This window comes from Diuraphis noxia, unplaced genomic scaffold (genome assembly GCF_037042655.1).
Source record: "Diuraphis noxia isolate RWA-SAM2 unplaced genomic scaffold, SU_Dnox_SAM2 contig0005, whole genome shotgun sequence".
In the NCBI taxonomy this organism is placed as follows: domain Eukaryota; kingdom Metazoa; phylum Arthropoda; class Insecta; order Hemiptera; family Aphididae; genus Diuraphis; species Diuraphis noxia.
In genome coordinates this window covers 21884605-21956693 of record NW_028301715.1, presented here as the reverse complement: position 1 = coordinate 21956693, position 72089 = coordinate 21884605, and the positions used below count along the sequence as shown (strand labels likewise).

Below are 72089 nucleotides of genomic sequence, written 5' to 3'. Positions count from 1 at the left end.
GCGATAAATATAATAGGTATTATCTGTGATATCACATGTACAATAATACAATACTTACATTATATTATTGTATTTTAATAATAATATACATACGCGAGTGTGCATAGGCATAATACGCTATTATCGTGTTTGTGCGCGCCTTATTCACTGTGTAACGTACGGTTGGCCGAACCATTGTTTTTCACGCCGGCACCGCCACTGCAGTCAATGTACGTCAATAATAAGAATAATAATAGTAAATAGTAGTAGTAATAATAATAATATAATACAAACAATATCATAAGTACGGACGTACCTATACATATATCTCTTTTCGAAGTGGCGGCGGTGTTTTTATTGTTGCGGTTGTATATATCTATATAAATAAAAGACCACTGCGGTGGCGCGCGGAAAACATAATATTCTAATCGCAGTATAATATTTTATTAAATAGAGAGAGAGAGAGAGAGAGAGAGAGAGAGAGAGAGATAAATGGATGGAAATATAAATGGCGATGTATGTGATGCGTGGTGGTAGATGTGTGAACAAACTGAGAAAAATTGAGAAAAGGAGATGGAATTTTTATAAAGAGATGGAGAGAGACACGTAGTATGACACCTCACTCTATAGCTATGTAAGAATCTATGTTTTTTATGTTATACAGATTTGTATGATATTGATTTTTGGTTACTTGAGGTTTTTGGCTGACCATTTGGCTATTAGATTCTAATCGCTAATATAATAATAATAATTATTATTGTTATTATAATTCAAAATATTTTTGTTCAAATTGTGATCGTGTTTAAAATCAAAGTGGAGGGTTGAGTCATAGGCGTTTTTAATTTATCACAAATATATATATTTATTTTGGTAGAACTCACTCACCGACAATGTAATTAGCCAATATAAGTATTAAGTACAATGTACATCATATATGTATGTATATCTTACGCGTCATCGTTTTTAATCCTTTTGAGTTTTATAAGAAATTGTTAAGAAAATGCCATTCAAATACTGTCAATTGTCATTACCATTGAATACCTATAGTAGGTAAAATGTTGAATAGAACTTTCATACTATGTATTTTTTGAACCATTTAATATATATTTTTTCATAATTCGAGTTATTTTTCGGGTTGATTTTTTAATTTTTAATGTGGCATGTACCTAAGTGTATACTAAACAACAGTTGTTTTTTAATATGCAAGACGCAAATTACTGCGATGGCTAATAATATAATGAAATTGCGATTATGGAACGTATAAATCATACACTATTAGCACCTCCCGGCTCCCACCCACTTTAATTCTGCTACTTTTCTGTTCGGTCCCGTATTTCAGGATTGATTACATTACAGTGTACATAGATACCTAATAATATATACATATTAAGTACGAATAATTAATTCGATTGTCGTTATTATATTACTAAAATGTATATTTATACCATAGAAAAAAAAATCATTCGTATAATATACCGATTTGTCGTGTGTACAATTCATTTGTATATGTAATCGGAATGCTATGTTTATTAGATTAACATGTTTACAATTGAAATTCTATATACATACGTAACCTTGCATTTTATACACAGGTCTTGAACGTTACAGTTTAAGGTGAATTTGCATAAAATGAATATTTAATATTATTCTACAACAAAAATGCGGCCAATGTCAAACGCAGTTAAACATTTTCTACTGTGTTCTCTCGCTTTTAACGTATATAGTCCTATTTAATTACTCGGAGTGTTTATAAATTTTATTTTATTTCAATAAACTGTTTGTCTAAGATAATCATTCGATCGACACAATGGTTTAATTAATTATAATTTTTTTGTCATTCTGCAAACGAAATTAACCCTTTATTGTGTGTATTATTATACAACGAATCGACGAAATAAAGTCAAACCTCTTCAAATATAGTAGTCAAGATATTTTATTTACAAATTATTATTATTACTACTATTTTATAGAAACCCATAAAAGGATATGTTGTCAATTATTATATCTGCCGGTTAAATGATTGCGCTCAAATTGGATAAAAACATTCGAATAGTAATTTTCTATTGTCAATAATTGGCTTATTAAAAAGCAAAAAATACTTTTTTTTATTTTCCAATGATTGTTCAACCCTGGGTACATATTACAATACAATATTACGTTATATGATGTCGCCTTCGTTAGCCAATCGTTGGCAAATAATGTCATTTAATCGCAAGCCGCAAGGCAAACCGTGTACTTAAAATATAATATAACGTGAGTAGATGGCGTATATTGTGTATATAAACAAAATATATAATACAATCAAAAACTAATCACACCACAGTAATTGTCGTATTATATTAATATGCTTAAGATACCGTCGTCATAGAATTACGAATTCGGGCGGGTTTCCGTTATCCTATGAAAATAATAATGAAAACAATTTCAACGGTTCTAATTTTCTAAGCCAAAATGGTATAAACGAAGATAGTAGAGATTGTTCAGGAGAGCAAAAACAAAGTCTGTAAGAAAAAATAATTGATATATCAAAAGTAAATAAAATATACGTAACATGACTTTTAATATTCACTTACCAAAATACTACAAAATATGTAAAAGATTAATGAATAGGTATACCAAGCAACAACAAAACCATTGGTCCGCGCTTACTCTGCAAATCTTAATTATCTGTAATTTTTTTCTTTTGATATCTCAAAAGTATAAGATGTAAACGGCAGTGTAATTTAAACCTCGTTTACAACACAATATGTTTTAAAATCGAAACAAAACCGTACAGTTAATCGATCGACACGATGGTATGTATAAGCTCAATCGATTCATAATTATTCTGACGTTTACATAAATTGCGAAATTAAAAGAAACGTGTTTACGCCATTTTGGCTTGGGACCAGCATCGATTTGATGGCCAGGGAAACGGAACTTTTTACAAATAGCTATATATAGTTTCAACCTGTATAGCGGTATTATCGGTGCTATGTAACTCTGTAACGAGGTATATATCGGTGTATGTTATTGGAAAAACGATCAAAGCTCGACTGCGTGTATAGCGTATATTATATAATATTTTATTTTACCGAAAACAAACGGCTTTGTATATTATATACCTACTATATATACGCACTCAGTCGAGCTTTGATCGTTTTTCCGAGTTTTATTCGGGAGTAGTTTAGTCAGTGGTGGTATGGCGAGATGAAGAACATGAGAGAGATAGAGAACGACTGATGGCGATATATAAAGATGAGGGAGAGGGTTTTTAGGGAGGGATAGAGAGAGAGACTGTGAGCGAATGATAGGGTGGGGCAGGGAGAGATAGAGAAAGAAAGCTTAAACAATGGATTATAGAGTCGTGTCGTCGTCGTCGTTTTATATCGTCGGCGGCGTGCGGGGGCGATTATTCAATCAAGACCTAACAAAGCGGGACCGGCGGCGTTCCTCCACCGCACCGCCCGAATCTAAATCGGTGGCGGTGGTGGCGACGGCAAACAATGGTAAGCGGATTTCGAGGCGGCGACGGCGAATAAGCATCGTTTAGGGGATTAACGTTATTATTATTAAATACACGAGCGCCGTCGTGTGCAGTATATACGTCTAAATAATATAGGGTAGGTACCTACATATATATTATATATATAGAATATATAGCCGCGATCGTGATACACGAGCGCATGCGTGGACGGGGGTGGATCGCTAACAAGGGGTTGGACCCAGATAATCGGTCGGTAATCGCGTGCGCATCCCTTTCGCCCTTCTCCCAGTCATATCCTCTCCGCAACCGTATATATATATATATATATATATCCCTCGGGTACACTGCAGCGCGTTTATCACAAACGTTTAGGGTCGTCGAACAATCGTTGCCGACGACGACGACGACGACAACGACGTCGTTTCCTTCCCGACGTTCGGTGTATAAATCTTTATATTTACTTCCTCTACGGATCCACTACATCGCCACCACCCCGGCAACCCCTTCAAAACTGCCCCCGATCCGTCCGTCCTCCATGTATATATATAGGTGACGCTATACACCGCCTCTTCGCTGTGACGGGCCGCCCAAAGTCATAATATTATATGATTATCGACGATTTGATGGGTTCGTTTTTGCACATCTGCAAAAGTATTCGTAATATAGTATGACGATACCTATATATATATATATATATATATATATATATATATATATATATATATATATATATATATATATATTTCAGTAACCAGGTTACCCGATAATGCCCTGATAAATGATAAGATTATAATATATATATATATATACGTGTCCTGCAGATCGTCTGTCCACCTATATATAACCATATATGTAGGTACCTGCAACTTATTTATGATGCGTATATTGTATATAAACTATAAAATATGTTTTATATTATTATGTCCCGTCTCATATATATTTGGACATTGGACGGATATCAGTTACAACGTATGTATTGTAAAAAGCGATAGCTCGCCGCACTCGTATGATATTATATTATATGAAAAATGTGAATCTATACCATGTATATAATATTATGATTAGATAGTTTATCCGTTTGACGTACTGCTGAGCAATAAATACATTAAGTAATACCAACCATTTTTTATTTAAAGATTAATAATGTTTTTTCGAGAAAACAGTAGTTACAGTTATAAGTATATATGTACTAGCACTTAACTAAGTATAATATAATATATAATAATAAATAAGCTATATACTATAATTAAGTTGACTATACAGTAATTATTGATATGAACGTTTGAGTTTTTGGTATTTTTTTTTTTTGCATTTTTATTGGACATAAACAATCTATACAATATTAGTACAATAAGATTATTTGATAAGAGTATAGAAAAAAAAAAGAAATAACATAATAAAAGGTGTGATTGAGAAGCTACCCATTAGTGGATTTTGATATGAGTTTTTATTTATGATTGAATAGTTGTATAAATGCATATAATAATTTCCATTTCCTAGAATTAAGAGACTATGATAATTTATAAGGTACGCCTTCAATGCCTAGTGCAAATTAATCAAAATTATGTAGGTATAACATTTTATTTTATTTTTTATAATATTATACAATATATTTTAATTTCCAGATAATGATTTTTTTTCTATACATTAATACACACGAGTCATGAATAAAAATAATTTATTTATAGGACGATGGGCAAAAATTTTTTTTCTCTAGAGTTATTACATATTACTTACACTTATTGATGTAATAATGTTATATCAACACTGCATAATAGAGGTAAATTTAATTTTGCGAAATAACTTGCGCGGTATGTATATACTATTCAGATACCTACTCGTACAAAAGGCTTAAAAAGCTGTAAACCTTAGTATACTGGACGGTTCAGCACTCCGCGTTGCATTTAATTATTAGTAATTGGACATTCTAAAAGTTTGTCGTCGCGTTTATGTTGCCACTGCTTTTGCCTCGCAGCGTATTATATGTATAATATATTATACATTCATGTCACGACTTGTCAATCTAATTGAACTATTTATGATTTTCATTACATCCGAAGCCTATTAAAAATAATTAGTCGGTGTTCATCGACAGGTACCTTGACTAATGTTTTATGAATGAGAAAGTTGAACAATTACCATCACAATGGAAACTATAAAATCCTTGACCACCTCAACCGTACGATATGCAGTGACACTGCGTTTATACGTTAATTCAACAGTTTATCTTCTTCACAACGAATAATCGTTTGTTAAAAAAGTAAAAGTGTAGACAAGTTGTTAGGAATGTGTTTTTCCTACCAAAGGTAAAAAATCCTCGAAAATAGTTATAAGAACAAAATATACCTATAATGATGACGAAACCGTATTTTCATTTATAATTTCACCAATACCCTGTAGTAAAAATATAATATTGATTTAATATCGTCTACATCTAATACTGTATGAGTTTATAGTTTATACTGTGTTTCTGATTATATTTATTCCGTTTAGAAAGTATTATTTAACGGGTTTAAAGTCCTAAGTCCTTATATTATTAGTCATTTGTAATATGGATGGTCAAGATAAAATTATACTTTTTTAAAATTAAGCAACGGTGATAGAAATAAAATATTTGTATACAAACAACAATTCTTAGCGAAGAAGTACTGTGACCAAATATTTTTAAATTCTAAGGATATTCTAGGTTTTATTAATATTCATATAAATTATTTACATATTTTTTCAAATATCAATAGCTAATACTAAAACTAGAAACTCGAGTAACCGTTATCGTAGTCAGCAACTGTATACCTACTATACAGACTAAACAAAATAATCCATCACCTTCTTTTTTTGGGGGGATTTGATCTTTTTGAGAGGCAGTGTTTCGTATTTTACAGAAGTGAAGAGAAATTTTTTTTTGACGATGGCAGTTAATAGAGAGTGACGGTTAATGGAGTTTCTACTGTAATTCAAAAAAAATCGAAGTATTTTTAAGATCATGTATAGTATGTAATATATAATTTCTAGTAGTAATTTTAATAATAAACATTTAATGTGCATTTTAAGTCTCCACAGTTTTTAAACGACTGTTGAAACTTTATTTTGAGTATAAATTTCAATTTTTTCCCGAACTATTTGTTGTTTTTCGTGATTATTTTGAATGATAATATGAAATTTTTAACAATAAGCTTTATTTTTTTTTAATAAACTCCTATTAGATCCAACCTATTTTCTACCAAATATTTATATCGAGGTTGAAGATTGAAGCATTTTTATCACCTACTCGTAAATGTAACGTCAGACACATTCATAACTGTTAAATGATTTAAAACTGTTAATCGCTCCTTTCAGAATTTAAAATCGATAAAGTGGGTTATTCAATATTTTCAAATACATTAACCTGAATCTTAGTCATTTGCAATTTCCATCGACACTTTGGCAGTAATTAATTATTTGTAAAACACTAATGGAAATGTAGTATACAATTATTATATAGCGCGTATTATAGCATTATAATAAGTTATTCTAAATGTGCAGTAATTATCTATGTAGTAAACATAATTTTAGAAAACCAAATGTTTTCTCATTAATAAAACATATTTTATGCATACAATTATAATAATTTGTATAGCATTTAATAATTTATGATGCTTATGCGACCTTAATGTTTTAATTGAATGTATTTTTAACAAAAGAATTTTCATATTTTCCCAAGGATTTTCCAAATGTAAAATACAATTGCAACTGCTTGAAAATTCATCTGGATCTAACAAATATTAGGTGTGTTACTTGTATTGATTATTTGATTTAATATACGAAAACTCACGGTGAACAACATAATATAATAAACATATTTTAAAACATCTAACGGTATAATTAATTTATTAGAAGAATTGGAATAGAAATTGTATAATTATTATTACCTATGTACTTCAAAAATTCACAAGAATTGTATCCTTCTCCCATTTGATCTTGCGAGTGATCAGTTCAGACATAGTTCGGTTATATATTAACATATTATTATAGCCTATAGGTAATATATTGTTTTTACGATTATTTTTAATTGAAATATTTTTACCCTTTTTATATTATTATTGTGTTTTAAAACATACTGAAACCAAATGAAACCCTAAAATTATTCGTTAACATCATAATATATTATACTGGTATAAACAAATACCGTAATGATTCAAACTTTAATAAGTTTGTGGAATGTTGTTGTTATTATTATTATTAATTTTTTGTGGAATTATCGATGAATATTTTAACAAGAATTGTTCTAAATTATAAACAATTCGTATGCGATAATCACATATGTAATTATATACCGTTCTCCAATTTCTTTCAGTTCATCAATATAGATTCGTATGTATATATAATAGCGTACGTTTTGTTTGAAAAAGGTCAACTAGGTGCTAACGTATTGGGTGCCAATCAGATAAACTACAACAAGTTTATAATTCAAATAATTTCGGTTGTCCCGACTAAACAAAAAAACAAAAAAACCAGAATACTCTAACTTTTTGCTGATAATAATATGTCGTCGGCCGAATGAAAACCAATATAATCACGTACTACCTGAATCGTAAATAATTCAACAGACTAATTGGATGGTATTTTTATTTACTTTTTAAAGGTAAAAAAAAAACCGGATTCCGCTGTATATAAACGAGGTCCCAGCTACTTGTATTTCACTTTAGGATCCACATTCATGTTTATTTCATTATTTTACAATACACACTAAACCGGCCAGTTAACCATGAAAACTCGAGATCAATATATATTCCACGTATAACAACAATATCGAAGTCATTATAATACTTACGAAGATATAAATGCTCATAAGGTTTTATATGCATATTTTAAAATGGACGCCGTCGCATTCAGTGATCGACACACACAGCAATACATACGATTATATAGTTCTGCAATTATTATTATAATATAGGTATAATATGAACAGGTATCGCAAAGAGTGGCGAGAATAAAATACCTATATGTATAAGTACGGCGCTGTACACGGTTAAATAATTAGCATAAAATGCTAATTATACAATTATTAAATTAATTGTTCAAATACTTGGTTCGGTCGCAATCGCATAAATATGAGTTATAACATCATGTTATAAGCTTAGAACATTTATAGCGCTTTAATAGTCATATTATAATATTATATAAGTAGTCGACACGATTTGCGCGCACTAATCAGTCGATGATTTCTCATAATTAAATATATACTGTAGTAGTCATGTACGAAATGGTCGCAGAAAGCTGAAAGTTCATAATCAAATGGCTATTGAGTATTGACTATTACCATCACCACCACCACCATCATAATCATCATCATGACTTTATTTCAGTCCTTTAAAGTTTGTTCTATTTTCGTCTATAAAAAAATCTCTACATTTTAGAATTTGGTTAATTTTTGAATGTATGAGGTTTTTTAAATTTAACATTAGTTAGAATCTATTTTTCATAAAAATGTATTTAAACATCACGTGCAGTTGCAGTGTATATACAAATTGTTTATTATTATTGTTATGTGCGGCTCTGCTGTTAAACTAATAAAACACAAATTATAATTAATTATTAATATAATATTGTAAACATCGACAAATCGTTGTGAAGTGAAAATGCTAAGCACTCTATAGCAGCTGTGGGCTGCCTTTTAATTAGGGCTCAAGTTCCTTTTTTCCTAGACAAGAGACCAAAGCTCTCGTTGATGTGTTTGTTAATAGGCGAATGCGGTTTTTGAAAATGTGAATAGGCCTAGATCGTAATTCACTTTTGAGTGTCGTTTTTGTTATCATGCGAGACGCGCACTATTTCCAACATTAGGTAGGTCGAAGCCACCAATTATAAAGTATAAATAAATAAACCTTCTATTTTATTTTTTTAAATTTCATGTATAATTATTGCCAGAATAACAACATTTTGCTATTCAGGCGATAAGCGGGTAGCTCTAATCGTGTCAGTATAATTATTAGGAATCCACGAATGCATAACATTATTTATTATTTTTTATTTTTACAGAAAAACTTCCTACTTGTTGGGCATTCACAGTAAATAGGCAAAGTCTATGAGTTTGTAAAATAAGTATCTAAACACATTTAGGTATACGGTTAAGTTATATTTACATTAAAGTCTTATTACATCATACAGTTAGATTCATGCAAGCCATTTATCTCCAACTCAGGCGTATAATAGGAAGAATAATTTGACGAAAACCAGCGCGTACATAAACATGAAATTATTATTAATGTATATTATAATATTATGTTAATATCATACCTATAATATATTAGCCCGAGGGAACGATCGAAAGAGTTCGGTAATCACATCGGCGCTTCCAGTGATTGATGACTGATTGGTACAGTAATAAAAATAATAATAATATTATTAATAGATTAATGGAGTATATAATATCGTAAATTATTATATAGGTACATAATAACGAGTGGATTTACTTGACTTGGTGGCGGTGGCACATATTATCTGGTCCGACCAGAAGAATTACACGGGTGACTTATCTCGCGTTGACATACACACATACACGGATTTAAATTTGTCTTCTCATTTCCTGTCGATTACCCGCGTGTCCCACATCGATCCATTCGACTCGCATCGATGTCAGTTGTTTTTTTTTTTCAGATAGTCAGCGTATAGGATCGGTGGAAGACGATAAAATGAATAATTAACTTATCTCAAATAGACCCCCCACCTCTCTTACACACACACACACACATTTTTTTCTTAGGAAATTACGACGTAGGTTTTACATAATTTCAAGTGAGTACAATGCATTTTTGACAAACTATATTTATTGATTTTTATCAATGTTGGCTATTTTTTCTACAATTTTAGTGATCTTTCTTCATTTTAAATGGTATTTATTTTTTCAATTGAGATCGTAGTATGTTATTATATTATCTTATTTAGCGGACACTTTAGTGGATAATAGCGGAACTAATGGGTGAATATTCAAAGTAACTTCTAGCTAACTATGTCGTTGTACAATGCGTATGTATTGTTGTATATAACAATATAGATTTGCAGAAAAGTTTTCGATAAAGAAAAATATAGCTATATCGTGGAGTGACGTGTTCAGTCCAAAGCACAGCTAGTATACTTACCTATCCTTTAAAAAAAAAAAATGTATTTAGAAAGACATTTTACTATCTATACATAATAATTACAATAGGCAAATTAGATAAATAAAAAAAAAATAATAAAGTATAACATGAATATCGTGATGAGGAAGAAACCCAACGGTAACACCTCCTTTACTAATTTAATAGGTTTCTACACCATTTACGCTTTATAGTCTGCGTGGTGGGTTTTTGGGAGAGCGAAGGTGGACATGTGTCATATTAAAGTATTGCTATGCGTGCTTAAATTTTGGTGGAAACGTTTGTACATTGTTTCGGTTAGTTCAGTGGTGGTTGTTATTTTTAAGTCATCGTGTAAGTTGAAGTCTTAATCGCACCAGAGGGCTTTGGTCACTATAACCTTAGCGCAATCGATTGAAAAGTCTAAATTGGCCTGTTGTTCGAGGGCTTGGCCAGACACCAGATTACTATTCCATAAGACCAGACTGGTGTTATGATTGACTTATATATAATAAGTTTGTTTTGGAGTGGTATTTTGGAGTGATCGGAGGAGATGAAGTCTATTGTTCACTGATCTTCTTTTTTCTTACTGGCCTATCCTATACCTAGCTAATACAGAAGTCAGAAAAACACGCACCATTTGGCCGATATATATATATAATATTAGGTATACCTATAGAGAACAACGCGTCTTCACGAATATTTTTCTATGTTTATTTTATATATTATACATATATATTTTATGTTATTTTAATGTACGCGGCTGTGTGCGCTCACGGTTCTCGTGCTCCGATCGTTTATATAGGTATGGAACGACAACGATGATCATGCGCGTATAATATTATCGTAAAATAAATAAATAATAATAAATTACCTCGCGCAGACAAGACGCGAGCGCGCGCACGCACACACTTTTGCACCGCTGACAGTGGCGACAATCGTGAACTCTTTCGCATGTGTCTGTGTGTGAGTGTGTGTTTGTGTTTGTTATGCACATTATAGAGACAAAGGTTCGTGTAATGTGTAGACTTGTGTGTGTGTGTGTGTGTCGTCGCGCCGGTTGCCCACGGTGACATCTCTATCACGTCGGCAATAAGTGCGACCACACACACCTACTATTATATTCTACATATACCTACTTGTGCCTCCATATAGGTACACATTCGCAAAGCCCCTCCACCACTTCACGATAACCGCTCCAGACTTTCCGAACGCTCTCTTTCTCCCCACTCCCTCACCCTTTGTGCGGGAGCGCGCGCACGTGTGTGTGTGCAGTCTTTCTCTCAAGCGTCTCTGCCGAGAGAATATTGTTATCATTCTACCCTCTCTCGCTGGTGGCTGGACCACGACTCGTTCTCGCGCGCGCCGATCGCGGTTCGTTCTACATTATAATATTGCAATATAGCGCGATGACGACGACGAAGCGCCTCCTCTTCCTTCAGCCGGCCGATCATCGGTTTTTTTATTTTAATTTTCAATTTCTTTTTTCCATCGTCGTAATATCGTAATATATAATATAAATATACATATCGATGTCATACGCACACTAACACACACATATATATATATAAAGACATACGAGTAATGTTGCGTACCTACACATAAATACGGCGTTTCGACGATAAATCAAACTGTTATTTTTTTTCACCGCTGAAGCAGTTTTTTTTGTTATTCTAATATTATAACTATGTGTATACAGTCGTTCACCCTTTTCACATCGTTCGGAATAAAATAATAAATACACTATAATAATAATAATATTATATAGTATAATAACATGCGTTGTGTTCCAGCTATTGTCTAACGTGAAATCTGCAGTCGTTTAATATATGATTGCGCCGAAATAAAACAACACATCGTATACAACAACGATGATGATATAATAATAATAATGCCTCATCGGAACGCACTGCCTCAACCGCCGCTAAATTAAAATATTATGTCGTGGTAATAGACTGAAGCTTATACACAATGCCATATGTTTCTTCGATATAATATGTGCATAATATATAAAATTCGGGTATTTGTTTTTTCGTTACAATCCAATTATTATATTACCATTGTCTTGTAGTCGTCGTCGTCTGCGACTTCTCGGCTGCTACAGCGCACGACCTACGCGCTCCTGGTTCGGGAAATTAGTGTTTGCAGCCAAATAAGACTATAGGTAGGTAGGTTATAGATATCATTCGCACGTTTATGTCTCCCACGCTGGAAGACGTTCGGTCAGATTAACGCGCGCGAAGTGTTTTACGATCCTCTGCGTAAGATATATATTTTATTCTTACCATTGTATGGATGTCTATATATATATATATATATATAATTAATTATTACGCCGTTTATTGGTAAGAAGAAGAGCCGTGGCCTTCATCTTAAATAGCCACATCTGTCGATTTAATATAATAGGTGTATAATATATCGGACCCGTGGAATTCACCGCGGCTTTTCCACATCATACCAATATTTCTCACACATGACGTAGATGTACACGGAATTACGCGAGTTATATATTTTGAATTTTTAGGAGCACAAATTGACCCACATTTTGAATTCGGCGACCACTTGCACGTGTCGCACATACAATATTATAATACATCGGTTAATTTATAGTCAGAATCCACGTACACTTATATCTCAAAATCGATATAAACAGAGATATAAATAATAGTTTTGTAAAATAAATATGTATTCGTCTGCGTATGCATTGGATTCAGGCACGTGATGTATTAATTAATTTTATAATTTCAAAGCTTCACGCGTACATAATATAAAGTATATATAGTCCTCAAATTAGATTTTTATACAGCTTTCGCTAGTGGTTTGAAGTGCATCGTAGCTATCGCAACAGATTTCAACCGCATGATGGGAACCGATTTTATATCGTTTTATAATCGCATTTATTGGCTCAAAATATTAATCAAATTTTTCTTTTTAGATACGCAGAATTCTAAAGCAGATAGGTATACGGTCACGCACTTGCAGGTTTAACCGAATCAGGTTCGCTGTACGTACACACACACACACGTGCGCGCGCGTGTATGTGTGTTATATACCTATACATAAATCTAAAGAAATGGATTATTTATTATCCTTCCCGGATCGGTTGATCGATTAGCTAGTGCTGCAGTGCTGCTGAATGCTGAAACGTTGGTCAAAATTAAGAAACCGGTATGTTGACGATCGTAAATAATGAATAAATCGATATTTAACGTATTACTTATATAATAATATCATGATTCATGAGCATATTGTAGAAAAATCACAGAACGGTAATAATAATTAAACTATCGCGTTATGATGTTATAGTAATATACAGCTGGTGCCTATATTATACGCATAATTAAAACTTAATAATCAACCATTTTATAAGCGTACCTATATAATATAAATTATACACATAATATTTTAATAAAACGCGCTCCACAATATTATACGATCACTAAAATTTCAATCAATAAGTTTAATATGGTATATAATAAAGTGCTCGTATATTATAGGTACACCGCGATTGTCCGGTTAATTCTTTAATTAGTCGTTATAATAAATTATTTCATTATTTGTTTTTCGTGCACGTTCATATTTTTGTTCAAACATCGGACGCGATAACATCGTTCATACAATATTATACAATCGCACGATTAATTATTCCATATAAACGCGAATGCACAACAATAAATATAATAATATAATATATTACACTGCATGCAGTATAACATCAAACGATCGATTATATTCACCCGTCGAAGGGTTTTCTTAAATGGCGTATTTCCATCATGAATTCTGTTTTCGATCTGATTAAGAGGTTTAGCTTTTACTGTTTAATAATACGCTTTGATTATGTACACACGTGTCACCGATCAGTTTTTAAACAATCCAATCAGATATTTACGGACTAAATCCTTTGCCGATTGTTTGATAGCGTACACAATAGCATACGATAAACGCATTCAATTCAGAATAATTTTAAACTTATGGCTGTTTACAAAACTTTGGTGCCGACGGAATGATTTACCAAAACGATTGGATTAGAATATAATCGGATAATAATTTTTACCGACATTCTGTCAATACGGAGTATATTATAATACATCGACGGAGCTTGTATAATTTCTGGATGCTGAGTTTATTTTTCTTCAAGCAACCACGACAACAATAACCACACCGTCATTATAATTATGATTGTATATATTATATTATATTTATATATTACTTGTGTAATATTATGTTTCAATAATGATATGCCATTATGGTGCTTATTCGAAACGATAACGTCAATACTTGTCAATTATTATTATACTCGTTAAAAACTTAATAATTAGTAATGTTTAAACCGTTAAATATAATATAAATATTATTATTATTATATAGAACTTATTATATAGTTATATAATAAAGATTATGAATCCTGCAACCTGTCATCATTTTGGCAGCTACGTGTATATTATCATGATATTATTTCGTTATTTCTGGCACGATGACGTTTTATGAGAATATTCTCGTTTATTAAACTTTAATTAAATTAATTAATGTTTTTGATTATGTTATACGAGCGGTATCGCAATATCCAATTTATAATATATCAATAATATCGAAGAAAGTTTCGAACACAGCCCATCAGTCTGCACAAAGAGCGTTCAATTTTACAATACATAATTCTGATTTATTTATTTAACTTTTGTTACCCAATGATTTTCCCATACTAAAAGAGATATTTCAAGACTATATTATATTAATTTGGTCACTTTTGTTTAATTGTGACTATTATATAGTTGTGCGGGCCATTGTAAGCGTTATTGACTTGCAGAATTTCATACGATGTATTGATTTTTGATTTATATTGTATCTATAAAATTATCTAAGTATAACAAAAATGAATGCAGTTTCTGCATGGTCTTTAGCCTACACGATCATTGTCTTAATCGTCGGTTGTATAATAATAATAAATAATAATATCTTATGTTCCACTCGGTGAAACAAAATATCTGATTACATTCACGTTTGAAATCATCGACTGTCGTTGCCAAACGATTTTATCGGTGAGTCCAAATTGGTTCCGACACGTCCGAATTGGTTCCAAGATTGGGTAGGGTTATTATGAAAGTTATATCGAAATAATGGTTCTCAAGTTGTTACGAAGGGTACGTACCTATATTCGAATATTGTTTCCCAGATTATTTAGAAATCATTTTCTATTTTCCTTCTCATTTTATACAGATTTGGGAATGTCTTTTTGTTTTGTATTACGTAGGTATGGTTAAAAATTGTTTTTTTTTTGTTTTAAAATAGGTCATAAAACTCGTAATGTATTTAAAATTGTTATTATATATATTTTTTGCTTATCTGCTAACGTAATTTATGTACATCCGTATGTTATCACGGGAAATATGTTGTATTAATATTAAAAAATATTATTAGAATGCACTTCAAATTTTTCGAATGTCTATTGTTTGTATATCAAGAAACAACTCGGATGTGTGCCGCATAGAATATTAGGAACCTAATGTAGAATTTTAGGCCCCTATGGTGACCAATTCAGCTGCAGTAATTTTATATCGGTCGGTATTTATAGGCAGTTACGAATATATGTATATATAGAGGTGGCTATAGTTAATGAAACCGTTTGGGTCTGCCGGTCGGATTTCTGAGTTCTATAGTGTTCATCACAGCCACACAACGTGTACACAATTAATTGAAACAAAACACGGTTCCGTGTCCTCTATTATAACTATTATTATAAATAATGATTATAATTATTGTAGGTCGCGGAGCCCGTAGTCGTATTAAAACATGTCGACGATACGTGTTGTGTGCGCGCGTGTGTGTCTGCATCGTGTGAGCTGCGATGGAATGTCGCGCACAAACGCGCCGGAGACGACAGCAAATACCTTCGACTCATTATATATATATATATATATATATATATATTATATAAACACGGATGCAAAGAGCGAGAGAGAAAATGAGTGGGAGACAGAGACTCTGCGACGGATAAAACGCGCTTAGGTCGTCGCGGTAGCACTACGGTATGTTAATTTATACAAATTTACACGGACAATAATATAATGCCAGCACTACTATATATTATATATATTATATATACGAAGACTGGTATATATTATAATATGTACCTATAATGATGCAGGTATAATATTATACGGTGCATGTGTACCGCTCATGAGTTCGAAACGAGGACGATAAAGTGATGTAAAAATGCACGCGAGGAGATAATAATAATAATGTAATGGGAACACAATATTGTATTGTTGTTGCGTGGTGTATCTCCAATATATTTATGGCTGGCAAAGAGAACAGTGTGCTTACCCACCTACTCATAATATAATATAATCTCACTATATATATATCACTTACCAGTGATCTGTTGTGCGCGGTATATACCACGGCCTTTGTATGGAAATTCGCGTTGTGACCGGCGAGTCACCGAGTTTTAGCACGAACTCTGCAGCCCGCTTTTTATCGAACTTTTGAGCGGTGGAGGCAAAAGAAGAGTCGAAATAGCAATCACGTGCGCCTATAATATAACCATGAAACGACTGAACACACGCACGCCACGTCGATTCGCACGGAGACGCTTTATACCCGGTGATGGGGCTTAGGCGAAATTATAGAAAGAATTTTTTTCGGGGCGATGAGAAGAGGGGACGGTCCGTAGCCCTCATATAGTTTCTCCTTATTGTTTGGATGGACAGATACTACACGACCTCCTAGTTCAGGGGTCGCCAACCAGTCGATCGCGATCGAATGGAATGTAATTTTTATTATCAATATTATCAATATATTAAATTATTATTATTATTATCATCATGAAGAAACAATAAATATTTATTCTTTGGAGCTTAGACCTTTTTTTTTTGCTCATAAAACAAATCTTTTCCTAAAGACCTAAATTCTCCTAGATGTCGATCACCTGGGGCTAAAAATTTCAAATGTAGCTCACTTGTTTGAAAAGGTTGGCGACCCCTGTCCTAGTTGGTATGTTTTCAAACATATAAGCTATAATATAAGTAAATATAAATTTTTATCAGTGGCGTGTATAAAAATAATTTTCGGGGTTGGCTATATAATATATAGCAACTAACAAATGATCTAGCGCCTATAGGCTACTATATATTTAACAGTTACGACTGTAATTTCGTGGGAGGGTAGTCTGCAGCCCATTTGCCCCCCCCCCCCTTATATACGCCACTGAATTTTACAATACATATAATATTTCTCCAACTGAGAAACGTAAAATTATCTATTAAAAATTTAAAATATCCTCCCAACACCAAACGAAGAGATGAAGTAAATATTACTCGAGCTAAAATAGGCCACTCACATTTAACTCATGCTTATCTCATAAGAAAAAAACCAGCCCCAGTATGCGATACTTGCAATGAGACACTAACACTAGAACATATCATCATAAATTGCACCAAATACACGGAAGCCCGCAAGATCCTCAAAAACCCCACCTCACTCCATCAAGCACTCAATGAAGACAATACGGACGCAATCAATGTATTCTTCCATAGTATAAACATAAGTCATAAATTGTAAACACATGTCAATACTTGTAATAATTATAATGTTCATTTATTTATATAAATTTAATGCAGGCTAAAAGACCTATAATGTCGAAGCCTTAATAAATTTACAAAAAAAAAAATATATATTTCTCCAGTAAGATTCGATTGCGAGCATGCATAGTGCACACTCCCATTGGTTCCTTTAGTAATGTATTTGTTTGAATTCTGATTATTGGCATTTATAATTAATATAGTATAATATTTAAGGACCGTATTTTATGAGTATACGAAATCGGCTTAATAGTTTACAGTGAAAAAAGGTTATGGTTCTCTTTTGAAAAAAAACTAGTTGGTGGCGATCCACGGGACACTTTCTAAACAATACTAAAAAATATCTAAACATTTCTCGAGTTATGTCTTGCAGCAGCATAATCATGCTAAGTAGTTTCAATGTTAAGCCACATCGAAAAAATAACATTTTTCATGATTTACTGCCTGACAGATGTTTGGGAGCTGGAAGCTGTATATCCTTTACAACGAAACCTATTAGTCGAAGAAGTTAAACAATAATTACACACATAAAATGACATTATTATTACGCATAATCGCGTTACGCAGTGGCGCCGAACCCTATATGTTGAAGCCAAGGGCCATGGCCCGACATATCATGAAAATATAGGATAGAGCCGCTTCGTGTTTGACCACTTTTCTCTCCACGGTACGCCAATATTAAGATATTGGGCCTCTTGAAATATTTTTCGCCCTACTAGATTTTTAGAACTTCGGCGCCACTGGCGTTACGCTTAGGATGACGTATGCCTCGCATCTGTACAATATTATTATAATCTATATTCTATATAGTATAAGCGACAGTACAATAATAACAATATTTGTAATATTACAATATATTAAGCTATATAACGACATCGTCGGCCGGTGTACGATAATAATAATAATAATAATCCACCGTTGCAGCTAGACGGGCGTTCAATAAACAACACGCGAACGGATAACGATCTTCTGCGCGGTGTCTGTGCGTTTTTATTATCATTACTATTATTGTATCGGCTCTCTCGGTCTCATTCTCTCTCTCTGTCTCTCTGTCTCAAGTCTCATATTTTCACGCCGAACACAGCGTCGTCGTAAAATATTCAACCCGGTCCGTCCCAGCATACAATGAAACTACCACTACCTTAAGGTATTATTATTATTATTAGTATTTTACTATAATACTACACACCGCACAACCAAAGCGAAATTTTTGCGTCGTCATAATACGGCAGTGACGCAGCGCAGGCATTGCTTACGTGAAGAGGTATAATAATAAGTCTTGTGTAGGAACACACGAGTGCGTGTACGGCTGCAGTTGAAAAACATAAAAGCGAATTCTCCTCCCGGTTCATTAAAAACAATAAAAATACCGTCTAATTGGAATCGATTCAGCGCGCACGCGCGAGATTTTCGCACAGCGTACGGCGTGTATTATATAGTGTAATATACTAATATATATTTATATGTGTATAGCCGGTATAATAGGTAACAGCTATTACGCGCGTCATATTCTTTGACTTTGTTTCTTCTTTTTTTCCTTTTGTTCTCCTCTGTCGCGGCATTACGTAGTTATCAACAATAATTATGTTATAGTATATCATGAGACGCGTATAAACGGTAGCGCATATGACATCGTTATATATATATATATATATTGTCTGCGTGAATTATAAACAACAGTAATAATAATATACGAGACGATAATGTATATGACAATCGCACGCGCTTTTGAACCTCGCCGGGACCAAATCGGTTTAACGCTTTTGCAGCGCGCGCATCATTTATATTATAATATAATCACATTTTATAATATTATTATTTATACGTACTTATACGGCGATGATGACGACGACAACGACGGTGCGATTATAATAATTGTAATAATAATAATAATATACGAATAAAATAATAATACGGAAGAGGACCGTGCAAACAAAGACGCGCACAATCGGCTTATCTATGTACTTAGAATTATGTATATACCGTTGTGTCGTTAGCGCCGGGAGTTTTGGAATTATGCTTAATTATTTGTGTAGTACTATTATCATTATCGTTGTCATATTTATATTATGGCGGACCCCATCGGCATCATATGCGTGTGTGATGGCGGAGGGGTTGCGGTGGAAGGGTTTGTTTCAATGGTATAATAATAATAATAATACAATATCGTCTAATCCGGGTATGGGTCGCGCAATATAGTTTCCGTTGAAGACGACAACAGGTGACCCGGGCCAAAAGGTCCTGAGAAATACTGTTTGCCATCGTCGTGACTCTCCCGTGACCTTTTCAAAAAAAGCCGGCTGTTCGAATGTTTGTCAGCGATACACACATAAAAATATTAAAATTAATAATAATAATCCAATTTACTGCCACCACCTTCCGAATCGATTGTGAAACGGTAATATTACAATAGTGCCAAGCATGACTGCAATGTGCTCAGGTTAGGTTACACTGCTATATAATCCGTTAATTAAATATATATATAAGTATATATTACACACCCGAATCTTACGTACGGTTTCGATTCTAATTAGTGTTAAATATAATTATAATTATTAAAAGTAGAATTATTAATTTCTGTTGGATATGCATTTGTGTAAGTTTTAAAGTTTGGATTTTAAAGGATTGTACGTTTGAGAAATATAAAACTAAATTAGGTATATCATACAATTTACAAGTGTAACGAGGTGGGTGAGACATAAAATCACAGCTATAGACATTCTGTAGGTACATAACCTATAAAGATTTATCTAAGTCTGCATGTTGTTTTTTTTTAGAATTTTTTTGGTCAAATTAATTTTGAACGTAATAACTAAAAAAAAGTAACTTTTTAAAAATATGATTTTTGACAATTTGCTGACATGAGTTTATCTCTTAAACTATTTATTTATCATATGATATAAACAATTTTTGTCATAGGTACGTTGAATTAGCATATTTTTTTATTTTTTTTGTCAGATATTTCTGTTACACTCTATATATGATACGATATTGTAAAAGATTATTTAAAATGATAATTAAACAACAAGTACTTAATTCAAATTCAAAACGTTCGAATAATTAAAGCGTTAACGTCAACAAATAAACCAACCGCATACGAGATAGATGTCTGTTTCTTTCAAAACGTGAATTTATTGTTACATTTTATTTTTTGTTTGAAATGTACATTCTTAAGATGAGTTTTTTTTGTCATTAGAAACCCCGGATAATCAACCGGTTTTATTAGATTTTCATTTTAAACAGTGATAATATTATTAACGATCAACCTATACAGTAATAAACGTTTGGTGAAAATAAACGTACTTGGAACCTTATAATTTTATTAAATACTTTAACACAAATAAGTATTTAATATCGATATAACAATTTGAATACACTATGATATGTGTGACTATGACACATTTGATAACACTTAAATATTTCGTAAGACTGTCTAATACGTATGACTAGTATGAGCTACCGCTTTAACAATTTGACTTGTAATTCGTTGACCAAATATTGCGATTCCATATAAATATTTTAAGTTCATAATACGCTTTAATATGATACAAATATTTACAACTATAAATTTGACTACTCATTCGAGTGTTACATCAAATTTGTTTTTAGTTTAGCGTACTTAAAAAATATTCAAATACTTTGTTATATGATTTATATAAATATCAAACGTATATTTTCAGGATATTCATAAATTACTGGGTGGCCTGGTTTTTTATATTATTCTCAAGTATAGTAGGTAGTCATAATTAAACATTATGTTTCATACCTTTTATAAAATAGTTAATACACAAATAATTTATATTTCAAATTCTTTAACATATGTGTGTACCTATAGAAAGGTAGGTATAATTTAAGCAATAATTTTTTTAGCATATAAATTAGTAATTACTTATATTAATTTAAAACATCAGTACAACATAGTTATAAATTTATAATAAATAAACAAGAATTACAAATTGTAACATTTTGCTTATTCCCCATGTGGATTAGATACGAGAATGTCAACTTTTTAAACCAAAGCTTATTTAAATAATTTTTTTTTTAAATTTTGGTAGATAAAATGTAAATATTTCTCAATATACGTTCTACGGGTATAAAATGGTTATATAAAATTAAAAAAAATTAACTATTAATTTTACTATGTGAAATTATTTGACGATTTGACACATTTATTAAATTATTAATATTAATGTTCAAGATTAGGTTAAACCTGTTTATAAAAACAACAACATTTTTATTATTATTCATAATAGAAATAATAATAATAAAAAATGAATACATAAAATTTCCATAATTAATTAACGCGGACAAATCGTTGTCAACGGGTTAGTATTCGTTATTTTTTTTTATTTCACATTAATCTCTCCATATATCATCATGAAATCAATTGAAATCTTGTTTTTACATAAGAATTTATTAGATTTTTTCTCATGTCAAAATTTGAGATAAATTATTTAGTCAATTATGTCGATTTATAAATTATAATGAACGTTAGTATATTATATTATATTATTTGAATGCTGGGATATGGAATATTTGTGTATATGATCAGACATATATTTATTTTAAATTTAATTTAAAAAATAAGTACTTCTAACATGCTTTGAAATATTTAAATTTTTTGACTTACAAATTTTTGTCTTAACGTACCTATATCAAAATATATTTTATAAACTAAAATCGTACACTAATAACGATTCGTAATTATCTGAATACAAAATTAAATATTTTATTCTACACAGTATGTATTCAATAGGTAGTTTAATTTACAGTTATTTAGTTTTAGTTTTTGAAATATAAATAAATAGATATTAATTACATGTTTAATTAATTATTTGACCTATAAATTATTTACAGTTTTAAAAATATCTAAATGATAATCTGTAACCTATATATAATTTAATTAAAATATGTTTGTATATTATATTCTATTTTTGGTATCTAGTTAAAATTTATTCATTCAAAATAGTTCAATATTTCCATATAGTACTTATAAAAGATTTGAATAGAATGTGTTAAAAGGTTTCATTTGTAGGTATAGTCAAATATTTAAATCAGACATATTGGTTTTGTAAGGTTTATAACTTTTTAAATATCCGTTAAAATAATTTAAATGAATTTAACCAGTGATAATAAAAATTAATTATATTTTTCCATTAGTGCAAATTAAAACTAATTGTAAGATGGCTAGGGTTAGCAAACCTCTAAATTATAATACTTAGTATATATTTTACCACTTAAATTATTAATTAAAAATATTTATATTTAATATTATAACAATCATATAATGTTAAATAATATAATATTATATTTACATAGGTAGGTACTTATAAAATCAATATATATTTATAAACAATATAATCAAATATAAGTACAGATTTTTCTAGTTAGATAATGTGAGTTGACTGTTCGCAATCGATAGTTTATCCATTTTCATGAAATCACATTATAATATTTTTTCCTTAATTTTAATGAACTAATAATTTAATTGAATTTAGTTAAAGAAAAAAGTAAACAGTGTACAAATAATATTCTTTAGTTTAAATTTTATAATTATTAATATTTAGATAATTTGTCTAATAATTTACTATTAAAATTTACCATCACAATATTGGCCAACACAAATTTGCAATATTGGTCGTTAGCCAACGAGAGAACATAAATTGAGCCTAAATCTAATAAATTGAATATAAATTTAAATTTAAATCTTTTATGACATTATAATCAAACGTGGACTATAAACGTTTGATTTGTTTTGTTTCCAAGACGAAATATTTTGAAACCGTTTTTAAATATAATGTCGTTCTAAAGGCATTGTTGTGTTGTAGTTAGTTATTGATATCCTGCAGCAGTGGACAGTTTGTTAAAAAAAAAAAAAGTAATATGGTCCAACAGTTTAATATTATAAATGGAATCCTAGTGCATGGTTTGATTAAATTAATTATCATAATTGTAGGTATTTGTATATTATTAATTGTGTAACACACAAACTGAATGACTGAATAATGTAATAATAATAACTTACATATTATAATTTGTATAGAAATTATGTATTGTCACTTGCAAATACGTGAAGATTATGGATGAATAATATTTCAATAATTCAGATTTTATGTCGTAATTCCTCGCTCTAAAATGAGAAAGCTTACTCCAAGATTTTCTTATAAAAAAATTATAAATATATAATTTATAATTGGTGGTTTCTGGATAATACATATTATAATGTCTTCATTTTTTTTTATTGATGTTGAGTATCAAAATTAGCTACTATAAAAATTCATTATAATAATGATAATATCATAACAACATTCGCTTCATATCAAATTCTATAATATATTGTCGAGTTACTATATAGACTTGTGTAATTAATTCATAGGTACAATATTCTCACATAAAAAAAAAAAAAAAACAAAATATTATAGTGACCATGTAAACAAGCTGTGAGTGTACCTACATTATATAATGTTATATAGGATCAAATGTCAACGGATATGACCGAGGGAAATATTAAGTAGGTAGGTAATCGAGTGTAAAATTCGGCAACGTCTATATAGTCAAGCTTACATTTTTGGTCGCACGGCCATAAATATAATTATAGGAAATCACACTAAACAAAATGCATTATTATAATGTTATGCATTTTTGAAATTATATATTCAATATTGGCGCTCGTTATCAAACTCCAACGGGCGGGTTTTCGGTAGATATGACTTTAATAAAAGTATGATTAATGATGAATTGTTATAAAGTGTCGCTATTGGATAGCTTCTTTATTCACGCGTCACATGCCAATTATTATATAACCGCATACATGCTTATTGTAAACTTAAATAACAGATTGCATATTTTAAAATGAAGTTAAAAAAAAAATGATGACTAATTTTTTCCTTTTACTTATTATAATTGGCATGAACTTAAAAATCGTAGATCGTTGGACATAATATATTTTCAGAACGTGTTTCCACAACTCGCGGCAGGTGTGGTCCGATTTATTGATTGAAAATATTGAACATCACATGCTGCTATAAATAATTAATATAATCTACGGACAGCATGTCCGTTTTATTATTATTATTAGGTAAAACGCATAATAATTATATCGCTATCGATAGACGAGTAAAACGTTTTGTTGACATAATCGGGCGTTTAATTTATATTTGACGTTTACAACTCAGTGGTGCTTATTTTTTCATGTCGTCATGTTTAACTGTTTTTTACTCGGAAAAAAATAAAACTAATAATAATAAACTTTAAATTTACTTTTCTGGGGAAAATTTTAATGCGTAATGTGTTTCGTAATAATATTTTGCGGAATATCCTTATACAAACTACAAAGATCGTTAGTATAAAATTCAATCAAAAAAACGGACAGACCTCATAATAATATAAAAGTTCACGTTTTTCAATGAAAATTACAAAACAAGATGACATTGGTGTTGTTTGCAGGTGACAAAATGCGAATGAAAAACTAGAAAAGCACATCACAGTGTACGGCGTAATTCGTAAGCAATTCGATTCTCTTTTTGATTGTGATTCTGATTGTCGTACAAAACTATGAATCATATGCATTCATAATATACAATATTAAGCAATTGAAAATATTATTCATCTTTGAAAAGTATATGATTATTATTCATTTTCACTTTTCAGGAGACACTATATATTCCCACATACAAAAACGTCCTATTATTATGTATTATGGTGAATAACGATGTAAACAAACTGCAGTTGGCATACATTATATATTTTTGTTATATAGGTTCAAAAGGTGGACAAACATTTTGCGGGGTAACCCCGTACCACGACACTCTGCCAATCTAATCTTTAAATACTTATAAGTTATAACTCATAAACTGCTAGCCCTAAATTCGATTTTTATGAATCAAAATACTTAGGAAAATATTCTGCTTTGGAATATGAAATTAAAACTCTATGTTGTCATTCAAAAAAGTAAAAAACTTAAAAAATGCTAAGGATAAAAAATGTTTAAAAATATAATTTTTTAATAAAAACGTTGGTTTTTTAACAACTTGAAACTATGTGAAAAAATATTTTGAAAAAGTCAATACTTTGAGTATATAATGAGTGTTGTTTGATAAAAGAATCTATAGACCAAGAATTTATAAGACCAAATTTCAATGGATATGACCGAGGGTAAAATTCGTCAACACTTTTGGCACGCATTTTTGGTCTACGGCCGTAACATGGGAAAGTACACTGGAAAGCGAAAGGTCTGGCCATTAACCCGGAAGCCTTTCAAAGATGCGTAACATCGTACCGAGTATAATAATTGCTGTACATACACGAGTATTCATCACAGGTAATAATTCATTATTATAGACAATGCGTGTTGTTTCGTCAACGAACACCTGATGAGTTTCGTAACATCGTCCTCAATAACAAATTTGAATAAATTAATTTTTCAGCGATAACTTGAGGATAACAATACGATCGGGATTGCGTCAATATTCACCGAACTTAATAATTACGATAAAAAAAAATTAAAAAATTAAAAAATTTATAACAATAATAATAATATTCGTAATGAGTTATAGAATTATTTTGTTATTATTATCCTCGGTGGTTGGATCGTCGTTGTCGTCACACGAGCCTACACAGTGGCGCCGAACTGTTAAAAATATATCATGACATCGTACCTATGTATCAAGGAGCTCTTATTGGCCTCCGTATTTTTTCAATTTAACCATCAGATACAAATAAAAGCATCTAATAAAATAAGTAATGTAACTTTTTTTTTTTTTTTATTGGTACAGCATCAACATCGTGGTTATTAGCTTACAGTTGATTAGGTTACATACATGGATGTTTTACATGATTGTTAAGAGAAGCAAGAAAGAGAAAAGAACAAAAACAAAAAATCATAAAGTTAAATTAGGTTGTACATTTCAATTTTTTTTTTTTAAAGTGATGATTTTTTGTGAGTCAGCATAGGGTCCTATGATCCTATGGCTTCATATAGATTGTCAGGTATTCCGAATTCCTCCCTGGCTTCCGTGAATATCTGGCAGTGGATGATGTGTTTGATCGTAAGGGGAATATTGCAATGTAACATTTAATCGTATTATATTTTTAAGTTTAGACGTATATTCTGGATGCAGTACACGGCAGTATCTTATGGTACTCCCCCCCCCCCATCGAAAAAATTTACTAAGACATATGTCATATATAAATTGGGTGGTCGGCGCTCTACTGGGTCTACATATATATAAAAATACTAGATAGCTAACTGCTATAGCCCATACGTAGTATAATTACGTATAAAATAATGTATCTAACAAAATGGCCGCCAATCGTCATCTCTTAGGTAATTACAAATTAAACTGATATGATAAATGATACGAAATTATTTCAAGTTTAAATGTTCATATAATAAATAATATTATTACAACATCGTTCCTTATCACTACAATATAAAATACAGTCGACTCTCGATAATTTAAACGTTCAATAATTCGAAGTAAATGCTCGGTCCGCGTATTGAAAATCACGGGGTAATTCGAATAAATACAACGCATTTAAGTACACTCGGTAATTCGAAATTAAATTTTGGGAAAACTGACCACTACCACGCATGGACGTAACTGTGGGGAGGGTCCAGGGGTCCGGTAATCCGAACGGGCTTGAGAATTACCTTATCGCCTTAATATATGTATCTATTTATAAATAATATTTTCCGGTAATAACATTTTTCAATATTGTGGGACAAGGCGTACCAAGCCATAACAGGAACCAGTGTACAAAAAAATAAATAATAAATCAATATTTTAAATAGTAAAGTTCATAATTATACTCATAATATAATATTCATTGTCTTTTGAAATTACGAGTTTCTACACGATTTATACATATAAATTTATGTTTTTTTTCAAGCCTTAGATAATCCGAACATATCGCTTATCCGAACGACCCCTTCCCCAATCTCGTTCGGATTATCGAGACCCTATACTGTAAGTATAATACTAAAAAAAAAAAAAAAAATGTTTTTTCTTAACTCTCAATAATTCGATTTTTTTTGTTTTGCTCTCTCCTTATTTCGAACTGCTCTACAATTCGAACTCTCGGCAATTCAAAGTTTTTCGACGATCTCGTCAACTTCGAATTATCGAATGCCAACTGTATATAATATAAACATTCACCTCTTATACAAATAAGGATGGCGGTCGTTTTATTGGCGACAACTGGTATTTTGTATACCCCGTGAGTGGGCCGTACTTGCGGGATATAATGTGAACACGATTTTTTTTCCGGAAAACCGATTTTTTCGACCGAACGTTCGAATAATATTATTATTATCTTTGCACGACACATTATCCTCCCGCCGTCGTAAATAATAAATGTTCAATGTTCATGTCCCTCGCCTGCATTGTGTAACGCGATATACATAATATTATTATCATCGAGTACAATATATTACAACTCAATGATATTATATTATTATTATTATTATTATATTATATGTACGTCGAGTATCATCGGGTCGTTGTACGGCGGCGGCGTCGCCGTCCGACTTGGAAACAACTCGTGATGTCATTATTACTACTTTTATACAATATACATGTATATTATTAAATGTGCGTATGCGTATAATATATATATATGTATTGTTATAATTTAATATTATATTGTTATCTGTCCTCGGCGCGCCGGCGCAGCGTCTCTCCGGCCACGACAGAAAATGCGTGTTCGATGTTAAACAATGCGCCGTTTTGTCAAATTGCTATACGACGTATTATTACAATTTTATTATGCATGTACGTACAATATACCGCGTAAACAAAACGAACAAGCGAAAACCCGTTTTCGGATATCTCAATAATAATGATAATAATATTATACCTGCAGTAATATTATATTATATTATTATATTTTGTGCGCACTGCTGCAAGAATCGAGACGACGCGCGACGGTGGCGGCGAATTTGAATTTGTCGGACCATAATCTGAATATTATAATATACCTATATAATATATATTTTAATATACGCGTTCTATAATAATGATGAATATTATACCTACGTGTCAGCCGCGACGATTTATATTGGTGGTTCAATTCTTGAATAAAAACAATAAATAAATATGTCATTTTTTTTTTCAAACAAAAAACAAACTTACATGGACTCAGTACTGACAAAAAACACACGTTGGCGTGACAAGAACACGACGACACATCGATTTTTCGAAAACAACCTAAATATAAGTGGATAAAAATCCCATCTTTCACTGCAATATCGTATCACATTTGATAATAAATTCAAAAGCTCGATTTCCTTTTTTTCATAACTTTTATAACGAATATGACAACCGAGTTGTCGACTATAATAATATTGGACTACCTATATGGAAATCGTAACATAATAAGCGAAGAGAAGTGTTTCTCTTTTGTAATCACAAACTCAAAAACACGAGAAACCGCGATGTGTACCGACCGCGGGTGTGAGCACATTGTAATAATATAATGTACAAGTATATACAACCGCCGACAACCGATACGTTTTGTGTGTAGCTGGTGCCGCTGCAACTACGTTATATTATAGTATACTATAATAACAACGACGGCCAAGATAATAATAAATTGTAATTATATGTATATAGCGTAATATAATGCTTATGTATATTATAGTATTATGTACACGAACGGCGGCGGCGACGTTTCGATTGAGATGTCGTCGCGGGGCGAAATGAATGAGCCTGCACGATCGCCGCCGCCGCCGCCGTATGTAAATAAGTCGTAATCACGCAACCACACATAGGTAAAAATAATAATAACATGAGCTGCTCGTATGGAGGCAAGTATCGGCGAATATACCTACGTACATATCGATAGAGAAAATATAAGGACGCGAAGAAAAAATTCGAAAAAAAAAAATTCTAAACACATTTCCAATCGTCGGCCGCGACGGTCACTGCAACGGCACACAACCGCAAACCGGTCTCTCCTCCGTCCGGGCCAGCCGTACGCGTAAAGGTATATATTATTATTATTATTTTAAAATATAATTTCGTACGAAGCTATGACATATATTATGATAAGTAGTATGTTACATTATTATTATTATTATTTACTCTTGTCCGTAATCTTTCCACGGTCGTAAAAATATAATAATAATATGATAATGTCTCTTTCCGCGCCACTCTCCGTCGTCTCAGCGGGCCATACAGCTCGGGCGCCCCGTCGGGCACACGGCTCCGGTCTGTCGTCGTCGTCGTCGCTCGTCTCATTTGTCATCGGCACCACTTGCGAGAGGCCGCGCGCGCCAGAACGACGTTTATATTATAATAATAATAATATAATGTTAAATGTTTATGGTGGATATAATATATAGTAATATATAGTATATGCTTAACAATTAATAGTAATTATTTTTATTGTTTATTAATGATAATAATGTCATACACGAATAAACAACAACAATGTATTCTGCCCTCGAATCGGAACAAGCGCAGTATGTTCAACAATTTAATTGTTGATAAAATTACTTTTTCGATTTCTTTGATTTTCGCCACGAAAAATAATACAAATTATATTTGTGCACATTTTTTTTAATTTCTTTTTTAGGGTAGCCTTAATTTTTTGAAAATTTTTTTTTGCACTTGGTTCATCATTTTTGTCTTTTTTAATTCCTAATGAGGAGATTCTATATATTTTTGTTTAGTATTGGTATATATAAAAAGAAAAAGAAACTACAAAATTCAGTACATCCATAAACAATAAACATATACTATTTTTTACTATACACATTTATGTAAATTTTAATTCAATATAATAAAATAATCATAATATAAATACTAACTGAAAATTAGATTAAAACTCAATACCTAGTAGGGTAATTATATAGGGATTTATATACGTACATATTGCAAATTCGTTTTAGCTAAGCTGATTTCTGAGTAAATATGTACCTAGTATATACATATTATACATTAAAAAATTATTTTGATAGTGAAATAAGCTACTGTTTTTTTTCCTGTGGTATTTGACAATATTTTGGTCGATTCGAAATGTCATCACTATGCAATTTCTAAGGAAAAAAAAACGCGGAATTATGCAAATATTCCGAATATATGAATAATAACTTCAATTTTGAAATTTGGCACTTACTGCTTGTTCCACTTGGGGCCTGAGGAGGGCAATAATTGCACACCATTACATGGCCGTGTGGTGCATTGTACTAATATTTTTGTATACGATATACATGCACTTGTTTTGCGCGAAGACGGCAAAATAAACAAATAAATAATAATAAACGACATTATCGTGTACACGCAGCTCTATACATAATATAATATTATTATGTATATCGTATTACAGTATCTCGCACACATGTATAGTGCGTGTATATATGGAGCATAAATAGGCATTATTAATGCTTTTATATTATGTGCGTATACAATGCGAGTAAGGTTTAATCTAATATATATAATAATATGTATATAAGTATATTATATCGATACGTTTCGACCTAGCCTTCGTGGTGCGGTTTATCGCGATTTTCCGACCTTTATGTATAATAATATATTATAATCTATAATACAGACGTCTATATCTGCACACGAAGTATAATAATGTTATGTCCTTTGGTCGTGCCGACGCCGTTTTTGTGCCTACAATAAAAACATCATACCCAATAATATATCGTCACGCGAGTTGATTATTGTTTCCAAAATAGGTATATAAGCGTATAAACGCGTACGATTTACATCTCATGCCATTTACAAACAATGTTTACAAACACTGAAACACATTGTATCTGAATGCCGTTGAAACGGACAAACGAGAAGCTGGGGTTAGATTTCGCCTAAGGATGAAAAAGTATTGATTTGACTACGCTATGTAGTTAATAATAACCACTTGGTTTAACTTATCTATGTTAGTTAATACAACTTACATTTTTAGTTTAAATTAATTTCATAATGAATATCGTTACAACTACATCACTATAATATGTTAATGCGGTCGATTGTAAACTCCACCGATTTACAGGTAGTCGATTTTAGGGTTGGATTTATAGCATGTAAATTCCACCGATACGCATTTTTGACCTAAAAGCACGTAAATTCCATATAAAAATCCAAATATACATCACTTTACAAAAGCTCTATTAGATATTCAATAATTATTATATTATTATTTTAATATTGTGTAAAAAAAGATATAAGTATCTGAATATAATATATATAAGTAATAAATTTGTACATAAATTATGTAGGTACGTATTACTTACGTAATAATAAAATAATTATATATTTTTCTATTATTTCTATTTGATTTTTATATGATTTTTTTTTTTAATTATTGTATTTAAATACAATAGATATATTATAATTAGGGCCTGGATTTAAATGTACTCAAAACCATACAAATATGATCTAAAAAATAGCCAAACATGTCCTTAAAAAATGCATTTTACCTCAAAAAATGACCTTAAAATGCCATTTATATTTATTTTTTTATACAATTTGTTATTTTAATTTGGAATTTATTATTAAAATATATTTATTACTTTATTGAAAAAAAAAAAATTGGAAAAATTGACTTGATGCTGCTATGAAAAAACATACCAGTGGAGTTTAAATATTTTTTTTCAGGTAAAAAAAATGTACCGGTGGAATTAACATTTTTTTTTCAGGTAAAATAAACGTACCGGTGGAATTTACATGAAAAAAGGTCTAAAAAGGTCACATTCGGTGTAGTTTACATGTGCCCGTTCACCTATCTGGTTAGTTAATACAACTCGAGTTTCAGTTCTAGATTACTTCATAAAAAGTATCGGCGTATAGCTACACCATTAATGTTATCTCAACTATTTTAAGGAGTTATAATCAATTTTGTTTTCACATTTAATGCAAAAAAAAATATTGGTGTTTATGGAGGAGGATTCGAACTTTATCAGGGAGTTTCTTATGATACCCTATCCTAACGCCTAACCTACTGAGTCACTACTTAACTAAGAGTCTCTAGAGGAAACACTGTTATTTAAATAGAGAAATATCAACAATTTACCTGTGTAATTATAAGATATTATAAAAAAAATTGATGCAGGTAATTCACTATTAATGAGTAATGAACATAGGCACTAGGCAGATAATTATTGATCACATTTTGAGGGGCTTGTTTGTCTGATCCATGTTAACATATATTTTTAGACTTTTTAACCGTCTGGTTAGGCTTGATTAACGATTTGAGAGGACTTGAGCCACCCAATATTCGCCTATGCTAATGAGATAAAATAAAACAAATACGAATTGCCTCTCAATATATAATAGGTACCTACCTTAAATTGTATTGTTAGCAACACGAATAATAAAGATACACAGGAATGAAACGATCGTGTGATGAAACTTATCTAAATTTTAAGATGAACGAGAACGAAAATACCGCGAATATCAAAAATATTAACAAAAGAAAATCATCAACTAATAATGTTATATAATATAAACACGCACACAGCACCCTATAACGTGTTGTTTTTTTTACTACTATTATAATAGTGCTAATTATAGTTGGTGGCAATCGGTTGATTATTTCGATACCAAACACATAAAAATGTGATATTCTCATACTTATATGGCTATATTTGACATACATTTTTGACAGGTTTATGATATTGATTGAAAAATATAAAGGAATTAAAATAATATAATATAATAATGATATTGATATGCGTAATTAGTAAAATTAACTTCAAAGTTCAAACCATAGCAGTCAAATCAACTAGATGGTTAGTCACAACATCGTTCATTGATATTTATTTTCAGAGTAAAAATAATTCAGAATAACTCATCAACTTGTATTCATTTTAATCCTTCAAACATGTTAAATTGAATAACCTGGATTCTCAAAATAAAAATTTTAATGAGTTATTTCAATACCTTCAAATAGTTGAAATTTTATATTTATATCAACGCTCTATTGTAGTTGATTTAACCGACAAATGCAGTTTACTTCAATAAATTATAATGCTTGAGAACATGGAACAACTATCCCATTTCTATGTGTGATGCAGATACCATAAGTCATAATATGATGACCTTTTTTAATTAAAACCCGCAATCTTATATAAATATTTTATAATCTGTTCTTGTTTATATAATATAATGTAAATACTGTATATCCTTAAAAATTGTTAACCTTAAACTCCTTGTACGCCAATGGCCATCGACATTGAGGCTTATTTAAATAAATAAATAAAACAGTGTTAACTATCTGAACACGCTTATAGAAGTATAATGCGTACGTAAGTATAATAATAATATGTGTGAATAGACTCTGATCCGTTTATCTATTATAGTATTCATTCGAACTACCCTTAATTTTCATCACGGGCCTGCAATTATTATATTATCATATTATTATGATACCGGCTATTATACTTCCGAAAGCAATCCCGTTCAGACCAAACTCCCTTTGAACGCCATTATTACCTATTATAATTGTATGAGGTGCAAAAATAATTCACCCATGACAGAGCAACGATTAAAAAACACTGCTCGTTCTAAAAATAAATCGTTCACTTTCTTTTTTCTTTTATTTGAACAAAAAATTATTGTGTCTCAACAATTAAAATGCACAAATACATAAAAAATGAAACGAAAAACAAAGACCTTAGACCGGTCTTTAATTCAAAATTAAGAATATGTTTAAATATAATTATATCATTGCAGGCTGAAAGAGCGTTAATAGAGGAATAAAAAGTACAATAAGTTTTATGTTGAAAGATATAAGAAAAATTGAACAATTATACCATAAAATATACAATGAATAAATTATGATTTTAATGTTATAGTAGATAACTATTATAATTAATACATATTAAAATATAATCAACATTTTATGTTTTGTAAAAATTGTTTGGGCATTATAGTTCTAAATTAAATATTAGATCTGTATTATATAGTTTTGTAAAATAATTTTTTAGGATTATTATCTTCAATATACATACATTTTAATAGCTCAAAAACTATAATCAATCTAATTTAGATTTAGATTCATAAATAATTTCAAAAATAAAAATTAACTGTTTCATAATTTTGCAGTAAATAAGGTTTAAAAAAAAAGAACTTTGTACTGTCAAAAGACATTAATAAAATGGAAGTAAAATTCAATATACCTATTTGAAAATATGGCCCTTGAATATACTTAAAAATTCCCAAAATCAGAATTTTAAAAAAGATTGTCATTATCAACTAGAAAAAAGTTAGTCAATTACTAGTAACTTGTAAGTACAGTACTTTGGTGTATATAATACATTATTTTATAGATGTTTAATCATAAAATTAATTTTTTACATGAAACAACTTTGAACTTCTTATCATTTTTTATGTTTTCCATTCAACTTCGTTTACCTAAAAAAGTTTGGACATTAATACGGCATCGTGTTTTCAGTGACATTGCTCTACCGTGTACGACAATTATAATATATAGTTATACTGTTGAACAGTTTGTTTTAACAATGTTGTCTCGTCGTTCTCTCATTTCGTCATCGGCTGTAATATAATAGCTATATCCTGTACGGCGTAGCGCACCATTTTACGACGTTCGCGCCAAACCACGTTAGTCACACCACTCACACCCGCGATACGCGCAACTCGGCGGACGAGCTTACTGATTGGTCTGATTGCACGTACATTTCACCAGCCCCTCCAAGTTTGAAAACCTTTGTTTATTATTCACCAATAATTAGTGTGTAATTTGTGTAAATTTGTGCGAACATTTTCAAAATTTGTGCGATAAAGGATTTTGGACAAATCCAAAAAATCTTTGGGGGGGCTGAAGAAATGTTCTCCGGCCCCCCCTAAGTGTAAAAAACCTACTTTTCGGGAATTTTTTTTTACCAAAAATTAGTGCGCGATTAGAGTGAATTTGTGTGACCGAAATGAAAATTTGTGCGCCCCTCCTTGGCCCCCGAAATCGCGTTCAACCGTTTTGACCATTTCCCCAGCCCCCCCTCGAGGGCGAATAATCGACTTTTCGGGAATTTTTTTTTACCAAAAATTAGTGCGCGATTAGAGTGAATTTGTGTGACCGAAATGAAAATTTGTGCGCCCCTCCTTGGCCCCCGAAATCGCGTTCAACCGTTTTGACCATTTCCCCAGCCCCCCCTCGAGGGCGAATAATCGACTTTTCGGGAATTTTTTTTTACCAAAAATTAGTGCGCGATTAGAGTGAATTTGTGTGACCGAAATGAAAATTTGTGCGCCCCTCCTTGGCCCCCGAAATCGCGTTCAACCGTTTTGACCATTTCCCCAGCCCCCCCTCGAGGGCGAATAATCGACTTTTCGGGAATTTTTTTTTACCAAAAATTAGTGCGCGATTAGAGTGAATTTGTGTGACCGAAATGAAAATTTGTGCGCCCCTCCTTGGCCCCCGAAATTGCGTTCAACCGTTTTGACCATTTCCCCAGCCCCCCCTCGAGGGCAAATAATCGACTTTTCGGGAATTTTTTTTTACCAAAAATTAGTGCGCGATTAGAGTGAATTTGTGTGACCGAAATGAAAATTTGTGCGCCCCTCCTTGGCCCCCGAAATTGCGTTCAACCGTTTTGACCATTTCCCCAGCCCCTCTCTTATGAGTTATGACTAAATGATATATAAACCTGTTAAAATGCTCAGCTACATTTAAGTTACGACAATTTAAATTAATAAACAAAGGCATCTAGGTACCATTTGTATAATATGTACACGTAATAAATATCTAGTAATTATTAGACTAGTAACTAATTTAAAAATATTTTATATTATAAAATATAAAATGTCGATCCTACTCGTAGATTTAATGTTATGGTATAACTAACCTAACTAATCGGCTAATAATAATAAAAATGAATATAGGTAAGTTTAAACGTATATAGTGGTATAGCATGTATGTCATATGCCATATGGACTGTAGCAGCTTATACTTAAAAAAATGTAAATTTCTGAGTTGTATACTCGTATATGTAAATATGTTTTCGGATTTTTATATTAACTGATAAATTTATTGAACGATTCACAAAAAAAATAAATAAATGAATGACCTGATGAACGCTTTCATTTTTTCAAAGAACATGAACATGAACGTGTTTGTTTGAAAAAAACTACGCACGTGAACGTGAAAAGGTTCCTTGAATAAATTAATTTTTTTAGTGAACGTTCCGAACACTGGAGCTGGGTTCAGGGAACAATATAATCGAGGGACGAGAGCGATACTATAAAACGGACGTCGTCATATCCACGCATCATTTGTCCGCGTGTGTTTTCGCTGTACCGTCTACCGTAACTCAATTATAACCATGTCCGGCATTATAGCTTAAATATAATATTATAGTATAAATTATAAGTACTAAACATAATATACAAGTATATTATATTTTCTAGCTTTACATTAGTATACAGGAAATGTAGTATAAATAATAATTATATTGTTAAACATACTTCCATTTTCACGATTTATCACATCATCTTTGAAAATCAACACGGCATCTATAATCTGACTTGGTGGAACAGCAGGCTTTCTTCCAGCCATTTTATAAAAATCAATAAGTAATAATAGCTAAACAGTACTCAAAACTTGTAGGTATTATATCAATATATAAACACCTACAATTTTCACTAATATACCTACTTAGTTATTATAAAAATACTAGTAGAAATAAGAAAACATTGATAAAACGATTTGATAATATCCACAATTATTAACATAACTAGTAAAATAGATATGTCATTTTATTATTAGAGATAAAGAAAAAGAAATGATGTACATAAACACACGCGTTTGTGGGACAATGCTATTATTATTTCATGTTACTGATAAATAAACGGGTGACCATGTGGTGTTATTTATAAATTATAACTATTCGTGATTGTTACAATTGAAGAGAGCTATTCTTTTTCTGTTATACAACTTATAATTATAAATATCGCTTGATAGTTATATTAATTTTATTAAATTTCAGCCAATACAACATGTATTTACCCAAGCCAATATAAAACTTGTTCTTCAGATCATCGGAAAAATCAGAATATATTATAATATAACCATTCCAAATATTTCCATCAACTATCATATCATTTTTCCTTTTTTCCTAAAGTAGAAAATATTTAAAGAAATACAAAATAAAGAACTTGCCCAAAAAGTGCTGTTATGCACGGCCGCGCACAGTGGTCCGTGTTGTAGGTACTCGTAAATTAGTTTGCCAAAACGTATTTTTAGAAGTGCGATAAATGTTATCATTAATATCAAATTAATAAAACTGATTACATACTTAAAAAAAATTGTATATTATTCTTACATATTATTAAGCACGCACAGATGGGCGAAACGAGTAACCGCGATAAACTCGGTGGGCCGCGTAAAATTTGGACCAGCTTAGTAAAAATCTACTAAAATACATCCGACATATTTCAATACATAAAATTATATATATGAATAATATAAAACAGTAAATGCGTATAATACTTTAATGAAAAATGGGATGTTTAACTTTATTATGGCCGGTTAATATACTAAAACTCGTGACCATTACCTTACCTATTCTTACCAATAAAATTACGATCAGGTCACAAAAATGTTAATAACCTGCTTATACTATGCATTATTCTGTCTTTTACGTTTTTCTAATTTAATTAATTCAATGATGTTTTATTGATCATGGTTAATTATTTTTTTTAAAACTTAAAAATGTGTTATCAATAAATTACTAATTATTATTATTACACACACTATTACTATAATATTAAATATAATCTTGGACATTTAACATAATATTATAATCTGTTTGCGCATACTTACTCGTATCCTTTTTCTTAGAATTAAAAATATTCAAAATGAAGAACTTACCTCAATTAGAGCTGCTATTCACGGCTGTTAGGTTTTTAGCCCAAGTCCACCACAAATAAATGTTTTCAAATGGCAAGTACACTAAAGGTATAAAAATTAGTATCGATAGGTTTTCTTAGCATTATAGGTTGCTTTGAAGCGGTTGAACGCAATTTCGGGGGCCAAGGAGGGGCGCACAAATTTTCATTTCGGTCACACAAATTCACTCTAATCGCGCACTAATTTTTGGTAAAAAAAAATTCCCGAAAAGTCGATTATTCGCCCTCGAGGGGGGGCTGGGGAAATGGTCAAAACGGTTGAACGCGATTTCGGGGGCCAAGGAGGGGCGCACAAATTTTCATTTCGGTCACACAAATTCACTCTAATCGCGCACTAATTTTTGGTAAAAAAAAATTCCCGAAAAGTCGATTATTCGCCCTCGAGGGGGGGCTGGGGAAATGGTCAAAACGGTTGAACGCGATTTCGGGGGCCAAGGAGGGGCGCACAAATTTTCATTTCGGTCACACAAATTCACTCTAATCGCGCACTAATTTTTGGTAAAAAAAAATTCCCGAAAAGTCGATTATTCGCCCTCGAGGGGGGGCTGGGGAAATGGTCAAAACGGTTGAACGCGATTTCGGGGGCCAAGGAGGGGCGCACAAATTTTCATTTCGGTCACACAAATTCACTCTAATCGCGCACTAATTTTTGGTAAAAAAAAATTCCCGAAAAGTCGATTATTCGCCCTCGAGGGGGGGCTGGGGAAATGGTCAAAACGGTTGAACGCGATTTCGGGGGCCAAGGAGGGGCGCACAAATTTTCATTTCGGTCACACAAATTCACTCTAATCGCGCACTAATTTTTGGTAAAAAAAAATTCCCGAAAAGTCGATTATTCGCCCTCGAGGGGGGGCTGGGGAAATGGTCAAAACGGTTGAACGCGATTTCGGGGGCCAAGGAGGGGCGCACAAATTTTCATTTCGGTCACACAAATTCACTCTAATCGCGCACTAATTTTTGGTAAAAAAAAATTCCCGAAAAGTAGGTTTTTTACACTTAGGGGGGGCCGGAGAACATTTCTTCAGCCCCCCCAAAGATTTTTTGGATTTGTCCAAAATCCTTTATCGCACAAATTTTGAAAATGTTCGCACAAATTTACACAAATTACACACTAATTATTGGTGAATAATAAACAAAGGTTTTCAAACTTGGAGGGGCTGGTGAAATGTACGTTCTGATTGCTCATTAGTCTGTGATCTAGATATTATTTAGTCTCGGATAAGTCGTGGTCGTGGCTGATAATCCACTTTGTATCCGACGTAATAATATATAGTAACACGCGTATTATTATAATGAAATCTGTTCGCGAGATCACTATAATACGCTATAGTGTTCACGATTTGATAGAGAAAATTATTATTATTATTATGTATAAGGTGGGCACTCGTGCTTATGTAATGGAAATTACTTCTTTTTTTTTTTAATTGTCGATAGAATGTGTAGATAAATATTGTATTTAAACCGCATAAACTTTACGTCGGCGATACATAATAATATTATTATATAATATATATATATATATTATGCTGTTACAGCAACGTGTAAATAGCGACGGACAGGTTTTCGGTAGGTAGGATTCTAATTAAAGTAATTAATGTTGACTAATTTTATCCAAACGGCGCCGATCGTCGGACATTTAAATCGTGTTCCCACCAACTATCGCAGCCGGCAGGTGTGGTCCGATTTATTGATTGAAATCGATTTATGTTTCCATAAACAGTCTACCGTTGCATGTCCGTTTTATTATTATTATTTTCATTAAAACGCATAATGTATAATGATAATTTCTGTCAACTGAAGAGAAAACAGTTTTGTTGATATCGAATGTTTAATTTATTAGATGTTTACGATTCGTGAGGATTTTCCACGTAATTTTAACGTATTTTATACTAAAAAAAAAAAAAAAAATGTAAACGGATATTTTGTTGGAGAAAAAAATTACACAGGTGCTTCTTAATCTTTCGGTACCATCCTATAATAAAATACAAAGATCGTTATAAAATTCAATTATATATAAACGGATAGACCATCATAATATAATAACGGATCGTTTTATTAGCATCAAAATGACAAAATATATATTATTATTATATGTTAACGAAATGCAAATGGGATTACACAGTAGGGTTCTACGTGTAATACGTATTTAACGCGCCTCATAAATTTATAGAGACGATGGAAGAAGCAAAAAGAAACGACGTAGAATGTGATAATCATACCTATTTAAATGCAACATTATTATTGTTTTAAATATTTCGAAAGGTTTGGTGGTAATAATAACTAAGATGTAGTCGATGTGCACAAATGTCGATGAATATGTAAACAAACAAATGAATAGTGTTTTGAAGAAATACGTCGCTTAGTGTGTTTACGATATTGTGATGATTTTAATTAATAAATAACGTATCTTCGAGCGGTATAACCGCGGTATAGCTTGCTTTTGGGCATTTAAAAATACAAGGTATGTTCAGTCAAAAATCAATCTAACAAAGTACCTACACAAAATTCTATGTTCTAATCTAACACTTATTTTATAGTATAGCCAACAACTATAATTAGCGGTTTGATTAATGAAGCAGTTCAAAACGTTAAACTTCTCAGTGTTTACGGTGTACAATTTATTTTTACACATAAATTAAAAACTGTACGACCATGAAATTATGTTATTATTATATATTGTATTTTCATTATAGTAATAAAATTGCGTTTGCTCTTCTCGAATATTAAGAACGCTTGACAGTTTACTGAAGTACAATATGTGCCGAATGGCACCTGCAGCCCACAGTTTGTGTGCTATATACCCACTCCTACGTGCAGGAGAGAGGACGTGTGTACATACCTACACGAGTTGCATTTATCATTATACTCAAAACAACTATATTAATAATTATATACTTTGGAGGTGTAATACGTTATTACTTTATGAGATAAATCGTTTCGTAATATATGAAGCATCGTATACATAATTGTATGACTATATTATAGTGTGCGCATCATAATATAATATTATATCGTCTACAAAAATATATTAATTTATGTTTGAAAAATTTGATTAACTATGTTCCGTATAGACTCGGAACCTGTTTCGTTTAATCATTACTGTCATTACGAGAAATCTAAATCTACGAAATGAAAATATGAATTCGGTAAAATAAAAGCATATTATCATTTGGTGTACCCACATATGTGAATGGGATTTGACATGACGTGTAGTATTAATATGCAAGCATTCGTCATGAACGCATATTTTATATATAATATTGTCATAAACAAAAACTATGGACTTTATTGTTGACAATAATTCGTCTTCAAAAAGTAAATATTTCATGTTATGAATAATATGATAATTATGAAAGAAAAGAAAGAAAAAGAATTGTATTCATCAGGTTGATGGTATTATTTAAGAGGACGCCACACCAACATGTGTTGTCTCCATCTTACAAACGTATAACATAGCAAAATCTGTTTAGCGCGGGACAACTGTTCTCCCTCAATATTTATAATAGAATTTTCAAAATTTCACAACGCATAGGTAAGAACTTTATCTGTGTCATAGCGCCGTTATTTTTTTGATAACATAAATATAATTAAAGTTATAAGCTTAAGAAAATACATTTATTTTTTATTTTTTCATTAAATTACTTAAAATTATTGGTTTGTGCTATTAAAAAAATAACGACGCTATGACACAGATAAAGTTCTTACCTATGCGTTGTGAAATTTTGAAAATTCTATTATAAATATTGAGGGAGAACAGTTGTCCCTCGCTAAACAGATTTTGCTATGTTACGCAATTGTAAGACGGAGACAACACATGCGGGAGTAGCGTCCTCTTAAGAGGATGTCAGCACACTATTTGTTTTCTCTCTCTGACCCACGCGTAACATTGACAAAACGCATTTACGAAGAATCATTTTTTCTATGTCTTTAAGTAATTTTAGAGTAAAACCTTCCAATTACAAAAAAAGATAAAGAATAATATTTTGAGGGAATGACATATTGATTTTATATTTTATTGATATTTGACTTTGTATTCGACTTTCAAAATAAACAAAAAAATACTGTACATTTAAATAATGTTTAAATTATTTAGAGACAATATTTTGACAAATCGATATGTCATTCCCTAAAAAATATTATTTTCTATCTTTTTTGTAATGGGAGGTTTTACTCTAAAATTACTTCAAGATATAGAAAAAATGATTCTGCGTGTATGCGTTTTGTCTATGTTACGAGTGAGCCAGACAGAGAAAACAAATAGTGCGCTGACATCCTCTTAATAAAACGCGTGTTTGGTTTTATCCGAATAAAATAGATACCTATAGAGGCTATAGGTACTTTGTCAGACTTATGCTTTTATTCTAGACACATTTCATTATATATATATATATATATATATATTGTTAATCGTATACGTCTTGTAGATATAAATTTTCAATTTCGTTATCACATTTCAATATTGTTTTTCTAGGGTGTACAAAATATTAAAATACATATTTCGTAAGAAGTGCGCGCAAAAGACGTACGGATTGGTATATTATGGTTAATTAACGCTGGCGTGGCGTGCAGGAATTGGATCAGTGGTAAAGTATTCGGTAATTACGTAATTCAGTAGATCGTATTTTATAATTTGTTCTTAACGAAATACATGTAGTTATAGATGCGACTTAAATATTATGCGTCCATGCCCAAAGTATACTTAGCTATTACGTAGGTTTATATCACGTTTTAAAGTGGATGATAAATAATATAATATTATAATGTAACTCCCTGCGACGAATAATTATAATTATAATATATTCAATATTGTATAATACGTTACGATTACCAACCGTAATAATATACATTTTAATATCTAAATTATGTTTACGTAGGTTCTTTTTTTTTTCGATGCAGATTAAAAGTACCGATTACCTCTACCGCTCTACCCAATGAAATCAACTATGATTCATTATTATACTAATATGCATTTATACCTACAATTGTATATAGGATCAAGCCCGTAAGTAATTATAACAATATTATAAACATGTACGTTATATTGCGTACATATATACAGAGCGTCCTGTGAGGGGGCGATGCCCGTTTCCACCAAAAGTGTACCTTTCCCTTTTACCTAACCAATATCCATTTCTACCAAATACAATTATTTACCACGTTTTTACAAAAACAATATTGTATACTACTATATTCTACGATTGAAAAAAAATAAATATCAATCAATTATAGTTATATAATTAGATACAATATATACATAACTAAATACAATAATATATCATTTTTTCAATCCAGCATTAGTATTTTAAATAAACTTATTACTGTATTAAAGATTTTAATATAAGCGTAGTATACAAATTATTTTGGTAAATTAACCGTGGTTTAATTATTGGTATAGATCTCATTCGGTGGTAACGGATATTGGTGGAAAAGGGAAAGATACACCTTTGGCGGAAACGGGTATTGGTGGAAAAAGGAAAGGTCTTTTCTTGGTGGAAATGTGTTACGCCCCTGTGAGCCGTAAGCCATTAGCCGTAATAGAAGGAGACTCGCCGCGGCCAGCATAAAACTAGTTTCCGCCGTTTTGTCTATATAAACTAAATAAATTATTAATAATAGGTATGAGATTAATGAAAATAAAATGTCGACATTGTCGTAAAAATGAACTCTATAAAATAGGAATCTTTACTTAAAAAAAAAATAAACTAATTAAATAAAAAAATAAAATAAAATACATGTACCTATTCCTTGTCGATGTGAGTTTAATAAAAAAAAAAAAACAGATTTATGATATATTTATTATCTCAGGAGATATCGCAATAGGTAAATCCTCGCGGGACAACCTATAGGTACCTATTATATACCTATTTATTGTCATAATGACATTATCATACAACGACTTTGGAAAAATAACAAAAAAAAAATGTAATTGTCTTATATCGTAATGATGGGAACTCAACAACATTTAAAAATAACCGATCACTAAATTACTTATATTTCCTGTGTATAAGTACACATATATACGATACTGCAGCCCAGATGTATCTGCACGATAAACGAATCGCCCAGTACATATTATTATAATAATGTTATTATTATCTGACACACACACACACACACACACACACTCACTGGTTTTTGTTTTTTCCATCGGTCTACTCGGTAATAATAATAATAATAATAATAATAATATCGGAGGCTCTCGAGCTGGGATAATAGCACCCCGTTCAATTAGCACGGCACCCGTTCCATAAATATTGATGAGGTTAATTATTTAGTGACATCAACGGGTTGGCCTCTCACTCGTCCGCAGTAGTTGCAGGACACTGCACGCAACCCACTGCTGTACATTATACGCGTGAATGGATGTGATGGAGACCAACGTCTCTGAAAACCGTAAAAAACATCTATCTATATACTTACGTTTGTATAATAATAGTGCTGTGTGTGTGTTCATTAGGTTTCATTTATATATAGGGTGATTTTTTAATCATGTTCATCCTACTTTTATAATTAAATATTATACGTTATAAATTAAAATTCGGATTTTTTTGGATTTTCAAGTACATACGCTATTTAAGACCATTTTTCGAATCATTGACATTTTATGTACCACTTAAGGATGATCCTGCAGTGAAAATACAAACTTCAGTTTTTCAAATAGGAACATACCCTTTTTTATTCTTTAATAATAAGCAGATTTTTTTTTGAAAATTTGAGTATATTTAAATCAAAATTAAAGCTAATAATTTTTAAGTAAAGTAACTTTGTGTTTTAAGGATAATGATAAGTTTTTAAGGTGATGGGTTAAGTAGATAGGGGGCTTAGACGATTTGAAAAAGATAGCTGCAGCAATCACTATTGATTTATCGATATCAATAATTTGTAAAAATGGTTAAAACTAAATACTTTATCCAATTATACATATTATATAGTTCTTATTTTTATAAAACCATTTTTAAGGGTTATTAATTATTATCGTCCTTTGTATGAGCATTTTTTTTCTAGTTTTACCCTCTAAATAATTTTCAAATAGAAAGAGCGAGGTTCTCATTTGTTTTGAAAATTAGAAGTTAATATTGCCACAGGATACTCCTTAAGTAGTAAAAAAAATATCATAAATTTGAAAATATGGTCTTTAAGTCTACATAAAAATTGTAAAAATCATTATTTGAATAAATGTACTATTGAAGGAAAAAAATGGAGATAAACATGCTTGAAAAATCACCCTGTATATACATTATGGTATATTGGTACTCATTAGTGTACAATATATATAATGATATAAACGTATATCGCTGTGGCAATATTATAATAATAATATGAGAATATATTATTATAATGTAAAACCACTCGGTTGACGACGACGATGACACGACGCTAATGCTGCAGAAGCAGCTCATGTAGTGTGTGTGTGTGTGTGTGTTACACGATATAATATTATTATTATAATACGCATAATATAGGAGTAGGTATACATAATACTATTGTGTGTAATAGGTTAACCTACCTATGCGGCCCACGTAATATTGTGACGTGGTTGATGTACATTATCGATACGAATTACGACCGAATAGTTTTCACGATAGTATTAGGTATACACTACATAATGTTGAACTTGTAGGTTCGTTGCGCATAGAGCAATCGTCGTCGTCTTCGTCATAAACCCGACACACGCGGTGTATATATATATATATATATATATATGCGAGGTGGTTCTCGAAGATCATCATCACGACGTTTGCAACAGTAACATATTATTATTATTATTCCAACGTGCATGCTTATACTATATTATGTCCTCCATACATATAACATGTATATATTAAACGTTAGGTATATCTATTAAAAACGTCACCGTCCGCAGGTATATTACAGTGAGTGCGAGCGGACCATCGTAACTGCATAGTACTAGGCTGTTAAACGTGTATTAATAGCCACTCACTTTTGACTAATTTATTCGTGCGCACAGTCGCGACACGACTGCATTAGTTTCACTCGGAAACGTCCCGTGAAGGCGCACACGATGACCACGGGGATCCTTGTGATGCTGCCATGTAGATGTATTATATTACTATTGTTATTATTATTATTATTATCGTTAACATATTCATAATCATTATTACTATTATTATGAAACAATAAGTAGTCGTTGGGTTCTTGAGTTTTTTTTTCGCCCATGTGCGTAACATATTATACATCATAATTATAATATAAATCTCTACAACGGCCGTCTGTGTATACGGAGAATGGTCGTATATGTATCTATATCTATTTTATATAGAACACAAAATGTCGTTTATCATTGATGAGATGTATAATATATATTATTATTATTGTTATTATTATTACCACTTTGATAAGAATTGTAACTTATACCTAAACATTTCACATAAATTGGACTGATATATGTTGCATACAATTTTAGCCAAAGACTTTTGTAGGACAAGAGTTGATTATTATTTTTGTTTTTTACGTTGAATAAAAATCTTTCCATTTAAACGATATAGGTTAACTAAATTATCAATATTTTTTTGTTAGATTATGTTCTATGTGTTTGAGAACTTGAATTTTACTAAAACATTAATAACATATGAAAACAGACGTGAAGTGAACAGAGTTGTGTTTTAATATGTTTATAAAAAGATTCTGTTCCGCATCATTATTCATTTGTCGGTAATATACGTGAATTTACATTTCACGTTCTATCGATTTCAGTAGGTTACAGTTTTTATGATGTCAACAATATAAAAATATCTTATTTTAAATATGTGTGTACCTACAGTAGATATACATATTGAAACTAACAATAGAAAAACAGTTGATTAGTACTACCCAGATAGCAAAACCGTAACATTGATATTTTAGAAATATGTTATCTAAGTTAAAACTATAATATTTTATTATTCATTTTATAATTATATTTTAAGAATTTTTTAATCATTATATTTAATACATAATATTGTAATTCATTTTTAACTAAATTAGAAATATAATATTTTAACTTTGACTTCGTGGGACTATTCTGCAAATATTTAAATCAGAATTCAAAATAATATTTTCATTGACAAATTATAATAATATTTTAGTCTGTTTAGTTTCTAAATATTTTAATTTAACTTAATGAGAATATTCTGAAAAAATATAAATTGGAATTGAAAATAATATTGCTATTATGGGGTTTCAAAAATGATTCACCTGAATTAATTTAATAATATGCTGTGAAGAGCGAAAATATAATATATTATAATAATATTATATATATAATATATTACAATTTACATTAGGCTTCGGATCAGTATTCTAACATTTCTAACTAATCACTTAAGTATATTGTATAATAAAATTATACAGTATTTAACCAGCATATTGAATATATACCGACCTACCTACATGATATATAAATTGTAATACAATATTGTAATAAACATAATATAAGATAAATATATATAAGATATTATAAAAATGGGAGTGCCCGTCTCATTTTGAAGTTTGAACGAAATTTTAATTCGTTTACGGAAATTATTGTATATTATATGATTGATAAACAATTTATTTGGAAAGTATATTCAGGATATTGTTTGCAAATTAAATAATATTGCTTGTAAAAATTATTTATTTTTATTATATTATTTTAAACACAATCGGATATAAAATAAAATTATTTATATATTATGTTGAAACGGAAATCGGAATCGAAGTCGATATCGGTTTTTGATCAATGATCACTATCTCAGATATCATATACCTATGTGCAAGCACTGCTGCAGCAGCAGAGGCACAAATAGATAACAGTTAACAGAGTATTAAAATTTATAATTTTATAAATATAATAATAATAAAGTATAGCATAGGGTAGTGACTAGTGGGAGAGAGAAGGACGTCCTGGCCGTCCTGCACTTCACTCTCTCATTCCACCATGCTATCAGTGTTGCAGGAAGAGAGTCGAGGGGTGACGATTCTTTTGAACACGCACTCCACGGCGAGCTCAAAAGAACGTGGCTAATTATAGAATTCGTAAACGGATTCAAATATAATATCATAATAAAAGAAATACAAATATGGCTAAATATAGATAGGTTGTTATTTTCTGGCGGTGCGATGTTGATAATATTTATTTTATTTACGTCCAGCGTGCGGGTTGTCACTACTCACTAGTCATTATATTATTATTATTAAAAGCGCTTATGCAGTTGGCAACAATAATGCGCAATAACGATAACGGTCGATGAGTTTGTTCTTTTTTTTTTGTTTATACTTTATTACTTTATATTAACCAGAGTGCCGAAAATCGGAGAATAAGCCTGCTGTCGAGCACAACGCTAAATTCAAATATTTTAGATTATAGGTTCATTAGAACTTAGAAGTTTGTCAAGTCCGTCAGTATAATTGTTAAGCGATCATATTTTATTGCTAAAAAGAGAACTCTGAGTCTGAACTACTACTGACATTAAAAAGAATAATATCTACCTATCCGAAAGCCGTAAGTATATGATATGGTATTTTAATTATTATAATAGTAATTAGTAATATTATTACGTAATTGTTATGAATTATAACTTTGTGAGTTATAACTTATATTATTCAGCATGCTTATGAAATGCAGTTCACACAATTATGTAAAATTGGGTACTGGTAGACAATTTTTTTTCGCATGACTTAGGTATTTGAGTAAATTATCTGGCATTTCTGATACTTGTGCTTGAAATATTTTATAAAACTGTGATATATTGGATACATTGGCTATGTCGATTGTTACGTAGCTACTTAATAAATATATAATCCTATATATTATATTCACACATAACCCATTCACAATTAATCAGACAATTGGCAATATAAATATTATGGTAAGAGTAATGTGAATCTCATTGTAATGTTTTAGTTAAAAAAGTAATTTCATATTACACATACTATTAGGGAAGAGCTAACCATCAAAATTCAAAAGGAAATGGTTTCCTATATTATTAAATGCTAGTGTGAGCCAAATACAAGTCGCCATGACCAAAGCCCCCACTCTTTTAGTAAGGACCATATAAAAGGGGGTCTGTTGTAAGGGTTCTGCCGACGGTTAGGAATTTCTAAGACACTTGAAGGTAGGTCACAGTACCACTCTTTAGTCTTCAATATCAATTTAAAGTTAAGTGTTAACTCATCATCCAACATACCTATAATAATAATATAATTACTCTATTACTGTAATATTATTTAAAAGTATACGTTAAGACTTAAAACAATACTTCAAACAAGCTATTAAAAATCTAAATATTTAATTGTGTATAATTTTTTGTAGGTAATATATTTTTATTATTTAATAACTAATTACATATAAAACATAGCAAATAGTGCTGTTTGCTTAATAATATATTGTTTAAGTAAATAAAATGAAAGGTGATAATTAAAATATATTCATAGAACACAAATTAATAAATGTTTTAAGTCTTTTTAAGTAATGTAAATTATGTTCCTCCTATACCTCCCAGCTACTAATAAAATATTAAATACCTATAAACCGACTATAACCTCTAATATTATTTTTTTTTAATTCTGATATCATAAGTATTTACCCCGGTATTTACCTAGATACCTAGTTAGTTAATGTAGAGATTCATTTGCTGATCATTATCATAAATAAACCTTAATTTTTAGTGGAACAGAAAAATATTTATACATCTTTCTTTTCTTAATACAAACAATGAACCAAACACCAACCTTTATAGAATTAGAAAAGTCATAATATTAGTAGGGCTTCCAAATACTTTAGGTTTTCTTTTAGTGAAGAATAATTATTTATTATTCCTCAACATATAATTAATTCATGGTGATGCATGTGTAATATTTGCACAAGTCAATTTATGACACTGGTTCTACTTGATTTAACTGTTATCGTGCCACGCATATATTATATTTTATAGGTATAATCTGTGATATTCCTAGCTATAAACATGTAAAATTTATCAATGTGTATCAAAATAATAAATAATTCAGTTCATAAAATCATAATATAGATGCATGATAAAAGGGGGTTTTTTTTATACAAATTGAAATACTTTTATACTAAATACTTAGGTATAAATACCTACCTACCTAAATATTATAAAATAATTATTTTGTATTATTTTTTTTTTTTTTATAGGAAAATAAATAATAATAATAATATAACTACGGCACACATGTACTTTGTTAATAATGATTAGAACTAATAGAACTAAAAAAAGAAAAATTAATCGGGAGCTACATGATATTCAAACAATATACTCGGCAAGAGACACAAATGTTGAAAGCAGTGAACCGGATTTCGCAAATGAAGTCTTGCTCTCTACAAATGGTCTAATACTTCCATCAATGTCTAATACTTTTTGCCAAAATAATACAACCAAAACCACATATATTACATCTTCTATAAATTCAGAAGTTGAAACCCAAGAAGGGGAGGTAGTAATACAAGATGAAGATGAGGTTGTAATACAACAACAAATTGAGGTGGTACAAAGAATTGAAACAATCAGTACTTTTAAAGAGGATTTGATTGCTTGGGCCATTGAGTGTAAAGTTTGTCAAAGTACTGTAAATAAATTGTTGAAGATCATGAAAAAAAGAAATACTATAAATACTGATAATCTTCCTAGTGACTGTAGAACACTTTTACAAACACCTATAACATTAAGTGCTAATATTCGTTATGTTGATCCTGGAAGTTATTATCATTTTGGATTGGCAGCAGGGATTAAAAGATATGATACATCTAATTTGAACGACATAAAAATTGCTATTGGCATTGACGGTTTGCCCTTAGCTAAGAGTAGCAACAGCCAATTTTGGCCAATTTTGGCATTTATTGTTGATGAGGCAAAATATGTATTTCCCATAGGAGTTTATCACGGAAATGCTAAACCAATGGACAGTAATGATTTTTTGGCAGATTTCATTACTGAAATTAAAGATCTTTTGGTTATTGGCATTAATATTGATGGTTCTAATAAAAAAGTATCTATTCATGTTTTTGTGTGTGATGCGCCGGCAAAATCGTTTGTCTTGAAAATAAAAGGACACTCTGGATTTTATTCGTGTACTCGATGTACTCAAGAAGGTGAGTATTTTAAGAACAGAGTGTGTTTTCCTTATTCTAAAGATAAATCAGATGAAAGAACCCATGAAGCTTATCTTAATATGTTAAACGAAGAACATCATGTTGGAAATACATTATCACAACTTGTAGAATTGCCAGGATTGGATTTGATCCAAACATTTTCATTAGACTATATGCATTTAGTTTGTCTGGGAGCTGTACGGAAACTTATTTTACTCTGGTTAAATAAAGGACCTTTAAAAGTTCGTTTACCAAATTGTGATGTCCATAAACTATCCAAGTCATTATTAGAGATTAAATCTTTCATCCCATCAGATTTTCCAAGGAAAACAAGGGAATTACAAGATATTGGTAGGTGGAAGGCCACTGAACTTAGGTTATTTTTGCTCTATATTGGACCAATTGTTCTAAAAAATATGACCAATAAAGATGTATTAACAAACTTTATGTGTTTGCATGTTTCTATGTTGATATTACTTAGTCCAAACCGAGCATGTCACTTAGAGTATGTGAAAGAACTTTTAGACTACTTTGTTAACACATTTCAAATAATTTATGGCCGTGAACATATATCACACAATATTCATGGACTTCTACATTTAACAGATGATTACAGATATTATGGACCTCTTGATAACAGTAGTGCATTTGCATTTGAGAATTATATGAAGGAGTTGAAGTCTAATGTTAGAAAATATGATAAACCTCTCGAACAACTAATCAACAGATATACTGAGTTATACAACCAACCACATACGCATTTAGTAAAAAATCTAAAACAACACAAAATGCTTTCTCGACCACATAGGAATGGGCCATTAATTGATGATATTAAAGGAATACAATATTGTCAGTTAAATGTTGGTAAAATAAAAATTAACATATCAGTAGATAAAGAAAGTTATATTTTAACTAAAAATGAAGAAGTTGTCAAGTGCTTGAATATTGTACATATCCAAAATAACATTGTACTAATTGGAAAAACATTTGAATACAAAACCATGTTATATGAAAAACCAATGGATTCAACAATATTTGATATTTTTATCGTTAAAAAACTGTCTCATGATTTAAAAATCTGGGATATTTCAGAAATAAAAAAAAAAGTCATGTTAATATATGATGGTATATCATCAATAGCTATGCCTATAATCCATACATAAATAAAAATGTCTATTATTGTATATATTTTATATATAAATGTATATAATTTTATTTATATATTATATATAAATGTAATTTAAAAATTCATACATATACTTATTAAAAATTCTAAGAAATAAAAACATGTATATATAATATATATTATATATCTAACTAATAATTGTGAGTAGATAAAATATTTTTTTTAATTAGTGGTTTAACTTAAACTTAATTTTTATGTTTAGATGTGGAACGTCGTTCATTTTTTACAGGATGATTCAGTAGAATCTGTTCCTAATTTTTGGTACAAAAAAATACATAAAACATGTGCATGGCCGTTAGTAAAAAGTTCAACTAAAAAAATGATTGAAAGAAGAACACAACCAAATGAAATAGACTTTAAATGGTATCCAGCTAGAATCCTTGGTCGAAATTATGGCAAGTATATTATTTTATTTCAACATTAATACCTATCTTAAATGACATTAAAATTCAAATACATTTTTAGAAAGTTTAGAAGAAGCACGCGTAAAAGCAAAAAAAGCTCAATATTTTACTGATTTATCTTCAGCAAATGAAGATCATGGTTATACAAGATTCAATCATAAATTAGAAGGAATTCCAAGTCCTCCAGCTTTAAAAACAAGTAATACATTATTTTACCCTTATTTTAAAATTGTTTCAGTGAACATTAACCATGAATTAAATAGATGGACCTATTATAACCTATATTTCATTACATCAGGTAAGCTAAATATAGAATTACCAAGCAGGTTACTATTATAGCTGCAACTGTGGTTATTTTTATTAGTTTTTTAACTATTATACATGTCATGTCTAATATCTAATATCAATAATAATATTATTATATATAAATATATGATGAACACCTCTTATAATATTCAGTTTTTATAAATGTATTCATTATTCATATTTTACTATTTTGATATAATTTTATGATTTTATTATTTGTATTTAATAGATAATGAGAAATTTTCAACCAAGAAAAATAGTAATTGTAATCTAATTCGATCTGAAAGCGAAAATAGTCTTATTTACTATTCTGATAAAGATCCTGAGTACAGTTGTAGTCAACCTGCTAAAATTGCAGGTAAATACAAGTATGCATGGTATACGTATAACAGTCTGAAAAATTAAATACATTGTTGAATTAATATATTTAATTTATAGACAATTGTGCTTAGTATATAATATAAGATTATTTATTTTTATTTTTTAATACTGAAAAATAAAAAAATTATTGATTATTATTAAGTTGAATGAAAAAATTCAAAACAGTCAATTTGTAAATTTGGTTTTTAAAAAAACTGATAGCAATAAAACATTTATTTGTTTTATTACAAATGTTTATAATTTCAATATTTTTGTTCAGTGAATAATTGATCTAATTATTAACGTAAAAAATATTATAAATTCAAAAATCAAAAATATATATTTTTTTTTTATATAATATATATTATATAACATAATATATTATACATAACAATATCATCTTCATAATTATGTTTAGTTGATTGTAATTTGTAACCCATACTAATTATAAATATTTGTACTCAGTTCATACAACACCTGATAAATGTTCACCAAATAATTTAAACATTACAATGATGAATTCACCAATTGGGAAAATTATTGTTGAAAATATCAGTCCGCTACATTCTACGCAAAGGTTCTCACATGGATCTACCAGCCAATGTACACCACAAACCAATTCAGTTAAAAGAACTTTGTTTTCATCTGAACCTTCGTCTAAACGCTTTAATTCAGGTAAAATAATATATTACAATAAAGTTCAAGTTTATTTGTAATTCTATGTTTATAATTAGAGTTAGGATGTTGATGACCTAAAAAACACACAAAAATGCCCTAAAAACTTCAAAAAATTATCTAAAATACTAATTAAGTAAGTGAAAAAACTTATTTATAAATAATAATTTTTATTAGAGATATGGGTATAATAATGGGTGTAGTAGTAGAAGCATTTAAATAATTTATAAATAAATTTCAATATTAAAAATAAATTAAAAAGTAAAATATAAATAAAAAAAAATTATATTAAACATATTTTCATTATTAGTGTTAGGATGTTGATGTTATAATAATATTCATATTGCATTGTTGCACTGTACAATTAATATGTGTCTGATGTTATCGAACAAAAGACGACGACGTCGATCAGTTAATAAATATTTGTAATCACAACAAAAACCCCACAATAATAATATTAAAATTATTTTTTACTAATAGGCCAAATCCAAAGTTAGATTTTAAATAAATTAAATTTGTTTCCAAACTTGGGTGTAACATTTGCCCTAAAATCTATAATTTGTGAAAAATGCCCCACATTGTATAAAAAGTACAAAAAATGCCCTAAAAGATGAAAAAGACTTAAAAATGTTGAAAAATGACATTAAAAAACAAAAAAAATGCATTTATAGCTAAAAATGAAAAAAATGCAAAATAAAATTAGAATATTCTGCATCAAGGGAGCATGAAACAAATTTTTAGCTAGGATAGCATTGTACAGAATAAAAGGAAAAAAAATGCAAAAGTCATCAACATCCTAACTCAATTCATAATATTTAGTATTTATTATTCTTATAAATAAAAAATAATATATATATTATTAATTGTATATTATATTATACATATATTATGTAATTCATATAGATGATACAGTCTCAGTTTCTACATCTTCTAACATGAAAAACAACAAACAAAAACAAAATGCTTCTTTTTCAATGCCTCCTGAAGGTAAGTTAAAAATTATAGTAGTATATTATATAAATTATAATATAATGCATATTGTAATTTTAATATTATAAATAATAATATTTATTTGATGAGTTTCATAATATATATTATTATGTTTTTATATTAAAATTACAAATTTACAAATTATATGGTCGGTCTACATCAGCGGTTCTTAACCTTTTTATATCAAAGTACCACGCATACATAGCTTAAAAATGTTCATGTTCCACTTAACCAAATAACCTTTTTTTTTATCAAAAGTATATACGCTATTTTACCATGTATAGGAATTTATTTTATTTGGAACTACAATAAATTATAATAATAATATAAGCATTTAATGCACAAAAATAAAATAAAATGTTATGTACAACTATTATTCATATTATTATTAATATTAAATAAACCAAATAATATTAATCCATTCCATTTTTTCATAAAGAAAGATTTTCTTCACGCACCATCTATGAGCTTTTTAAGTACCACTAGTACCATATGTTGAGAAACATTGGTCTATATCAATACTCTATTATTATTAAATCTAACATTGATTTTATTGAAGGAGTTAATAGCTTTCAAATTCTACATAATTATTAATATAATAATATATATAATAACCCGGTTTATTCGTTTGAATAAATTATTATTAATATAATTAAAATTACTATAAACTTCTGTGCCACTTAACCATTAGATGTAAGTAATTTAATTTATATCTTTTTGTATATTACTATTTAGAAATTACAATGTATTATTTAAATCTGTATATCCTAAAATTAGCTAATACTTTCTATTAACCAAACAATTATTTATTAACTTATTCAGAGTAACAACTAAACAAAAGTTAAATTTTATTTACAAAAGATATTAAATGACTATATTGTTAATTTATATTTATTTATAATTTATCTATGAAAACTAAATAAACCTTTTGAATTTTTATGTTTAGTAATGGTTTTAATAGAAAAAATACCTCTTAATATTGAATACTAATACAAATTTAAATGCAATATTAAAACAATGTTGTATACAACTATCCCTTGTAAAACTATATATGTTACTAATATTGTTACAGATTTTCAAAACTTTGTTATAAGTACATTAACAAAAGTGAAGTACGATATTGCTGGATTAACTCATACAGTAAATGCGTCTCATTTAATTTTGGATAGCATTCAAAATAGGCCTGTGAATTCATCAACCTTATCAAATGAATTTCAAGAAACTTTTATTCTAGATGAAATATTTCCAATCAAATCAAATGATGAACTTGAACATTTTGAAAGACAAATTGAAAATGATAAACACTTCAGATCTAATATAGTAAGTCTACTATGTATTACTTATAAATTAGTCTCATAAATATAATATGGAACAATATACCTACATGATCAATGTATTATTATTTATTTATTTAATACATTAATATATTTTATTTTACTTCCAGTCCTCAAAATTATCATTAATGGTTGGTATAAAAAATGTTGGTGACAGCGTGCGGCGATTAATGTCAAAAATGTTTAAAGATGAAATTTTAGTAGAATACTCCTTACAAGGTTTTAAAAAGAAGAAGAGTTTTCAAAAACTTGGAATTTATCGTTTACTGATTGGTAAATTAGATACTAATTTGTTCTTTAATTAAAATACTAAAATAGTGTCTTATATTTCACAGATGCCATTAGGGTCCACCGAAAGTTTAACAATTTAATTGACAAAGAGTTTGATGTACCGCTTGCAACTTGGATAGCACATGCCAAATTTAGATTGATGAATCATAAAAACATAGACAAATCATAAATTATTTGATTAAATTTAATAATATTATTTATACAAAATCCAAGAAGGATATTTTTCGTTATTTATAATAAAATATGTAAAATTATTAATATTGATCAGATGGATATTTTTTATACTTTTGTTGATGTATACAATTTTAAATTGATCCAAGGAGAATTTTTGTTTTTGTTATTTTAAATAAAATATGTAAAACTAATTGATCCGAGTCGGATATTTTTTTATGCTTTTATTAATTTAGATATGCAAGTATGAATTGGTTTGGGAAGAATTTTTTTGTATAGTTATTAATAAAATATGTCAAATAAGTTAATTTGTTCCGCGATGGATATTTTTTGTTTAACTACAGAATTAATAAATTGATTATAGAAATAAAACCATTTTGTTATTTTTCTTGAATATATTAAGCTTAAAATATATGTTATTTCTATAATTATATTAATAATAATATTTTTATCCATTAATTGTAACATAGTTTTAGTGGATGAGTAAGGCAAGCAATTATATATAATATAACTGATAAGCAAGTGTGTATATTCATTAATAAGTTTCAATAATTAATACTTTTTCAAAAAATTTCTAAAATATTTTTTTCTGATAACCAAAATGTTTTAGGAACATTTTACTGGTATGAAAATTATTTTGATACAACTTTTACAATGTTCCAGTAAACAGTTCAAAATGTTAGAGGAATATTCAGTTATCGTTTTTAATATAATATTTTACACTGGTTAAAAACATAATATTCTTTCAACACAATATCAAGTGGACAATTAAAAACGTTAGAATATTTTTTGAACTTTAAAACTATATTAGTGACATGCAATTGAAATAAATTGAGAATATTATTATTAATTTAAACATTTTTTGAAAATATTTACAAAATATAATTTTGCTGTCTGGGTAATGATGTTAAAAGCTAAAATTACTCGTAATTTACAATTGTTCAACTTTGAAATTGTTATTGTAGGAATGACGACGAGACGGTTCATAGTTATCTCATTCAGTAGACAACAAGTGTTTAATCCTTTGTTTTTTAAATTCCATATAATTATTATATTTTTATACTATTTAAAAGGTGCTAATATAAATATTATTGTTTTCATTAATTATTTGTACTTTGTTTTTCAATAATTTTAATCTATTTAAATTAAAAATATAACGAGTGATTTACAAGTTATTGAAAAGTTTTTAAAATTATTATTTTACATAAAATCTATTATAAATAAAAATTATAGACGTACGATTGAGTTTAGTACTTAATTATAGATAATATTTTTTAATAATATTATTAAAATGTTCAAATCACTATAGCCTTCATCGCTTATTATAACCCTATTATTCCGGATTATAGTTATTTTTGTTAGTAGGTGTATAAAGTAAAATAACTCAGAAGCTACCTCATAAAATTTCTATTTAGGTCAACACTTACAAATTAATTATTTTATGCTTAACAATCAACTGTAAATAGGGGCTGCAGTTTTGTCTTTTGATATAAAAGTTTGCATCGCCACAGGAAGTGAGACAGATTCAGATAAAATATGTGTGGAATATATGGACATTAAATAGGGAATGTACTTAATAATTGACATTTTCAAAAATAAAACATTTTAATAAATGATAATACCTAATATAAGTAATATGGTGCGCACACACTTATGGTTCAAGTCTTAATGTACATATATGTATATAATATAAATGTAATACTTTATAGGTCATATTATTATTATCATTAATAATTTTGGGCATCTGCAATTGATGGGTTCACCTGTACAATGATGAAACGATTGTATGTTTGACGAATGTATAAAATAAAATAATAAAATATATATACGTTTCTTATATATTGTATTATTAGCGATTATACTTCGCGGGTACGGATATTTTACATTTTATACATCGCACGATTTCCTGTGTTTTTAAATTCAAATATGGTAGTTCATAAGAACTTTGTGCGACATTTTCAGCTTTTCTTACTCGAACACAAATATTTTTGAAGTCTGATAGAATCTCTCCATATTATTATATTATAATAATATTATGCATAATGTAATGCGTGCGTCTGTACGTACAATACTATATGAACCGATACGGTTCGATGGCGATCGTTGTCGTGTTAGGTTCTTTCGCCGCAGAATTTGAACTACTTACCTATTGTCATGCCATAAATTGCGATTCTTGGAGGAGAAAAAAAACAATCATAATCTAGTATGTATTACAAAATTATGTGATTTTATAGGAATGAATGATTCAGTTTTAAAATCAATATAATATAATATCATGTTTTTTCGTACACATTAATAATTACTACCTATAATATAATACACATTATTGACATGTGCATAAATTAAGTTCGAATTTAAAAGTATAAGTGAAAGAAATATATTTTATTTATTTTTTTATTTATTAAAAATGCATTATTACGATATACATCACACTCGAATTAAGTAAAACAAGTAGTTTTGATTGAATACATAAGTTACGATAATAAATGAGTTAAGAAAAGCACTGCTGACGAATTGTAATAGTGAACGATTTTGATTTCATCAAAAAAAATCTGACGCAAAAAATATTACTATAGGTATTCCATTACTCCTATGTTATATACAAAATGATGATAATTATCATATTATAACTATAGGCTTTTATTGTCATTCATTTTTATTTAAAATTATTTAATAAAAAAACCATTAAAAGAAAACCGGATAAATGGTATTATTTTTTTAGAAAAGTATTATAATAATCTTTTTAATATGTCAAATAATACTATGAAGTTGTTGAAAATTCACAAGCTTAAAATATGTTGGGACATAACAAACTGTAAGGCTCCAGCGCCAATATAAGGTTTTAATAATTATAAAAGTCAACAGTATTATCTCTTTTACCACAACTCATAAGTCTGAAAAAATAGTCTCTATTCACCAGTGTAGCGAAATTGCCTATAGACATAGCCGTGTCAAAGAAAAATTGTGTTAGTACTTGAAGTTGAAGTCCGAACATAGAGGTACTACACAAAATAGTCATGATGTCGTAATTATTATTTTGAGAAACAATTTGTGTTAATGCTATGTAGTAAAAATGTATTTTAATTTATTGGATAAAAATATATTGTATAATATTATATACGTTGATTAGTACAAAAACAAATGTAAAATGTTGGTGTAAAATCACTCACTTTAGTATAAGTATCATTCATTATTAATTAAAAAATATAAGTAATCTTGATTCCTTTTAACACAAAAAAAGTTTATTATTTCAAGTGTATATAACACTTAAATCTATTAAACAATATTATTCATAGACTATACAATAAATCATAATATATATTCGTTCATTAAAATGTCAATAAATGGTAATATTTATTTTTATTTTTATTTTTATTTTTATTTTTTTATTGATCTGAAATATACATCGACAACTAGGCCATTAGTACACGAATTTTTGATTACATTGTTAGTATTTTAGTATTTACATGATTACATTAAATTAATTTGTACAATTCTGTTTTTTTTTTAAGAATAAAATTAAGCTTTTAACGTCCTGTGGGTTTGATCATAGTGCTTGAGAAATTTGTTCTGAGATGTGGTAATATTTATTTTATTTCCAATAGTTATATCACTTATATATGAGAACTCATGAACTTACATGAAAAATCCGGATGATATGTTTTATGGTACCTAAAATTGCGCTCAATCAAATGAAATCAGGAACATAAAAAATCTAGAAGATGAATCAATGCATTGTCAGAATCTGAAATATATTGAATACAAATTGTTGTTAATAGTAACTACCTATTAATATGATTTAAAAATAGCAATTATCTACCATCAATTCTGTAGATTTTCTTTACCCATTTTACTAAACGGAAAGAGATAAAACATTTTTTCTTCCTGGGAAAAAACATTTGAACTCCCTGTGGTAATTTGTATAATATATTATTACTATTATTAATATTATATTATTATCATCAACAATAACGCAATAAGATGGTATTGTATTTCAAATTATTTTTATTTTTTATGTTGTATTATATATTTCATTCCATTCTATATTCAAAGAGTTCTAATAAAACCTTTTCCACAAAAAGTAAACAATAATTGCTAGGTAATTAACTAATCATCTGTCTTGGTTTATCTATTAAATACTATTTAAACTATTAAAATCACGAATGTTTCTAATTTCACTTATCCGAACATTAAGCCGAATAATATTATATATTCACGAACTAAATCATATTAAACTAATTTAATAGGTATTATTGGTAATATCGAAAGTTTCATGAACATAAAATATTACGAGGTGGCCATATAAAATGTTTCATCAAATATGTACCTATTATTATGGTTGTTGTCGACTGTCGTATTATTGGCTATATATACCATCAGTATGTACCAGTCTATACCAGGCTAAACCATACACTTTTAGGGTAATAATGTGTAGCACGTTATACATAAAAATACATAATATACAATAATAGTATATAACAGTTATTCTTTTTACGAGTGTTTCGTGTGGGTATTATGATGTCGTAATTTTCCGCCATCTCGAGTATGCGAGATCCGCAGACAATGCGTGCACGGTAGGTAATAAAAAATATAACGTTCTCGCTACCATACTTATTACTACACATGTGATTATTATCATCATCGTTATAGGAATCTGCCGTGCCGCCCAGCTATACATATAGCAGCATGGTCGAGTGCTATTCGTTTACGCCGCGGCCGAGTGATGTTGATTATTGTTGATACTTCGAGTGCTGAACATCGGTGGCTATATCACTGCAGTGGGCTACGCAGGTATACACGCTTATAGGTATTATGTATTGTATTAGTATATGGTTCTATATAGCCGTTAAGCGGACGACAAGTTTTCTCGGGCCAATTATCTAGCGGCTCTTATAATGATAATAATAATTCAAATAACATTTTGCGATAACATACATTACATATATATATATATCGTATGGAGATTCCGACGCGCGTTCACACGTCCGTCGTGACAACCACCGAACCAGTCATCACCGTTTAAGGACAACTCCTAGACAGGTAATCTCACGCTTATTATCGTAGTAGGTATCATATTATATTATTATGTGTTCACAGATCGTCACAGATCTACCTAATAAAACATAAGTCACATATTATATGCAGGTCCGTTGAGGTGCTACTCTACTATTATTTTTACTACTACTATACTACTTCTACACACATACACAAATTGTAAATTGTTTGTGTATCTTAAAATATTCACTGCTCGCTTAGAAATTAAAATATAATAAAAAGCCCACTAGATGCCCTAGATATAGTATTGTTATCTTTAATTTTTATAAGAGGTCAATTCACTATGTGAAAAAAATTGTAAGCTACTTGTAAGACGGAGACAACAGCACAACACACGCGGCTGTGATGTCCTATTAATGAAACAACATAATTACGAATACAGTATATTAAAATTTACAATATTTTATATTGTCCCACAAAAACCAAATCATAAACTCAAAACTTGTCGTGGGTACCGATTTTATTTCGATTTTCGAAATCATTTCTTCAATTGTATTATAATTATTAAATAATTTATATAGCCATATACTTAACTATAGGTCAAACACGATCACAATAATATAATAGACTATATTATGTTGTAAGACATGGAAAAAAATCACGAACAAATATCAAACGCAGATAAATAGCAAAATTTACTTGTATTTAATTGTTAATATCTGGCGAACAAATCGATTGAATGAATATCGAATACTAGGTAGGTATAGTTCACACTGTTGTTGAAATTGAATTAACAAAGAAAGAAAACAAGTCTAATAATTTCTTGAGACGTGTTATCGTTATGAATTATACATCGTAACTCGTAAGTACATATTAATTATTGTGTACTTTGTTCATATCAATTATTATGCGTACCAAACTTATCACGTATTATGTGTTGATGACTATTATACAATTGCGTTAGGTACATTAATGTACATATACGTATACGAAGCTGTAGGTAATTTAGCCTATAAAATATAGTCTATTGACTATTACGGATATTTATTAATAATATTTACGCAACAGCCATAATATATTATATTTTTATAACGAAATCTTGTGCACACAGATACTATTATACTATTATAATAAGCGTGTACGAATGAAGTTGAGACATTGAATAGGGTGTACAATTTGGATGATATAACTTTTAAGACATGATAAATGTAATTTGGTATTTACAGTCAAGTGTAGGTTAATTTTAAATTAAAGATTACCGTAGTAAAAATATTTGGCAATTATTCTAAAAGCCTATAGGATAAATAATGATAATGGTAAAAGAAAGTTTTGCTTCTCTGATTAGGTTAACTAAATTTTTAAACCCTAAAGTTGTACGTTTTAAATAGTTGTCAACAATAGATAAACAAATTTGCGGTTAAATAATCATACGCGTTAAAAATTATTTATCGATAGAAAGAAGTTTGAACATACGCAATGGACACGAATCACATAATAATACTTACATATTTAGTGGTTTTTATCTAAAAAAAAAAAAAAAAAAATGAATACAGAAATGATAATATTGTAAAAAAGAAAAAGAAAAATGTGCTTAATTTTAATTGAACAGTCCAAATCGGGGTCAAAAAGTGTTTATTGGTATTGTAGATGTGGTATATACTGTGTAGATATATAGCTCTTTAGTGTATAGATATTAAATTATACTAATCAATTATTATAATATTATAGTTTAATAGCTAACGTAATATCATTGAGTAAAATGTATTATACTTAGTACATCGATAATTCAGTTTAAAAACCTATATAAAAAAAAAAATTATAATAATAATTACATTCAAGAACCAATTAATTGCAATTATTAATATAGATTACCGATACATTTTTATTTTTTGATGAGCCAATTGAACTACATCAGTATATTTATATATTTCGTAAAATATGTTTTATTACCTAAGTTACATGTTATTGCAGGATTTTGATTTCATGCTGAAACCGTGATTAGCATGGCTATTAGCTACTATGTAATGAAAGGTTTCATCACTTTGTGACTTGTGTAATCTCAAATTCGTTATAGTGTTGTTCGTTGTTTAATCGATTCATAATACACAATTAATGTTTGTGACATATTAGTAAACAATATTCGAACTAATTCCAAATTATTGTACAAACAAATAATTTAGTTTAGTACCTATTTATTTGTTGTTCCTATATATAAATGTGTAATTACCAGACCTGTGTAATAATAGTAACGATTTATTGGTCGATAAACTTATGTTTCGTAATAGATATCAAACAGTGATTTAGAAAATACTTTTACTCGAAAATAATTACGTATTTGTATAAAAACATCAAAGACTGTTCACTAAGTCATAACAACAAATATGAAGTTCGAAAACAAAAAATATATTGCACATTTCTGTATAGTTAAGAACCATTAGAAAATAAAGTGACGTAATTGCAGCTTTGTCGATCGAAAAACTACGATTGCAATCACTGATGATGAAAGTTTATTAAAGTTATACATACAACTATTATTGACAACAACACCGTAAAAACACTTAAAATTTAGCTTACATCAAATATGTTTATTGGATTTTTCAATATAATAAAAATAAGATGATGTACACACGCGTCTTAATAGTATACGCATTATTGACGTTAAAATATTATATTTAGCTTGAAGTTTTATCGAATGAAATATCAAAAACTAGTATGAGAAATTAGTCATACTCCGTGATTAGATATTATTTTTATGTTCTTTTTAATTAGCATTGTGCATGATTCATTTGGTTATGTTAGGTAAATTTATGAATTTTAAATTACATAATATACGTCTATATACCTACCTAAGATATAATCATCGATTAATCATAGATTTATTTTTCTCCACTCAATAGTGCATAAAGTGGCGTAAAGGTACAGCAATAAACTAATAGCTAATTTCCCACTGTTCTCTTTTAATTAAAAGTTTAGAATTCTCTCAATGGAGGGAAATGAGGTAAGGAGCAACATCAGACTCAGCAGAGGTTACCAAACTTGCCTTACCTAACCCTACGATCGATTTTCGAGAAAAAAAAATTGTCATTTCCATCGTTAATTACTTATTTTAGATATATATTTTAAGGTGCATAATAATCATAATTATTGTACAACAATAATAAGCAACAAACTTATAATAACACATAGGTATCCCTTGGTACCTACACTGAGTATGCAACGTACATAATAACATACACAAAATAAACTTATTGTTTCGCAATATGTTAAAATGTTTATTATTGTTTTTTTATTTGAATTCATACAATAATAATAATAATTGTGTTTTGCAAATGTTGATATTTATTTATTCGTTTAGTATTTTAATTAGTTCAAGTCGTACCTATAGCGACTAGTAGTAAATCGAATGGCCTAAGAAATAAACGTGCAAATGCAACAAGATTTCTAATCTAAAGTCCAAACGAATAATGTATTGTGTATTATCACGTTGGACGTTCGATGGCGACGACGTGTTCGATGTGCGCGATGAACTGACAAAAACAAAAAATAAATAAATCTCGTATAAACGGCGCGGGAAAATTTTTTAATTGCGATCCGAAATGCCGCTGTGTGTTTATATGATATTAGTAATAAATAATAATAATAATAATAATAATAATAATAATACATATAATATCGGCGCCGTATACCTATCGTAAGAGACTGGACTGCGGGCGTGGTTCGCATTCAATTATCGGCTATGTCGTCCGTCTCCCTCACCAGGTAATTATAAACTTATTAATCTCTGTAAATAAAAATAATAATAATAACGACATTATAAAATACCGTCTCATTTGTGATTAGATTACACGACGCCGTTCGCCGGATGCAGGAGTAGCCATCATCAGCCAGGAGCAGCAGGAGCCGGCCAGTATCGAGGCGCGGCGGCTATCGAATCCGTCGTGATGTTTATATATATATAAACCTTTCCATGTGTATCATACAATATAATTTATAGTAATAACATAGTAATATACGCGACTTGATATAATCTCCTATTATAATAACGCTGCAAGTACGTGTGTGGATATAATATTATATTAAATGGGTACTACGTTTGTAATTAATTTCCTCGGAATAACTATATCCTTCTCTCTCTCCCTCTCACTACAACTCTGAACGTGCAAGCTATATAGATTATTCGTAATATTATTTATACTACTACTACCTACTACACTAATATCTATAGGTATACCATTTTTTTTCATTTTTTTTTCACGATCGTGTACACATATCATAAAATAATAATAATATAATTATTATTACATTGAAGACGAGATGGCTGTTTATATATACATATAATATTTATTTATTTATTTATTTTACCTATTTAAATATGTACGAGAGGTGGTATGAAGAAAAAATAAAATCGAAAATACCGTTGCTGAATTTATTACGGTGTATATTATATATATACTGCAACATATATCGGTCTCGACAGTATATATTAAACATATATAATATATATATAGGTACGCTGGTTTGACATTCCCGGGTTAGTCGGTAGCGGTAAAGTCGTACGCGACAGCAATGGCGGAGGTCCTCTTTATTTTATTTTATTTTTTATTGTAAATTTATTATAACGTATTCTTTTTGTTCGCCGCGTCCGCCGGATCAAACCGGCATTATTCGGTCCGGCTACAAATCATATACGTCCCAAATCTCTCGGATTTTCGTGTAAAAAAGCTAAAAAACACACACACAAACAAACGAACAAAAAATAGGAGAAAAAAAACCCCGAACAGAGGTGTGGTATTACGTATTCACCCCGTGCTAGTTTTTATACATTATACAGACGTCATAATATATATCATATTATTATCTGTGTTACCCGAAGCCCGTGAATTCGTTATGATATTATACATCAGGTACCTACTCACCTATATTGCGTTGGGCTCGAACGGAGTATCAAAAATAATAACGCGTTAAATCATTGGTCATGTATCGGTCTGTATATATTATATACCTACCGCTGTTGTCCATCGATCGTCGCCTCGGCGGGGTCGGTTATTTGTGTTTTTGTCGACGACCGAACAGTACAAGATGCGTAAATATAATCTTTAGACTGGCCCACAAATACTAGATGTCGAAAAGTTTTTAATTTTCTGGGGACGCAGATACTTAACTTAATGTCACCAGTGTATGGCACTATGGCTAATATGCCAGTGCCTGTGTAAAAAAAATTGTCCACAGGCTCCGATTTGAAAACAGGATGTCACGTGAGGATTTACCCATTTCCATATATCCCGAAATAATGGTGATATCGAAATTCTGGTTTGTATTAAGACTCGCGGGGATAAGAACTACAATTATTTCATATTTTAATTTAGTTTTATGTTTTGGTAAAAAAGTTAAAAAATATATTTTTTATTTAATTATTTCCAAAAAAATTAAAGACAGACATTTTGTAGAGTTTATTTTTCTGAAAATATTGACGTTTCAAAATTTTATTTTCATTAATTTCCTGATTTTTAATTTTTTTTTTTTATTTTGAGAAAAATTACGAATTATTTAACACCGTAATGTTATCAAACATGTGACCCGCTGCGCCGCGTGCATTCCCATACGGCTGGCCAAATACTTTCCGTGTTCCTGATACTACTATCTGTAGTATTCAGTTCCTGAACTATTATAAATTATAATCATATTTTATTTCTTCAAAACTAGAAAAAATATTAAAATTCGGGAAATTAATGAAAATAAAATGTTGAAACGTCAATATTTTCAGAAAAATAAACTCTACAAAATTGCTATCTTTAATTTTTTTTGGAAATAATAAAATTAAAATGTATATTTTTTACATTTTTTACAAAAACATTAAAATAAATTAAAAAATGAAATAATTGTAGTTCATAACCCTGTGAATCTTATTATAAAACCAGAATTTTGATATCTCCATTAATTCATGTGATATCGCAATGGGTAAATCCTTGCGGAACACTCTGTATAATGTTACCAAAACTTAATATTATGGTATATAACATTGATACTAAAATTATTTAATATGTGATCTATTATGAATAAAAAAACTCCATGTTTATCTTTGCATTAAAATGTAATATATACCTTAAGCAATACGAATTGTTTGTAAACTAGATAACCCTAGGTCTCCATATGAGTTTTTCTCAGTGAGGACCAGAAATCTTTTGATATTAATTTAAATAAAAATAAATATTATGGAATCCTATGTATTCAATAATGATAATAATAATATAATGATTGTAATTATTGGTAAAACACAATAATATTTGTCATCGCTTCCAGTGTTATAGTTGTTTACAGTGTGGCAGCTGATAGTGAGGGAGAATAAAACCATATGGAATGTACGAAAAACCCTCGGTATGCCGGTATAACATAAAGAAGTATACGAATACGATAATAATATATATTACTATAGGTAATAGTGGAAATAAGTAATAAACTAATGATTGCTTTATTATATACATGCAATTTTTGTGACGGAAGTTTGCAGGTTGGAAAATAAATAATAACAAACTTTAATATGTTTATAGTGCAAACATGCAAATGTTTTCTAAATTGTAGGGTCCAGTGCAACATCCAGGTAAGTCCACATTTTCGAAAATCGTTTTTGTGATGGATTCAGATTAAGGAAAATATGATTCACATTTCGATGCAACAATTTGGTATGTCCGGACATACCTGGTTATTGCGCCGACACTGATTATATTGGCTGTACTGAATATTATATTATATTATTTACAACAGTATATTTTTTATTTAAAATACATTTTAATGCAGCTTATACATTTAATGAATATAAACTAATTAATTGATATTTTATTTAAAAAAGAAAAAGCAAAAGCAAGACAAGTCCATAATTAATAATTGTATTGATTGCTCATTATGTTAGATTTAAGATAATTTAAAACTAATTTGAATACACATCATTAGTACACGAAGAGGAATGCTATATTATGTTTTCAATATAAATATTAATGATTTAAACAATTTTTTCTTCTACTGAACAATTTTCTAAAGTGGATATACCTAGTTATTGCACTGGACCCTACAAATATTTAAATTTTCCGTAAAATTAGAAGAAAAACAAGGATAACCACGATAGTATTCTTATTATTAAGGATAAAAGCCTCAACAATTTGTAATGTAATTACGATGCGGGGTTAGCGAGAACATATTATACGAGTATATTTTTTTTCATGGTATTTTATGTTATTTTTAAAGTTTAGTATCGATACTGATGGTGGTCTTGAAATGAAATAGGTGCGAATTTAGTCTGTTTTATGATTTTATGTTCCCCGAGCACTTTTTCCATTGCTGCTTCCTGTTTGATGGTTGAGGATGTTTCTCGCGGCAGTGAATAGTTAGAAATAAAGCAAACATTATGTGTTTTATTGCAAACCGTTTGGGGTTCATCATGTTGGCTGTACTATAAGATTTTTCTTTGTGTTTAATAATATGTGTAGGTACTGTATATGTATGTATGCGTTAGATTGGTGTATCCTATTTTCGTTCTCGTCACTATTTTGATATCTTAATGACGACTGACGAGAAAGATTTAACTCGATATTACATATTTTATTTTTTATTTCTTCGAGTTTATCAGTATAGTTGGTAATAATAGTATTATTAGGCTCATACTAAAAAATGTTCACTTCATGTAGTATTTTGTACCATTCCTTGAACATTTTTATAAACAATTATCGACATATTTCATTAATTTGAGGTGAGCATTTCAAAAATGATAAAGACTTATAGTGAAGGAATGCACATTATAGTAACAACGTCTAGACTTACGATAATAATTATCATAATAATATGTGTATGACACACAGCTCGATTATAAACATTGCCTGCTATATACGCTCGTCTATTATTAAATGGCCAGCTATATTAAACGGTGATTGGGAAATAATCATTTGTCTAGAGCAATTTAATAGTGAACGTTTAAAAAATGGGTAATTAAGGTTCCGTCGAAATAATACATTTAGATATGAATTTATATCGATTAGTTACCTAACCATTCGTTGGAAATAACTGAATCTGCACGAAAATTAAATAATAATATTGCACAGGGAACGCTTTAAATGATGAATGAAACATTTTCAATACTTATGCAATATGACATTATACTATTATATTTTTATTGAAGTAAGTACTGCATATTATCACAATCCACTATGCAACAATTTTCGTATAGGTACTTTATCCAGCGAGAGCACGCGCCGATTTCGCGCATCCCTAAACATCACCCTGTTATCGAAACTGGTTTCCTTTTGGCTGGTTGACCGCGGGGATGCGTAGAAAAACCAAAATTTAGTCGGCACGCGGTGCGATCTCTCGCTGGACAGGATATAGATAGATACATTCGTGCACGAATTCATAAAATATTCTAACGACTTCGCCGGATGAAACCTTTTATTTGTCGATACGAATATGCACGGATAAATGAATTGAAGGTATAGATTATATTTATTTATTTAATTACAACTAGGTGATGTACGTACTGCACATCGAATACGGACTTAAAAAATTGCTACGTTTTAGCTGTACTGTGGCAGGATAACTATGGCTAGGGATTTCATGCCCTTAAAACATAAAAACATGTATGCCCTAAAGAATCAGTATTTAATATCTAGATAATATTTAAAAAACTATAGATCGTAATTTTTAATATAAACTTGTTTAAAAACGATTAATTTTATTTTTCAATTTGTTATATTCTGCCATTGAATTTTTGGGAATCATCATGCATACTTTTGTTGTACCATTAAGTAATAATGCGACTGATAGGCGAGGAAAACAAACACTAATCTTAAAATATTTATTGTATATAGATAAAACCTTTGTACTAATATCTTATGTTCAGAAATTCTATTTAAAATTAATTTTGTTTTGTAAAATTATAAAATTTATACCTGTAAATAATAAAAATTGACACTAATGCATTTATAAATGAAAAATGACCAAAAATGCAATATAATATAATGCGACTATAAATTTTAAATATAAACTCGTATTGCTATGAAACAAACGTCTGTATTATGTTTTTAACGATTATTTAAAAACTTGCTAATTTCTGGAAGTCTCTATAGCCCTAATGATGACTATTAGGTACTATACATAATATATAGAGCTATGAGAATAGATTTTTCGAAATGTATATGATATACACCGCAGCATAGTATAAATAACCTAAAATCTGATCCTTTTAATTGCCAGGTCGCACAATATCGTCACGAACGTATAATATAACGTGCTAAAACTCGTCGTGTATTTATATATG

General features: G+C 29.7%; 1 protein-coding gene across 1 annotated transcript; it reads left to right on the top strand.

The window, feature by feature from the left end:
- The first annotated feature begins 53719 nt into the window (after positions 1-53719).
- LOC149055069 (uncharacterized) lies at positions 53720-57991 on the top strand. Its single transcript, XM_089229135.1, has 7 exons — positions 53720-53865; positions 54202-54330; positions 54798-55007; positions 55911-55994; positions 57070-57317; positions 57442-57604; positions 57667-57991. Exons 3-7 carry the CDS (start codon positions 54845-54847, stop codon positions 57789-57791), a joined length of 783 nt encoding a protein of 260 aa, XP_089085261.1. The 5' UTR covers positions 53720-53865; positions 54202-54330; positions 54798-54844; the 3' UTR covers positions 57792-57991.
- Positions 57992-72089: the final 14098 nt, after the last annotated feature.

Coding starts and splice junctions, on each gene's coding strand:
- LOC149055069 (XM_089229135.1), top strand. CDS start 54,845: ATGATGAATTCACCAATTGGGAAAATTATTGTTGAAAATATCAGTCCG. Junction 57,318..57,441: donor AACACTTCAGATCTAATATA/GTAAGTCTACTA, acceptor TTTTACTTCCAG/TCCTCAAAATTATCATTAAT. Junction 57,605..57,666: donor AATTTATCGTTTACTGATTG/GTAAATTAGATA, acceptor TATATTTCACAG/ATGCCATTAGGGTCCACCGA.